Source organism: Cornus florida, unplaced genomic scaffold (assembly GCF_030987335.1).
Source record: "Cornus florida cultivar Cherokee Brave unplaced genomic scaffold, ASM3098733v1 CherokeeBrave_3.0.0_Hap2_Chr05, whole genome shotgun sequence".
NCBI classification, from domain to species: domain Eukaryota; kingdom Viridiplantae; phylum Streptophyta; class Magnoliopsida; order Cornales; family Cornaceae; genus Cornus; species Cornus florida.
In genome coordinates, this window is record NW_026775575.1 from 49,180,252 (window position 1) to 49,252,340 (window position 72,089).

At 36.7% G+C, this 72,089-nt stretch overlaps 3 protein-coding genes across 4 annotated transcripts; 2 read left to right on the plus strand and 1 right to left on the minus strand.

Annotated features, from left to right (window-relative positions):
- Positions 1-15,150: 15,150 nt before the first annotated feature.
- LOC132310143 (cytochrome P450 714C2-like) lies at positions 15,151-18,616 on the minus strand. The gene is made up of 5 exons (XM_059808365.1): positions 17,917-18,616; positions 16,831-17,057; positions 16,488-16,735; positions 16,001-16,355; positions 15,151-15,753 (listed from the first exon to the last, which is right to left on the minus strand). Exons 1-5 carry the CDS (start codon positions 18,209-18,211, stop codon positions 15,328-15,330), a joined length of 1,551 nt encoding a protein of 516 aa, XP_059664348.1. The 5' UTR covers positions 18,212-18,616; the 3' UTR covers positions 15,151-15,327.
- A 19,765-nt stretch (positions 18,617-38,381) lies between these two features.
- Positions 38,382-41,173, plus strand: LOC132306423 (disease resistance protein RPS6-like). The gene is made up of 3 exons (XM_059803810.1): positions 38,382-39,321; positions 40,187-40,474; positions 40,567-41,173. Exons 1-3 carry the CDS (start codon positions 39,202-39,204, stop codon positions 40,816-40,818), a joined length of 660 nt encoding a protein of 219 aa, XP_059659793.1. The 5' UTR covers positions 38,382-39,201; the 3' UTR covers positions 40,819-41,173.
- A 3,353-nt stretch (positions 41,174-44,526) lies between these two features.
- Positions 44,527-57,777, plus strand: LOC132306424 (disease resistance protein L6-like). Of its 2 annotated transcripts, none has more exons than XM_059803812.1 (8): positions 44,527-45,630; positions 45,937-47,032; positions 48,082-48,414; positions 48,510-52,562; positions 52,662-52,742; positions 53,425-53,489; positions 54,295-54,569; positions 57,057-57,777. In XM_059803812.1, the coding sequence occupies exons 1-5, from the start codon at positions 44,885-44,887 to the stop codon at positions 52,692-52,694; spliced, it is 6,261 nt and encodes a 2,086-aa protein (XP_059659795.1). In that variant the 5' UTR covers positions 44,527-44,884; the 3' UTR covers positions 52,695-52,742; positions 53,425-53,489; positions 54,295-54,569; positions 57,057-57,777. The 2 variants fall into 2 exon arrangements, with proteins under 2 accessions (XP_059659795.1, XP_059659794.1); XM_059803811.1 differs by having other exon boundaries at positions 57,061-57,776.
- The last annotated feature ends 14,312 nt before the right edge of the window (positions 57,778-72,089 follow it).

Consider the following 72,089-nt stretch of genomic DNA (forward strand, 5'->3'; position numbering starts at 1 on the left):
ATCAAGTTGACAATTCTAATGATATAGCCACCGAGATGAAATCCTTATCTCAAAGATTTGATCAATTCTTGATCAACCAAACTTCGGTGAATCAAATGTCTTCATCCCCTAATCATGTTCATCATCGTGCATCTAATGAATCTTGCATAACTTGTTAAAGTGTTTTACATTCTACTTCCAATTGTCCCCATGGACATTTGCCAAGTGAAAACAATGAGTAAGTCAATTCTACATTTATCAACCAAGGGAATAATCCCTATGGCACTCACTACAATTCAAGTTGGAAGAACCATCCAAACTTTTCTTGGAAAAGCCAAGGGGAAAGCTCAAACCCTCCCCAAGGTGGTTTTCAAGGGAAGTATGTTCCATCTCCAATGTAAGGCCAAGGTTCCCAAGGTTTTAGATCATCATCATTTCAACCGCATGGCAATCAATTTTCTAATTCTCATTTTCCTAACCAACCATCATATTCTCAAGGAAATTCTAGGAGTCCCGCTTTTGAGGAGAAAGTGTTGACCACTCTAGTCACTCTAGAGGCGAATACTCAATTGTTTCATTCCCATTCTCAATCCATTGCTAAGCTAGAAACCCAAGTCAGGCAAATAGCTAGTACCTTAAATGCTAGAGAGAAAGGGAAGATGCCGTTGAATGCACCACCAAAGCAACAATGTGTTGTGGAGACTCATTCCTCATCGGAAGGTCACACAATCGAACATGTCAATGCGGTGACAACCTTGAGAAGTGGGAAGATTATTGATAATCAAGTAGGTATTTCCAATGAAGAGAGTGAACCGGTGCAACCAAAAATTGATGCCCGTCTCGTTTCTTATCTTATTCCTCCTTCATTGCATGTGCATAATCATTTTATTGAGGAAGTTGTCAAAAATGATTTGAAAGATGAATTGAACAATGGCTTGAAAAAGGATTTTAAAAATTCTTGTGTTGAAGATTCTTCAAAGAAAGATTTTGAAAAAGTTTGAGCCTAAAGCTCCATTTTCGGATGCCTTGAAAGGGTCCATTTCTCTTAAAAAACAAAATACCAAGACCAATGAAATCATTGAAATGTTTAGGCAAGTAAAGATTAATCTTTCACTTTTGGATGCAATCAAGCAAATTCCGGCTTATGCCAAGTTCTTGAAAGATCTTTACACCCAAAAAAGGAAGAACAAAAGCCAAACACCAAATAAAGTGGTCTTGACCGAGCAAGTGAGCTCCATTTTGCAACACAACTCTCTCTCAAAGTTTAAGGATCCCGGTTCACCTACTACATCTTGCATAATCGGTGACCATGTCATTAATCGGGCTCTTCTAAACTTAGGAGCGAGCGTCAACCTTCTTCCCTACTCGGTATATGTCAAATTAGGCTTAGAAGACTTGAAACCGACGTCGGTAGTTTTGTAACTTGCCGACCGATCCATTAAGAAGCCCCGAGGTATCATAGAGGATGTTTTGATTAAGATTGATAAGTTCTTCTTCCCCGTTGATTTCGTTGTCATAGACACGGAACCGGTTCCGAACCCCAATAGCCAAATTCCCGTTATCCTTGGCCGTCATTTCTTGGCAACCGCAAATGCCAACATAAATTGTAGGACGGTGATACTGAAAATCTCATTTGGGCATATGAAAGTGAAGTTCAACATCTTTAATCCAACCCCGAATTCTATAGACAAGCATGAAGAAGTATGTGTTGTTGAAAAATGCATTGACAATGAATGTGATAAAGTTGAGTCCTTGTTTAGAAGTGGAATTTCCAAAAGTCTATCTTCAAACTTGAATTCAAAGAAAATTGTTTCAAAACCTTGTGTTGAAAGGGCATGGAAGCCCAAGAATTGCCTTGATGAAAGACCGTTAATTCCTTTTGATCCAAATCCAACAAGTTCCTTAAAGAACCTTGTTAGATGGGTTCAAAATGTTTTTCACCCCGCCAAGGAGGGGATGCATAACAGGATATTTGATCCGAGTTAAAAGAGCCTAACGTCTTGCTAGAGACGTTAAAGACTAGCAATGCTTCGTAGGGTTTACAACCCTATTCCTTCCTCATTTCCATTTTATCTTTCATTTCTTCGATGTCTAGATATATTCTGGGTTCATACACATTGTTGGGGATTTTGGTTGAAAATACCTGCACTTTCAGTTCTGACATAGGCATTTTGTGCCTGTTCGATCGATCTCAAAAGAGGTTCGATCGATCGAACTTCATTCATGTATCAAACTTGCATATTTCACTTCTCTGTCCCATCGTGCGACATGTTTTGTGATCGATCTAAAATTCCAAGATCGATCCTCTTCTTAGATCGATCTTCAGTTCCAACACTTAGAAAATTTTTGAACCCTGCATAAAACAGCTTTCTGTCTGATTGTTCGAACTTGTCTGCAGGTTTTTACCTGTTCGATCGATCGAAGCATCTTCCAGATCGATCTTGGATTAATCGGTCTGTGTTCTTTGTTGACTTTGACTGTATTTTGATTTTGATTTTATTTTATTTTGTTTTATTCATATTTTATTTTATTTTATTTTCAAAAAAAAACCTCAAAAAGATTTTTACTTTAATCTTTACTTTTATTTTCATTTTATTTTTCCAAAAATTCAAAAACAAAAAAAAATATTTTGTTTTTTGAATTTTTAATTCCAAAAAAAAAAAAAAAAAAATGTTTTACAAGGTTAGATTGATCTGAGTCCTTTATAGATCGATCTATGTGCGATCAATCGAAGATCTTTCCAGATTGATCGAACAGGGCGGAGATCGTTTTTAAAAATAGAAACCCTAGGGTCATTTGATCGATTTGGCCATCGATCTGAACCCTTGTCGCCACCCACCGCTGCAACCCACCTTCCCAATCTCCGGCGAAGCCTCCGGCGAGTTTTTCGAGCTTCGAGATCTCATCTCCACCTCTAGATCTTATCTCATCTCCTTCGTCTCCACTTTCACTCGGCCTGGTAAGTTCTCAACCTTATTTTCATTTTCGAGCTTCAATCTTGATAGTTTCCATGTTTCCATGCTAGATTTGAGCTTCTAGGTTGGATTTGTGCCATTGTTGATGATTTTCAAGCATGTATATATATATATATATATATGTATATATTTTTGTGTATATATTTGTTTCAATTTCGATTTAGGGGGTCACGTGCCTACACAAGTGACCATTTTGTGTTGTTGAGGTGTAGAGAGACCTACAACCTTGGGTACCCCTCGTGCCATCCAAGTCACAGATCTGTGACTTTTCAAATTTCTCGAAGTTTCGATCGATTGAAGTTTTCTATGATCGATCGAACTTAGTCTTGATCAATCTGACAGAGATCAATCTCACTTAAATCATGATCGATCGAACTCACAGATTTGCATAGGCACACTTCACACACCATCCATAGTGTTCATGCTAGTTTCTTGATGCCCAATGCCTGTGTTTTCTACATTGGATGCATTTCATACTCACACTATTGAGCATGCTTCACTTAGTCACTGTTTACTTGGCTGCATAATTACTTGCGTAGATTCATGATTATTACTCTAAGTTGTTTATCTTATTTGACATACATGTTACTATATGTGTGCTTCAAATCTCTATTATCTGTTACCCGTCGACAGTATGAGCGGAGAATGAGACCCCATTTAGATGAGGAGGCAGGACCTTCACATGCTCTAGATCCATCTCCAGAGCATGTTGAGTAGCCCTAGCATTTAGAGCAGTATGAGGAGCCAGCTCCGGCTTAGTCTGACCGCTCTTCTGCCTCTGCTTCTTCCTCGTCTCATTCTGATGAGGCTGAGCATACATCTTCTCCGTCTTCACCACCGGCACAGCCAGGCCAAATTAGAGACCGGCCTCTCTCGAGATACTCACACCTTTCAATGGAGCATGAGTCACTTTTTGATATTGATTTCTTCTCCCGGTCAGTCTTAACTCGGGCAGCTTTTGACGACATCGAGCGGCACGGCATTTCAGCCATTCTGGTGCCAGTTACTTACCCTGTCTTCCCGCGGCTAGTTCGGATGTTCTTCTAGAACCTCCGGCCAGCCCCGGGTAATCTATCAGAGCTGCAGACCACCATCGATGGCTACCCTATCCAGATTACAGTTGATACATTAGCCAGATCTTCTCAGTGCCCGCATGTCTGCCCTCCCAAGCTTCATTATCCTATTTTGCAGAGGCCTTCTGACGCAGACATAGCCGTTACACTGACAGGCCACTATGTAGCTGGCGAGACATTCGCCACCCGGACTTATCTGCCTGACGACCTATGGTTTTTCGATTCGGTCTTGTACCAAAATGTATTTATAGCGGGGCATAAGATCCAGAGGCGTTCTGATTTTCTAGCCGCCCTCTATACTTTCTACACCGGGCACTAGGTATCTATCCCAGCACTCTACTGGAATGTCATGATGAAGCTCTACACAAACTACATCAGCAAACCGAAGCCCAAACGGGCTAAGTACCTTCCATTCGCTCATCTTATTACTTAGATCCTGTAGGACCAGCGCTACCCTTTCCATCCACAGGAGCGTCCTAAGACAGGGGCCTGCAGCTTTCTCAAGAAGGACTAGAACAAGAGTTACAATGCTCTTATCAAGAGCCTAGAGCAGGATGTTGTTTTGGCAGCTGAGGAGGCGGAGCTTGCAGAGATGGAGGCAGCAGCAGCAGTAGTAGCAGTGCCAGTAGAGCATGATCCAGCAGACCCACCAGCGGCAGCGGACATGCATATGGATATTGATCTGGAGTGAGAGCCAGCACAGGAGTCACCACATCACTCTCAGGTAGGGTCGCCATTACATGTCCCAAAGCCTAGTCCGAATGAGCATCATTCTCCTGACCCAGTCATACCTGACGGTCCAGTTCCGACACCCGGCTTAGGAGAGCGTATACAGACCTTGGAGGACGTCGTTGTCTCTCTTCAATCTAATATGGCCTCCCTCAGTACTGATGTGGCATCTCTCCGCTCAGATGTCATGGCTGCGCTGCGAGATATATCCAGAGATATCCGGGATCACGCCTCGCTCGCCCGACCTCCTTTGCCTGATCTCTCTATCTCTTTACTTTCATCATTTTTATATATCTGTGATATTTGATTGTTCTTTCTGATACTGATATGATATTTTTGCAACCAATCTATCGGCCCAAACACTGTGATGTACCATATACTATTTATTATTTTTCTTTCTATACATGTTATCTTTTGGATGTCATATCTTTATATTGATATTTCTGTCTGTGATTGAATCCATTATCATGTACATCCCAGTGATTTCAGTGAGAGAGAGTGTTGCCCAAATTTTTTTCAGGACCATCCTTATTCCTCTCTCCTTAGTTCATTTATTATCCCATTTACACTTGCATATCCACTGTGCACTATTATTATCCCTTTTGTTATCTGATGAGTTTTATCAAAGTGTCATCTTTTCAGGACCACAGTTAATCCCGAGTTTGGGGGGGTTATACCACCCACTTTAGATACTTATATCCCGGTCATTCTTTGCCATAGTTGCACTGGTATATTATTTCCTTTGCTCTTTTTGTACATTGAGGGCATTATGCTATTTAAGTTTGGGGGAAATGGTGTTAATTGCAGTGTTTGCTTTCAATTCAAAATTTTAAGTATGACTTGTGTATTTGAGGGATTTTCTATGATTGGTCCATAACTAGCTATGATTTTGATCTTTTGAGGACTATATTGCTTAGAATTTAAAAATTGCTTGACTTGAGAGTCCAATACTCCTTGTATGCCTTGTGGATGCCATTTTGAGTAAATTTTTCGAAAAATTGATATCTTGCTTGCACTTATGGTCCACATCATCCTAATTTTGTGATTACTTTGAGATTCACTCTAGGATTTTACACTAGCACAGACGCACACTTGCATTCATTTATGGGGTACATGCATTGTTGATTATTGAATTGGTTATATCCCAATTGGGCTAGTATTGCATTGAAAGCTTTCATTTTGATAAAGGTAGATAACAAACCATTTTCATTGAGTAGCCAAGATTCTAGCCTCATCAAACATTCAATTTCTCGCACCAAAAGGTAGAGGGCCCAAACTCTAGGTTAATAATTGAATGCTATTGAAAAAAAAAAAAAGTTGCAAATTCAATAGAAAAAAAAAAGTGAGGACTTCTCCCAAAAGGTGAGAAATGGAAAATGATTAGATGGAGGTTGTTTTGATTAGTAGCCTAGTTGATTTGAGCTTGTAAGTCCTTAGGGGTGTTTGAACACCTAGTGCCCTAAAGCCGTCTGGTTTGGGAGTCATTGACCTAACGCTCGACCTCATGGATCACTAGAAAGCTTAATAGATCAATACATTGCACCATGCTTCCATCTTTGATCCTTAGGGTAGTAAAAATATATATATATATATCGAGTGAAAAGAATAAGCGCACCTAGAACAATAAAGCTTTAATAAAAGGTCCACTCTTTGTCTTGATGATCGGGACTAGATTTGTGTGCTAGTTTGAGGATAAGGATGTGATCATTTCTTTAGTTGGCTAAGATAGCAACATACTTGATGTCGGTCCACTCAAAAAGGATTCTAAAGTTGCTTTGATTTGCATGATCATTTTCTTGATGTGTGGATGACCATACTTGCTTGCTTGGTGTTGAGATTTTGGGAGATTGCTTGGAAATGGTTGAAAAATTCCATACTTGAGGTAGTTCTCTCCCAATGCTTGTTTGCAATATTGGTGCCTCTTTTGTGAGAATAAGCTTAATGTTTGTGGGTATCATTTCTAGAAACCCTCACGAGACTTCACTCGTCCTCTAGGGGTAACCTAGGGGTTCAAAAGGCTTGTTACATACGCTAAATGCAATCGTGTTCCCTACGAAAGTGGCGTTATCCATTTATTACTTTCTAGATTCATAGTTGTATAGTTGTTCATTTCATTCCTCAACTTTGTAGTTCATTGCTAGGGACTAGCAATATTTAAGTTTGGGGTGTGATGAGCGCTGAAAAATGCGCATTTAAAGCCCTTAAGCTTAGGTATTCTGGGACCTTTATCTATCTTATTTTTTCGTCTTAGACTAATTTCATGTTATTACCCTTTTCAGGTGCTTATCTCAAAAATAAGCTAATTCAGTCAAATAAGAGCATTAAAGAAGCTAACTCAAGCTGGATGGAAGAAATGAGCAAAGTGGAAGCAGAGTGTGCAAAAACAGCAAGTTCGATCAATCTCAACATTCCTTTGATCAATCAGAGCAAGATCGATCTAAACATTTCAAGATGGATCCAAGCCCTTGTTCTTATCCAAAAGATTCCATTAGCTTCGATCGATCCAACATTCATTCGATCGATCGAAATTGCTTGATCTTATCCTCACCTACCACCCCACCTACCACTTTTGTCTCTTTCCCAAAATATCTCAAAATATCTCAGAGATTTGTCTTTATTCAAAAAGGCACTGCCAAGGATGATCGATCTCTGCAGCATTCGATGGATCTCACCTAAGTTCGATCGATCTCACCACAGTTCGATCGATCGAACCTCCTCAAGTCCGAAAAAAAAATAAGTTCCGGCTCATTAAAAGTTGTCTCATGGTGCAATTATTGGAGGAGCCCTTGTGCACAAGTCCAGACCATTGGGTGTGACACTTGAACTACCTATATAAAGATTTGAGCTACTTTTTACACATATACAAAGAGATATACTTAGAAACATTCTTAGAGAGGAAGAAAAGAGAGGAGAAGAGGCTAGAGATACATTCTTGGGAGTTCTTCCATTCTTCCAGGGTTTCCATCAAGAATGAGGTCAATCCTACCATGGAGATAGCCCTTGAGGGTTGGATGGCTACTTCAATGAGTGGCTAAACATCTTCTTGGGGCTAGAGTTAGCCCTAAACATGCCTTCTAGACTCTAATGCTTTGTATTTTGAGGGGATTTGTGTTGTAATCTTGTCTTGACACTTATTTTATACATAAATCTTGTTTATTCAATGATTTGTGTAGTTTAATACTTCCAATTGATCATTTCATTCTATTCATATGTCTATGTATATTAGAATAGATGTTCATGTGTTTATCTCTAGTTTTTGTGTTATTGATGCATGTCTATCTGTGTTGATGCTATTGATCTAAAGATTGTCAAGGCATAGTACTTAATAGAATACTATTGTGGTTTATTTGATGGTTCATGCTCATGTCTTGATGGATTGTGCCTCTCCCTTAGTTTATTTAGTTTAATTTTCATGCCCTTAGCTTAGTTGTAGTGTAGTTACCTTAGTTGTTAAATATGAGGACAATCTATGCTTATTGTTCGATGTTCCATGCTTATAAATGTAAGTAGTATTATTCTCTAACCATGTGATGTGTTTGGATTGTGAGTTTAAAGGAATGATTAATGGCTTAGTTTGATGTATTGTGCTATTTACTAAGTTGCTTAGACAATATATGCTTAATTGGTCATCAATGCTTGTTAAAACAATCAATCACACACTCTCAAATTGCAACACATGTTTTCCCTCATTAATTGTACATTGATTATCTAGAATGATGATGTTTAGTGGTGACCTCTAGACCCCAAGACCTCACTCTCTTGTTTTCTCTAAATTTCATTTAAATTGCTTATTTTACATTGAACTTGTTTAGATTAGTTTATAGTGTAATCAACTAAACAATTCACTTTTGATCACTCAACCTACTAACCTATATATTGTTTCCATTGTTAGAGCACCCATAATCCCTTGGGACGATCCTTACTCACCCTAACTATATTTTTAGTTAGAGGTAGTAATGACATTTATAAATTTAAAACTTGGCCACACTATTTTGCACAAATTTGTTTGTACATCGACAACCACACCATATAGTTATTGCATGGGTTAGCTATAGATATATAGTTTCTCCGGTCTCTATTTGGGTTGTCGTAGAAAAAACTTGTTCGTGAGCCTGACCCACTATTTTATTTTCAAGTGCTCGTCAGTGTAATATCCCTAATTTTAAAAGGATAGTCTCGGTATTTATTTATTTGTTTTAATTGTATTTTTAATTATTTAATTGATTATTTGACTAATTGCTTATGTGTTTAATTGAATTAAGTGTTACTTGAGTATTTGATTATATGTCTATGTGTTATTTGTATTTGTCTATGTATTAATTGTTTAATTAGATTATGTGCTTAAATGGCGTCTTGATTAATTGTAAATTAAATATTTTTTTTATTTAATTATTTTCTTTTATTTTTCTTTTATGGTTATGGTTAGTAGTAATGGGCCAACCAATTGGGTCCCATGGACTATTTGGATAGGAGGTTGGATCAGTACAGATTATTACCCATGGATAGTTGTATGTATATATATATATATATATATATATATATATAAGGGAAATGAATTTATTAATTACTTTTATGGTAACTTGGGTAGTAATATGTAATCTGATGTATATGTTTTATATTTAAATAATAAAAATATACATAGATTTGATACGTGTTATGTTTTAAGTTACTTTATAATATTATGGTAATTTAAGTATTATTGGATAATACATTAATAAATAATGGGTAATTTATTAATTACTTTTATGATAACTTGGGTAGTAATATTTAATCTCATGTATATGTTTTATATTTAAATAATAAAAATATACATAGATTTGATACGTGTTATGTTTTAAGTTACTTTATAATATTATGATAACTTAAGTATAATTGGATAATACATTAATAAATAATGGGTAATTTATTAATTACTTTTATGGTAACTTGAGTAGTAATATTTAATCTGATGTATATGTTTTATATTTAAATAATAAAAATATACATAGATTTGATGCGTGTTATGTTTTAAGTTATTTTATAATATTATGGTAACTTAAGTATTATTGGATAATCCATTAATAAATAATGGGATGTGTATAATTTATTTATTAAATAAAGATATACATAAATTATATACGTAACATATTTTACTTACCTTTTTAATATTTTAATATATATATATATATATATATATATATTTTTAAGTTGACTTGGATTGGGAAAATGGTTAGGGTTATTTTATTTTCCCTATAAATATATAGTTATAGGTTGTAAAAGGGGGTTCGAAATATTCACGTGATATATTCTAGAGAAAGAGAGTTAGAGAAGGAATGAGGACAAAAGAAAAAAGGAGGAGAAAAACCCTGTAGAGAAAAGATCAAGGAAGAAGAAGTTTAACTTTCGATCCGAAAGTTTAAGGCAAGTTCTTCTTCTATCTCTTTCCCTTTGATTCGTGTTTCTGTACATGCCTAGGAAATTCCAGAATTTATTAAACACATAAAATTAAATAATTATGCATGTTTAATTGGATTAGAACATAGATTTTATGAAATTGGTTCATATTTGTTCTTGTGTTATGAATTGATAAATGCATGATTTTGATTTGATTTCTAGTGTGAATTTTTACATGTTTAAATTATGTATTTTTCATATATGTGGAATGATGGAACGTAGAATGCCTAGGATTCATGAACATTAAATAGGGACTAGGTTTGGATTTAAATAAATTTAAATACACTCAATCATAATGATGCTTGCTATTTGAATGTTTTAAACAAACGAATGGATTTAATCTTTTAAAATGTTTTAGCAATTGAGATTAAATGTGTGGGATGAATTGGATATGGAGAATACTTATTTGATGGTATAATAAAATATCATCATGTATAAGATTCAGTTTGTATATGACATATGATATAGGAAGCTTAAATAAATAATAAGTCATTCCTATTTTGTGATAACTTAATATCATATTATCATAGTTATTTCTGGATTGTTTGATGTATTTTTTTAATCGTTACATCAATTGTTGGATTGTGTAGTTTAATGCACCAATATGGGACGGTGGCATTCTAGGGATGATTAACTTATCAGTTAAGTCCTACCTATTTTATATAAGGGAATGGATAAACTAAAACGTTAAGTCCTACTTATATTCAAATTAGGTCAGCTAAACAAGTTGAATGACTTATGGATGATTAATTTATTATATAAGGGAATGGATTAACTAAAATATTAAGTCCTTCTTATATTCAAGTCAGGTCAGCTAAACAAGTTGAATGACTTATGAACGATTAATTTATACTGGATATGATGGTTACTAGATTATATATATATAAGTATGGTGTCATGATATGAGCTTGAGTCTCAGGATCAATAGTTAGGGAGCGTATATCGTCAGGGATATGTAGCTAGATATAGTGTAGTTGTGTACCGTGATAGGTCTAGGTACTCATGCCCACTATATGTGCATTTTGTATGTTGTCTACTATTCAGGTTGAGACAACCCTATAGTCTAGTGAGGTTCCTTTAGTGTGTGTGTATATATATATACGGACTACTAGTTACTGTTGGATTGACTAGGATGTATACGTGTATCGGATGTCTGCTTGGACTGTAATAGAGTAGAACTTGTTTGTGGGTCTGACCCACCATTATTTCATGTGTTCCTTAAGAGTAGAGGTTGTTCGTGTTAAGCGGGGATCAGTCTACTTCATTCTTCCGATTTTATATAGGAGATTCTTTTATGCTTCGTTCTTCAGTTGTAGACAGTTATTATTGTCACTTGTTCAGATTGGTTTTTAAGGGTTCACACAATATGGATTCCCAACTTGTATTAATGGAGGATTTATTGTATCAAAATGATTTTATTATTAATTGAAATTTATTAAGAGGTTTTATTATTGGATTTTTCTTTTAGTTTTCTTTCAGTAAATTATTTATTCCTAGTTAATCTTTTGTACTCTGTGTTCATTTATTGCCGATTTTGTTTTTTATATCCTCGGGTATTCGGGCGTGGGCCTAGCCAACCCACATTCGGAAATCCGGGGGTATCACAGTCAATTTCAGACATAGAGCTTATTCATGCTGAGTAGAGACAGTTCACATCACTCTTCTGATTCTACGTAGTTTTCTCTTTATGTTTTAGTTTCGGATTATATTTATTTTCAGTTGTTTCAATTAGAATATCATTAGGGGTCCACTAGATGGATTCCCGAGTTGTAATGATATTAAAGGTTTTGGGATTATTTCATTTGGAGGTTTTATTATTTAGTTTCTTTTCTGCTATTTTATTTATTCTTAGTTATTACTTTTGTAATCAAATGTTAGTTTATATACTTGATTGTTTGGTATCCTTCGGATCTGTGCTCGGACTTGATCACCCGTGGCTTTATAATCGAGGGGTATCACACCTCTATAACAAGAGAACCTATTACCACTCCAGATGGCATCAAAGCTAAAACCCTTAGATTTTTCAAGCACCTCCTAGGTGAAAACCCTCTACCCCACCATGGCTAAGAGTCCCTCTCCCCATTCATCACCAAATCCATCCTTCCACAATTTATCCCACTCCTTGAATCAATCCCCTCTGATCTTGAAATCAAACAATATATTTTCTCCATTAGCAAAGAAAAAGCTCCTGGGCCAGATGGATTTAATGCCCATTTCTTCCACCATGCTTGGCCAATTATTAGTGGCACCATCACCAAGGCATTCAAAGAATTCTTCTTGAATGGTAAGCTTCTGAAGGAGTGCAACTCTACTTACATCTCACTGGTTCCTAAGTGCCAAAATCCATCCACCCTCAATGATTTCAGACCAATCAGTTGTTGCAATATAATTTATAAGTGCATTGCCAAGCTCATTGCACTGAAAATGCAGCCAACCCTAGCTCCCACACATAATTTAACCAACCCAAACTGCCTTCATTCACGGAAGGAAAATCACAGACTCAGTCCTTCTTGCCCAAGAGCTAATGAGAGGTTATCGCATCTCTACATCCTCTCCTAGGTGTGCTTGGTAGGTAGACCTCATGAAAGCATTTGACACAGTCAGTTGGTGTTTCATACTTAATTCCCTTACACTATTTGAATACCATGCAAGGCTTGTACAATGGATCAAAGCATGTATAACAACACCTTTTTTCACTGTAGCCATCAATGGTGAGTTCCATGATCACTTCAATAGTGTTAAGGGGCTAAGGCAGGGAGATTCACTGTCCCCTACACTATTTGTTATCTCTATAGAAATTCTGTCGGGAACAATCAAAAGGTATGTCTCTTAAGCCCCCAGGTTCAAATACCACTAGAGATGCAAAGAGGTAAGAATCGCGCACCTCACATTTGCTGATGATCTACTACTTTTTTGCCATACTGATATCACATCCATCTCCAGCATCAAGTCAGCCTTTGACCTCTTCTCCTCAGAATCTGGTTTGGCCATATATCCCACAAAGAGCTCAATAATTTTTTTCTGGCATTAACCACACAAATGAGCTTCTCTTTTCCAACTTTCTTAGTGTTCAAATATGGTCACTCCTCATTAAACACCTTGGAGTCCCCCTCATATCTACTAGCCTCAAGGCTGCAGATTGCAACCTGTTGATTGAAAAAATCACAGCAAGAATACACCACTGGTCCACTAAGAGCCTACCATATGCTGGAAGACTTGTACTCATCAAATCTGTACTCCTATCCACCCAACTATATTTGTCCAGCATTTTCATACTATCAAAAAAAGTGATCAATGACCTCTCTGTCTTGCTTAGGAGGTTCCTTTGGACTGGCCCTGAGCTTAAGGAAACAGGAGCTAAGGTCAAATGGTGCAATGTGTGCAAACCTATCACTGATGGTGGATTAGGCCTGCCCAATCTAGAAGTCGCAAATAGAGCAGCAATCCTCAAACACATTTGGGAACTCAAGGTTGAAACCAACTAAAGGATTTAGATCCACTAGTGTAGGACATACCTAATCAAAGACCAATGCTTCTGGACACTCAAAATCCCGCATTCTTGCTCATGGAGCTGGAGAAAGATCCTGCAGCTAAAGCCACTTGCAAAGAGATTGATCAAGCACAAGATTGGCAATGGTACAACTAATCACCTATGGTATGATTTTTGGCTTGACAGAGGCCCACTATCACAACACTACCCCATTTCCACCATCTAAGTAACAGAGGTCTCACCAACTGCAATGGTGAGTGACTTCATTTTAGATAACATATGGTCCTTCCCCCTACTCCTCTCTTCCACAGTCCCTGACCTAAATAACCCCCCACAACCTCCCAATCCCTCCTCACAGGCCAGACACAATCACTTGGACAGCAGGTCCTATAAGAAAATACAACCTGAAGCACACTATAGCAGCCATATCCCAACCATACAATCCAGTGCCATGGTCAAAACTTGATTGGAACTCCATAGCCATTCTCAAACAGAAAATGATCCTATGGATTGTAGTCCAATCTAAGCTCCCTACTATTGATTCTAAGTGCATGTCATACCTTAACTCTGACAATGTCTACCATCTCTGCTCCTCCGTGCCTGAAACACACTCTCATTTCTTCTTTGATTGCAAATTCGTATCTCTAATATGGAGATTCATACAGGACAAGTGTAGATTCTATCCAAGAAACAACAATTAGCCCCAATTCGTTAATTGGGATGCTCACCACTGGAATCAAGCTAACCCTAGAATTGTTGTGTCTCGACTCGCCTTAGCATCCATAGTGTATCACATATGGCAAGAAAGAAACAATAGGGTCTTCAGGAATTCCACTTTCTCACAATCTTCTGTATTGCAGCAAATCTACAATTCAATTGGTGAAGCTTTGTGATCTCGCCACAATGGGGAATTCTCACAACTAGCAATGGAATGGACCTATCCCCAAGCCACAAATCAACCACCATCGATGCCTCCAAACATATAGATGAAGGTAGTACGCCTCAGCATGGTTGAAGCCAACCTTGTCACCGGAATTTTCGTAGGGATATCCATTTCTAACGGCCACGATTGTTAGCAACGGCTATCCTCCTCAGTCTGGTTCGGGGCCTTTTGCCCTTGTTTGGGCTTCCTAGTCCTGTTGAGCCCTTGAGCTTGCTGTATTCGTGCACCACCGTAAATGTTTCCCCATGGGCCTTTCTTGGGCCCAAATGTAATCCTGTAATCATTAATTTTAATTATTAGAAGTCAACTTGCACTAAATTATCCAAATTTGTTTTATTTTCGCAACGGGGTGGGGCGGGGCCGGGGGTGTTAAGAAATGCTTCCAACACCCAATATATGTGTGTATGTGTGTGTGTGTGTATATATATTTAAGTTAAAGCAGTTTGAACAATCACGCACCTTGGTTCGAGTCACTGAAACTTGAATCCCTAACTTCTCTTTGAAAAGTAGGGACATGATATCGCTGGGTCATTCGCCCATTAGTTCTAACACCCAATTTCGAAGAACAAGAAATTCATATCCATTTTTATACTTCTAAAATAAATATACAATATGACTAAAATTAACAAACACTGGAACAAGAAATGGAAATAACAATATCTAGACTTAAAATTGGAAAAACAACTTCACTTCGATCTCATCAGCTCACAGCTTCTTCAACAAGAGATTTACTCCATATTTGGGTTCTATATTCAAATGAAGCGCCGGTGTATGGACGTACTTGGGAGACAGGGAGAAGGAGAAGTTCGACAAAATGAGAGCAATCAGGATCTTGAGTTCAACCTTGGCCAAATTCTGTCCAAGACACACCCGGGGTCCGACCCCAAATGGCATGTACAAGTGGGGGAGCTTGCATGCACCTGTGATGCCATTCACAAACCTGTCTGGATTGAACTTATAGGCATCAGGACCCCAATTTTCTGGGTCAGTGTGCAATGTCACCACCATTGTCCACACATTGACACCCTGTGGGATTTGTATGTTCCTGAATTTCATGTCCTTCAAGGCCTCCCTTGAGACTACAGGTGCCGGAGGATAAAGGCGCAAGGATTCATTAATCACCATTGTTAGCTGCAAATCAGTATCAAAATTTACAGTCAGTAATGTGTCTCTGTGCTAGAATTTTTGTCAAGAATATATTTATATGATTCAATTTTATTTGCTTAAACTCAAATTTGCTGGCCTAGGTAAACAATACAAGAATTTCATGGACTCAAATTTGTTGAATACGTATTTTATGCATAGTGGGGTATATAATTTTCTTATAAAAATCATGTAACATAATGTAATTTTATTTTGATCATCTAGTAATATATACCTGTTTCATCTTCGGAACCATATCAGCGTTTGGGATTTTCCCCCCGCAAACCTCAAGAACCTCAGCGCGAACACGGGCTTGCCATTCTTGATTTGCAGCCAAAAGCACAAGGCACCATGTTGCTGAAACTGCAGTGGTCTCATACCCAGCCAAATATATATTCTTGCAGTTGTCAACAATGAACCGATCAATTGCATCTTGGCTCAAGTCACTATTCTCAGCACCTTCAAGAACCATTTGCAATAGGTCCTTCTGGTATCCAATTTCCTTCCTCTCTTTCACTAACTGTAGGATCAATGTGCGGACCTCCTTCTCCAATGCCCATGCCTCCCTATTGCTCTTGGTAGGAAGATGCCTGCGAAAAGCATTTTATAAAAGTTAGACAATAAACTCAATTTTTAATATTATTTTGCACAAAGTGACTGATTCAAAATAGTCAGAATTTAAGTTCCACGTACTTTTATGCACCAAACAGTTTAAAGGGTACCTCATGCCAGGGATTCCAATAGACAAGACTTTCTTGGATCCAGCTTCTTGGAGAGCTCTAAGCCTTTTAAAAATCTCCTCCCCCTTAGAAAAGTTGCTCCCAAAACAAGCTCTCGATATTACGTCTCCCGAGAAGCTTCTCATGTCCTGGTCGATTTTTATGTCTGCGATTCCACCTTCAGCTTCAATTCTACTCTTCCACGAGTTTAAGAGTGTAATTGTGGACTCGGTTATAAGGTTCATCATTCCCTGCAAGAAATTTTAAGTTAAATCTCATTATTTTGTGACCTAAAAAAGCTATTATCAACCTAATTAAAGTGTATGTATAGATTGATATATCATACCTTAACCTTATCCATGTATAGTTCAGGAGCAAGGATTCTTCTCTGATGAGCCCATACAGCTCCATTAGAAGTTAGTATTCCCTGGCCAAGCAAAGCACCACGTTCTTTGTGTTGATATGAAGGTTTTCCCATGTCCAAGGATGTGCATGTTGTTATCTCTCTCACTGTATCGGGCTCATTCACATGTACTATTTGTGTATTACCAAGTGAAAACATAAATACTTCACCTGAAAAAACATAGAATTGGAACATTTTCAGTTAATAATTTTCCTGTGTATGAGAAGGACATTAATGAAAAATACAAGTTAATTTGTCAGACTAAAGACATGCAGATGAAGTCTAAAATTAGCAGACTTCAGTGATCATCACTTCGGGCACAATATAATTTGAGGCTTTAGTTACTTCAATCTTTTTATTTCTATTTTGTACTTTTCAGTGAAGTTATGAAACCCAAAATACAAAATTCTTTTTTACTTAAAAATAGCAAATATAGAAGAGTGCAAAAATACCAAAAGATGTAAGAGAATAATAAAAATTAAAAAAGAAAAAAGAAAAGAAATAAGAGATGAAATGAGACGATCAGAGAGAGAGAGAGAAATGGAGAGAGGTTTTAGTTCTAAACACTTTAATGAGAAAATGAGGGGGAAAAAGTGAGGAGAAATAAGGATAAAGAATAAAAAGAGTAAAAATAATAAAAATTAGAAGTTTAATAGAAAAGGTAGGAGAGTGGAGAAAAAATAGTGATGGATGAAAATAAAACGTGAGAGGTGAAAAAAATTAGCACTAGTCTGGTTGGTACAAGCTCTTCACCACAAGACAAAGATTAGGTGTTCGAGTGAAGGAGGCACCGATGCGGACCGTGATCATGTTCAGGAATTTGTTCAGTGAGCATGAACATGGTTACTTTACTACAATTATTTTCAGGTTAATTTTGTCACTAAATCATTTTTTTTTTCTCGCTCTCCCTAACTTAGGGTGCCATGACCATTCCTTTCAGAAAATTGCAACTCAAAACCCGAGACTGGAGCCAACTCAGTTACTCTATTGGGAGGTTGACTCGATGATGATGAAAAAAACAATACATACCATATTGCTTCCTCCATTGCTCAAAGAAGGGAAAGAGAGCAGCCGCGCAGTTGTGGTAGACCGGGGGTTCGGCGCTGGTGGCCCAAGCGTTTTCAGGACCATTTCGGGCCTTCGTGATCTCCCTGTTGTTCCCAAGTAGAAAGGTTGGTGGCGGCCCACTGATCCCCTGCTTCCTCAGCATCGACCGGAGCCTCCCTGGCTTCGCCACCAGTGAATTGTACAAACGTACAAACAATCCTACTGCAGCAACTAAACCAAGTGAAATGAACATCTTCACTAGGGTATGGACTTCCATGGCCAAAACTCTGTTTCTTTACAATAAAGCTGTCTCCTCACGCACTACACAACTTCTTTTTTATTGGGGAGACTTGGCTTTCTCATCTTCCCACCTCCAAGGCCTTTATATAGTTGGTGTTGTATGATATTTTATTCCATTATGTCACTCTCTATAATAATAGCTGAAACTTGAAAGACTATGGAAATATTGTACTAGGAGTTTATTATATTTGGTAAGAAAATTTCGGATTATTTGAAACTCCATTATACACACCTATGTACCCCTTTTTTTTTCTTTTTCTTTTTCTTTTTAAAACAAAGGTTACAAGTATTAAAAGTTAAATTAATAGATACATAAAGTCAAAGTCTGTCACTTCAAAATTCACTCGAGGTACTAACTCCCTATATTATCGAGTCATCTGCACACACATATGTACTAGAGGCTCTCTTTTGGTTGGTATGAATTATTGATCAGGGCATGTGACTTTCAATAGGATAGACTTTAGCACAACGAGGATAATAATGCAATGTTGAAGTGTTGTAATTTATTACTCCATCCGTCCCAAAATAAGTGTCATACTTTCTTTTTTTGGCTGTCCCAAAATAAGTGTCATACTTCAAAAACCAATACACTATTTTTTGAATATTCCTAATATATCCTTTGTCTTGAAATTATAAAAGTTATTAAAACTTCTAAAAAAGCTATTGTGGACCCCACAATTCAAATTTAAATTGAGTCAAGACAAACAACTTTTGTACCACTCATAAATTGCTACAAGGGCATATTAGTAAATTCATCTCATACTACTATAAAAAAAATCATAAAAAATTACACTCTTAAAAAGTTGTATTCCCTATAAGCGACATTCTTTGCGGGACGGAAGGAGTACTTTTCTGTCCCAAAAAAAATGTCTATTTTTTTTTTTGAATTGTTCCAAAATAATTGTCCAATCTCCTTTTTTAAATATGTAATTGTTAAATTAAAAAAGTTATAAATAAAGATAATGACTTTTAATAAAATAGATTCAATTATCTGACCTAAATTCCTTTCTCTTTTTTTTCCACCGTGTTTGATCAGGTGAGACCCTCATATCAGAAAATTAAGTATTCTATGTCTTCTTATATCTCATATGTGCGCAAAATAAATACCTATTTAAGATGGAGACTTGCTGCTCCAGAAGAATCATAAATAATAAAGATATGTTTTGTAAAAAATTTAGACTAAAAAAATCACATGTTTCATGTAATCATGTGTAGGGTCACTAATAAATACTAGGTATGTATTTAAGATGGAGACTTGGTGCTCTAGAAGAATCATAATCGATAAAGATTTGTTTTTGTAAAATATTAGACTAAAAAATCACATGTTTCATGTAATCATGTGTGTACAGAGTGTGGTTACTAATATAGACATGATTTAGACTTTTGTTGATATGCATATCCATACGTATAAATAGTGTTAGTGGCCCATATTTATTATTTAATGAAATTAAAGTCTCATAATTTAAAAAAAATTAGAGATATGAAAAAATACTGTTTATCCTCATTGAAATACCACTTTTGAGTATATAGGTACCACTTTTTGTCATTAGGTAACACTTTTTGTGTTGCACAAAAAAATGATAACAAACAGTAATACTTATGGGAATAAAAATGGTATTTCTATGTCCAAAATAAAAGTATTACTTGATGTATAAAAGTGGTACCTTTGTGCACAAAAAGGGGTACATGTGTGCTTAGAAGTTATACTTCAATAAGGTAAATAATATTTTTTCATATCTACGTCAGCATTTTGGTCAACTTCATTTTTTTTTAAATTATGAAACTTTGACTCCATTAAATAATAAATATGAGTCATTAACACCATTTATGTGTAATAATTCCAAAATAAATTTGTATATTAAAATTCAAGAACTGAGAGTCTGTTTCTTCTTTAAAGATTTTAAAACATATATATATATATATATATATATATATATATATATTTAATATTGTATTCGTTTCTTTGTACTATTCCTTTTCATTTTGCAAATATTATATTTAGTGAGCAATCTACATAATTAAGATTGTGGGTTCTGTTGGGTTAACCAAATTCTTGGATTAAAAACTTTAAAATATGCATAAAATGAATATAAAAAGTAAAAATTGTATACACACTTTAATAGTATATTATAGTATTGCAATGTTAAATATGAATTTATTTTTTCTTACTGTATGACAGCTGCAATTAGAATGGGAATCCATATGTCCAAACAAATTATGAGGATGGACCATTTATTGGGCCCTCCAGATATAAAATTTAGAAATTAAGCATAAAAAATGGTCAATATTGGCCCACCTCCAGTGGCCTTAACATATGAATCTCTCCTTCCGAGTCACTGAAGTTGACAGGTGGAAATTCAAATGTGACGTATTTATCACCCTAAAATCAAATTTATTTATTAATTGTTGGCTCAACCATTGAATTGAACCCTCCTTAAAATGATCGATTGAGGTGTGTTCATCTGATATTGCATGTGTGTTTATAGGGAAGAAATTTGAAGATGAACGATGCCGGCAGCCTAATCCTATTCCGATTGAATGCCAGCTGCCGCAGCGGTGCCTAGAACGATTTTATAAATCCTTGTAAAAGCACTGGTATGGGGTGCATTTCGCAGCAATTTATGTTTCTTTACTCTATTTTTTTTCCTCGAATCTATAAGGAATTTGAATTTATTTTTTATTATATATATATATATATATATATATATAATTGAAAATTGCAAATAATTTTAAGATGATATACATCTGTTGCTTTATTTTTTATTTTATTTTATTTTTCTCTCCCCAGCTTTCCAGAAGTTTAGGTAAAAATAAAATTTCAAACAGGGCTTTCATATTTATTATTATTATTATTATTTTCGCAAAAAATTTAAGTTAGACTTGACTTGATCAACATTTCTTAATCCAAATAATAAAAAAAAAAAAACATTTCTTAATCTAAATAAAGAGGACTTATTTTTTTTTTTTTTATAAGTAAAAAACATTAAAAAAGACATTCAAAAGGGGAACGCGTCCTAATTACAAAAGTGGAATTGGGACTAAGGCCCCAAAGAATCCAAGAAAGTAATTAAATCATCAGAAGAAGAACAAAAGCTCCTCTTCACATAATTGAAAAGAGAACGAAGAATGTAAAGTTTGACCATTGCCGTAGATGACTCTTTCCCTTCGAACATTCTGCTATTTCTCTCCTTCCAAATGCACCACCATACACAATGTGGTACAAATCTCCAGAAATCGCGAACATCTCTTCTCACTCGATATCCTCTCCAAACATGAATTAATTCCTTAGTAGATCATGGTATAACCCAACACATGCCAAACAACCCAACAATAAGATTCCAACAGTCGTTCGCCATAGGGCAATGCAAAAGGAGGTGATCAACGGACTCCTCATCATCCTTGCATAGACAAAACCGATTAACAATACAATTGCCACTTTTTCTCAAGTTATCAATTGTCAGAATCTTTCCCCACACAGCGGTCTAGACGAAGAAAGCCACCCTAGTTGGAGCCATAGACCGCCAAATAGTTTTCCACGGGATGTCTCGATTAACAAAATTAGACAAACATAAGAACAAGGATCTAACTTCGAAACGACCGTGGGAAGAAGGGACCCAAATCAAAACGTCATTATCTCTACCAACGCCCTCTTGCCGATACAGAAGATCCAGAAAAACACATACCTCATCCATCTCCCAATCTTGAAAAGAGCGCTGAAAATGCGCATCCCACGTAAACCTGCTGCTATCAAGCCGATAACAGTCAACTATGTAGGCGTGTTTATCAACAACAATACTAAATAATCTAGGAAATGTACGAGAAAGTTGCTGATCCCCACACCAAAGATCTTCCCAAAACCGAATGCGACGACCATCATGGAGTTTGAATCTGATATGAGCAGAAAAAACATCCTATCCCTTCCGAATAGCCTTCCACATCCCTACTCCTCCCACCAGGGTAATCGGACGTGTAGACCAACCACCATCTTCTTCCCCAAACCGACAAGAGACTAACCTACGCCATGGACGATATCTTTCCCTCCCATATCTCCATAACCATTTACCCAGGAGAGCTTGATTGAAAGGAACTAAACGTCTTATACCAAGTCCACCCAATTTCACAGGCTTACAAACTTCCTCCCATCTGACAAGGTGGTACTTGAACTCATCGCCCTTTCCTCCCCATAGGAAATCCCTTTGAATTTTTTCAATCCTATTTGCAACGGAACAAGGGATTTGGAACATAGAAAGAAATAAGTGGGAAGGCTCGATAACGTACTCTTAATAAGAGTAACTTTACCCCCCTTTGACAAGTATTGCTTCTTCCATCCTACCAATCTCCTCGCACATCTGTTAATCACGGAATCCCAAGTCCCCACTAACCTTGAAGAGACCCCTAGGGGCAAGCCCAAATAAGGAATAGGGAATGAGCTCACCCTGCATCCAAGGACTGCAGCTAAAGAGGAAATATCCCGAACATTCCCTACTGGGACAAGCATACTCTTTGCCACATTGACCTTTAGCCCAGAAACTGCCTGAAAACAAGTCAATATACACCTCAAGTATTGAAGTTGAGACACATCAGCATCACAGAAAACCAGGGTATCATCTGCAAAGAGTAAATGAGAAATCTCCATCTGATGGACTAAATCTCTACCCACCCTGAATCCCTTTATAAAACCAAGGTCCTCAGCCCTACGCATAAGTCTGTTTAACCCTTCCTTAACAACAAGAAAAAGGAAAGATGACAAAGGATCTCCTTGTCTTATACCTCGAGAGCAACCAAAGAAACCAGCGGGAGAACCATTCACAAGAACTGGAAACTTGACAGACAAAAGAAAGGTTTCAATCCACGTCCTCCATTTACTTCCAAACCCCATTCTTTGTAACAAATAGAGTAGGAAATTCCAATTCACATGATCATATGCTTTCTTAATATCAAGTTTGCATAAAACTTCAGGAATACCACTCCGCAATTTGGAATCCACACATTTGCCAGCAATAAGAACTGAATCAAGAATTTGCCGTTTGCCAACAAAAGCATTCTGGGAGTCCGAAATAATCCTGTCCATTACTTCCCTCATCCTTAAAGCAAGCACCTTAGCAATAAGTTTGTAAATACAGCCCACCAAACTGATTGGACGAAAATCCTTTATATCTGAAGCGCCCCCCTTCTTTGGGATAAGGGTAATGAATGAAGCATTAAACGACTTCTTAAAGACGCCATAAGAATGAAACTCCTGAAAAGTATCCATTATTACAACCGCCCAACTTTCCATAAAAAATCGCATGGTAAAGCCATCAGGCCTTGGAGCTTTGTCCCCATTACAACTTGATAAAGCCTTAAGAACTTCTTCTTCAGTGAAAGGATTCTCAATCCTATCTCTATCTAGCTCAGAAATAGCCTCAAAATGGAGACCATCAAGTTTGGGTCTCCAAACTAAAGGCTCGGTATAAAGCTTCTGATAAAAGGAAGCAATACCGTTATGCACCTCTTCTTCTCTCCACAGCACGTTCACCATCCACCCGAATTCTTCCTATATGATTACTCCTCCTATGAGCGTTAGCTAACCGGCGGAAGAATTTTGTGTTCCGATCTCCTTCCTTAAGCCAAAGAGCCTGGGATTTTTGTCGCCACGAGATCTCCTCCATACTAGCAATCTCAGTAAGAACCGCCTGACAAGAGGCTCTCCTGGAACGTAGAAATTCCACATCCCCTCCCGCCTCCTCAAGACGATTAATCTCAGAAAATCAGTAAGTACTCTATTTTTCCTCCATTCCAAATTCCCGAAGACATCCTTGTTCCACTGCTTAAGAGCAAATTTGAGAGCCCTTAACTTCTTTGTAATTGTGAAACTGGGCAATCCTAAAACAAAACTCCCTCCCACCAAGATCTGACTTTCCCTTGGAAATCTTCCGCTCGCAGCCACATATTCTCAAATCTAAACGGGGATCTTTGAGAACATAAACCCCCGCAATCCAAGACCAAAGGAACATGATCAGAGGTGACCCTTGCTAACACCGCCTAAACAACATCTGGGAATTTCTCTTCCCAATCCTCGGAAATTAAAAATCTGTCCAGTCTTGAAAGAGTGATTGGATCCCTACCATTTGACCAAGTATAGGCTGCACCTTCCGTTGGTAAATCAATAAGAAGATGCTCATCAATAAAATCAGAAAATTGATCCATTTCCAAGGATCGTCTTCCCCCTGTAGACCTCTCTGATGGGGACCTAACAGAATTGAAATCCCCTCCCAAGCGCTAAGGGAGAGACCACAATCCTTGGACATGGCAAAGCTCCTCCCAAAAGATAGGTCGCTCATCATCAACAACCGGTCCATAGACTCTAGTAAAAACCCATTTGAAGTGGTCCTCTTCCATCTTTAGCACGCAAGATACAGAAAATCTCCCCATCCAGACGTCCGTTCGAGTTAACCATCTACTATCTCACTCGAAGAACCTATAGCATTCAAGGCCTCCCATTCCACAAACCTTCCTCCCCACAAGCTCTTAACCACCCTGTCAGAAATGGATGCCAACTTGGTTTCTTGTAAACAAACAAGCTGGGGCACCCCACTTCCTTAAAGCTACCTTCACCACCCTTCTCTTGTTCGGATCATTAAGACCATGAACATTCCATGTAATGATTCGTAGCTTCATTGTAAACCAGATAAAATAATCTCCCCTCCACCCTTCCGGAGGCTCCTGCTCCTGGTTCTTCCCCTTTCTTTCGCCACTCCTCCTTTCCCTCGTAGTTGACTTCAGAAATGAGATTCTTTATCTCCTGTACTCTTTTCCAAGACGATAAAGGCTTCGTGTTCATAATTTCATTGGTCACTGCAACCTCTCTCCCTTCCACAATTGGTTGAAGGATAGATAATGTCTGATTGTCATTACCTTCTGAAGAGACTCCCAAGAGCTCACTAGTGACTCCAATATTGTCAACTACCCAATCTTTCCCCATGTCAGCAACCTGTTCATCGGGTCGCACCATAGCCAGTGGTACCTCCTGTAGGATTTCAGAACCATTCTCCACCCAAGGTGTAAGCTCATTGGAGCAAACATGTTGGATAGAACCCAAATCATCAAACACCTCCTCTTCCAGCTCCCTGTCATTCTCATAAAAAGAATCAGATTCTATAACAAAATCGCCCATCCCAGCGAGTCTACCAGAATCAGTCTCATCAGCCCCTGTATAAGGCAGGCAGTTAAGACCTTTCAGAGCTACGCTTAATCGAAGCTCTTTGAGCAAAGCTACGGCCTCTTCATTGGACAACTGAAAATGCAGGTCTCTGCCCACACAGACTGTAACCCCTTCAGATAATTTCTTGACTGCATAATCTGCAATTTCCATCTGCCAAGAAACGCCAGACTCACTCTCTTTCTGTCCTTCCGTAATCAGCCCATGCGAAGAATCAGTTCCATTGTTCGTGACAGTCAACTCGCACCTCTTCTCCAATTCCGGCTCAACACCGGCACTCCTCAACACACAAGAAGGGGTAGAAGAAGAGGATGGAACATTAAAATTCTGAGGATGTGAAACTGATGACGTACCTGGAAAATTAGTAGAAATCCACTTTTGCTTATCTTTTCGAGACCATCTAACTCCGTGACGATTTCTGTTAAAGTCCCGAGACGAAGACTTGACAATTCTTCCTTTCGGGTGTAAAGTATCAGAGAGAGATGAAGATGAGAAACTTGCACAACATTTGAGAATGACGAGAACCCTTCTCAATAGGACCTCCACCAGTCGCGGCAACAGATAAGTTCATCCATCTTCTCTTCTTCGGTGAATTCCAGAAGATTGCAGAGGTATCGTTAAAACGACGCCTCTGTAGGTGGCTAACTCCTTTAGAAATAGGTGGGCTGGGCTTGGAATTGATAAAAGAAATAACATTTTATTATTGGGCCCCCGCAAAACCTTTCTCTTCAGGTTACTCATATTTGGTCCATAACTTGAATTGGCAATGGGCTATGGGCTGGGCTTGTTCTTAAAAGAAAGAGGCCCTCGATGAACATTCCTCTGCAACTCTTGTGGGCCGTGATGAACAAGCAGCCCATTTGACGAAATAGGCCTGTAACCCGCTTCAAATCCGTGTTTAGGCCCATCAGAATCCGCAGCATAAATATCTCCTTTAAATCCATGATCTCTGCCACGTGGTTGGTATCCGTTAGCACGGATATTACGAGGGAACGTAAGGCGGTGACTAAGGGCTTGATTGATGACCCCTCTACGCACTTCTGGCGCGTGAATAGGCAGTCGCCTCTTTCCTTCGACGCCGTGGTAGATCTGTGCATTCCGGCGACTACCTTCAGTTGCAGCAGCCGGGATGTGTGAACTCTCCCCAACGCCATAATAAGATTTCGGAAGAATACGAGGTGTTATCTCCTCTATTAAGTTGACCTTGTAAGCCACTCGTTGGTCCTCAACAAAAACGTACTCTGGCAACACTTTTCTGATGGAAACATAGAGGAGAATTTGTTGTCCAGACGCTGAAATGTCCAGCTCAACACCTCGAAATCCACCACATAAGTTCCCAATTGCTTCAAATAACTTGTTGCACCAGAGATGGAGGGGCAAACCAAACAAAATCACCCTTCGTATTACTCGTTCTTTTACAGCAGAGCAGCCGGCGGCGAAGTACCAGATGTTGATGGATAATAAAGCGTCGCCCCATCTCTTTCTCCCTTCATCCAACACCCTTAAGGCCTCAGTCTCCGATGGAAACCTGAACAGGAGCAAATCTTTAGGAAAAGGAGACACTTTCACCCCACGTGAAACCTTCCAAGTTTTCGCCCACGCCTCAATCCCTTCAAGACACACGTCGTCTTTGTTAAAGCAACCTACCAGACATGATCACAGTACAGATTCACGCTCCTGGATGTTTTGATGATCAACCCTATAAACCAGATCATTGCCTATAGAGCAGCTTTTGATTTCCCCGTGAAAATTGAGACGTGGTAGGGTCGCAACTCTGAGATAGGATCGATGCATATCACGATTCCTTGCCAAAAAAATGAAAAACCAGTGACAGACATAAACGGCTGACGCTGGAGTGGAAGACTCCGATGTCAAAAAGAGGAGAGAGGAGAGAAAAGTCAAACATAGTCAACAAAAAAGTTACACTTCAGATAAATAAAGAGGACTTATAAACAACCTACTTAATTGTTCTTTATGGACTAAAATTAATGTAACGCCAAGAGCTTGATGAATTTTAGTTCTGATTTATTATATGATGTTGGGCCCACTGGTCAAGGGATAATCATGTGGGTCCATCAGATGAAGCCAATCTACGTACATCATCTTTTCTTATTGTAACAATTTTCTTTAATTTTTACATTTGATGCCCCTTTTGATAAAAAAAATAAAATAAAATACTACCGTATAAAGAAGGACTTAACATTCATTTCCCAATTTTATAAGTTCTAAGAATTTAACTCTTACAAATGATCCATATGATAATTAGGATTTGAGTTGATGAGCAATTAAAACCTTTCACCTATGATATTCTGTAATTCTTTCTCATAAATGTTGTTAAGTTGTTGCACTCAAGAATTTATATATATATATATATATATATATATATATATATATATATATTCATTCTGTTTTCAACATTTCATGTCTAATGTGTTGATATATACTATAATTGTTCGATTTATTGCAAAAGAAAGTGGTAAGTGTCTCGCACTAATACAGAGACCAATTTAACTTTAGTTAAATCTGAATGTTCACTCACATGTTTAGACATAAATAGAAAATTCAAACTTTATTTGTGTCAGTCAAATATAAAAACTAATTACAGTACAAAATTGGGAAATTAATGTTGGGCACCGGTAGGCTTCATCTGAACGTTCACTGTTGGTCTCTCGAGCCTTAGAGAAGTCAGTAAGGAGAGAGATTTTGATTTTATGGTTGGATTTCCCCTCATATTATCAAATAGGAGCTACTCAGCAAGAAAAGGGATTGCATTGGTAGTAGAAGAAAGACAAAAGGCTAATCCAATCCCCGAAAATGCCCCACCCTACTTACCCTTTACTATCACTTTTCTCTTTGGTTGAGAAGAGAGAGCAAAGCCTATTTTCGTTTTTCATGGATGCCCTACAAAAAGAGCATTTGACTTTCTCGGTATCAAATGCTCCTTTCGTTTAGAGTCATTTAAAACGAAAGGAGCATTTGTTGACAGCTACCCTGGTGGAAGGGTAGACTGCAATTCATATTGCCATCCATTCCTTTCAGCACAAGTATAGGTATAGTTCTGCCTTTCCCCCTTGATCCATCTGACCTAATTGCACCTCTCCGACGTCCTCAAAGCATCCTCTTTCCAGTTCAATCGCCCAATACAAGATCGAGCTGTTTTCTTCTTTTCTCATTAAGGGCGTTTGACCAAAAGACTCCTCTTCTGCACCTAAAGCCTTTTGAGCTATTACGCCCGGGGGATAGGACGGAAAGGCGGATGTCTGACTCAATGAAGGGTAGAGCAGGTAGTAAATGGCAGATGTCGCCTCCTCAAAGTCAAAATGAAGTGGATGGGAACAAAGCCGAAGCTATAACATAGTGTGTCATGAGTAAGGGTCAGGAAATGTGATCTACTGTCTCCCAAAGCCAGAAAGAACTCTGCTGTCTTATCCTCAATTACAGAGCTGAATGAGCAAGATGGTTTTCGTTTTAGCCGACTGTGGGAAAGTGTTCAGTGGATTAGAAAAACAAGATGGAAATAGAAAAGTGAAGCTTGCTTCTCTACGTACCTAGTTGCTTCTTTACTATTGGTGATTCAACTCATATCTGAACTAGGAAATCGACTTCTGATTTTGCTTCTACATGGAACAGCTTCTAGAACAATTGAGACGAGACTTCTAGCCAGCCTTGCGGGCCTTGTATCTTCACAGAGAAGGAGATCCTGAAGAATAAGATAGAGAAATTAGGCTCGAGATACCTGATAGGGAAGCCGGCTTCTCTGAGCTACTAGTGATCTACTTTCTGTCATTTTCACTACGCGGTATAGATGAAGGAGTGCCTTAGTAGCTCATTTTCAAAGATTCCCACACACAGCAACTTGTTAGGATCGAGGTAGCTCTAATGCAGAGCTGAAGTGAGTGAATGAACTTATTTAGAAGTAACCTAATGAGGCTATTCCTTCGTTACCGTCGCTGTCAACAGCTTGTGGAAGTGTTTTTGGAACCATGAGCCCGTGTTTACATAGATAGCTCCTACTCCTAGGTTGGCAAGCTAAGTGTCGAGATAAATAGAAGTCAATGCGCGGCATCAAGTTTGCCAATTCTGTACTTATCAAGTTTGCCAATAGTTTGCCAATTCTGTTGATACCAAGGACGTCATTCTTATCCCCAAAAATATAAAAACATTGTGACATTAATAAGAGAAGAATGGCGTAGATGGGTTTCATTTCTATCTGATGATTATCCCGTGACCAATGAGCCCCCAAATGAAACCTTTCTATGCCATTCTTCTCTTATTATTGTCACAATGTTTTTGCATCTGATGTTCCTTTTGATAAAAAATATGAAGGACCCAACATTAATTTCCCAATTTTATACTGTAATTAGTTTTTACATTTGACTGATACAAATAAAGTTTGAATTTTCTATTTATGTCTAAATATGTGAGTGAAAATTCAGATTTCACTAAAGTTAAATTGGTCTCTGTATTGGTGCGACACTTACCACTGTCTTTTGCAATAAATCTAACAATTACAGTATGTATCAACACATTAAACATGAAATGTTTAAAACAAAATGAATATATATATATATATATTTATATAAATTCTTGAGTGCAACAACTTAACAACATTTATGAGAAAGAATTACAGAATATCATAGGTGAAAGGTTTTAATCGCTCATCAACTGAAATCCTAATTATCATATGGATCATTTGTAACAGTCAAATTCTTAGAACTTATAAAATTGGGAAATGAATGTTAAGTCCTTATACAGATTCTATTTTATTTTTATCAAAAGGGGCATCAAATGTAAAAATTAAAGAAAATTGCGACAATAAGAAAATATGGTGTACGTAGATTGGCGTCATCTGATGGATGGACTCACATGATTATCCCTTGACCAGTGGGCCCAAGATCATATAATAAATCCACTTTGAAGTCTATATAGATTTCATTGTGAAAGGAAATCTGATCATCAGCATGACGATGGCGCAAACATTTATTTATTACTCGGTCCCCACCTGAGATGGACCAAATAAAACCCCACAACACCTTTTAATCAAAGCAGGTTTGTAAGGTTTTCAAGAACACATTGATGGGTGTAAGAATTATCTTCCAACAGCAATAATTGATATAGTGACCTCCAACTGTAAAGGTGAAAAGTAGTCCAACTTAACTTTAGAGGAATCTGAATTTTCACTTGCATGTTTATGTTTAGACATAATTAGAAAAATATCAATCCTAATTTTCACTCACATGTTTATGTTTAGACATAAATAGAAAAATATCAATCCTAATTGCAGATCCTTTCACCTTTTAATTGCCATGGTTTAGTTGTTTCATAGAACACTGTTTTAATTGCCATGGTTTAGTTGTTTCATAGAGCACTGTTTTAATAGTTCATTAGTGAGAAGAGAGCAAAACCAAAAAGTTTTTCCACCTGACCAAACATCCCACAGCACACCGCCCTCGATGCCACATATTCTACTAATTTTGAACAAAAAAAGAGATGTTTGAAGATTTATTTTTATCTAAACTTCTGGAAAGCAGGGGAGACAAAAAAAGAAAGAAAAGCAATATACTATCATCTTAAAAAATAAAAAATTGATTTTGAAATTCCTTGTAGATTCAAGGGAAAAAAAGAGTATAGAAACATAAATTACTGCAAAATGCGCCCCATACCAGTGCTTTTAAAAGAATTTATAGGGTAATAAAATCATTCTTTATTTTAGGCTAAGTGGTATACTTTGTACTGTGATAAAATCGTCTATGTATTTTGTTTTTTCAAAGGCAAATAAATATACTTTATTAATTAAGAAATGATAAGAGTTTCAATCTGTTTCTACTGCCTTTCCACACACTCAAAGAGTGCATCTAAATAATCTGTATTTTCCTTGCAACTCGGAGCATATTGGGCTAGAATATGCACAACAATTTTTGCTTCCCTTCTCACTTGTATAACAGAAAATGTGGAGTTAGGAATTTGTTTCAGAGGATCAAAATGAACATAACAAAGTAACATGTAACATGACAGTAATAGTGCAGCATGTCAGCACATCGAAAAAAAAAAAAGAAGTAATAAACAAGGTTCAAATATTATGTCATTTTTTGAGGGGGAAAAAACTACAGTAAGGAAACATAATGCAGGTGTTGTAAAATTGCAGTAATAAGATTAAGGGTTAAAATCATAAAACCCCCTATAATATTCCTAAACGTTACAACCCCTTGTATTAACTTCTGGTGAAACGACAAAATTGACCTCCATAATTTAATATGAATTTTTAAAGTTGAATATATTTATTTAAAATGACAATTAAGCCTTGGATGTCCTTCGTGGTCTGTGGCTCTTTGCTTTGGAGCAGCTTTGATAGTTGGGCAGGGCTGGCTTCTATTCCCCTATTGTTCACCAAATGTCCTAGGAACTGGCCTAAGAACACCCCGAATGAACATTTTACCGGATTTAACCTCATCTTGTTTCTCCTCAGAGTGTCGAACACATCTTGTAGATGTTGCAAGTGGTCTTTTTGTTCATTTCTTTTTACTACCATATTATCTATGTAAGCTTCGACTGTTCTTCTAATCTGCTTTTCGAATATTTTGTTGATTAGCCGTTGATAAGTTGCCCCTGCGTTCTTCAGCCCGAAGGGCATCACCTTATAACAGTAGGTTCCGCGCTCGGTGATGAAGGATGTCTTCTCTTCGTCCGATGGGTCCATCGAGATTTGGTTGTAGCCCGAATATTCATCAAGGAAAGTTAGCCTTTTATACCTAGTTGTATCATCCACCATTTAATCAATTTATTTTTGGGAGTGGGAAGCTAACTTTCGGGCAGTCTTTGTTTAAGTTGGTGAAATCAATGCACACTCTCCACTTGCCATTTTTCTTCTGGATTACTACTACATTTGATAGCCATTGTGCATTTTGAACTTCTCAGATGAACGTTGCTTCCAGGAGTTGGTCGATTTCTTCTTGAATGATTTTGTTCCTTTCTGCGGCGAATCTCCTTTGCTTTTGCTTCACCAGGCAGTAGCTTGGGTCTACATTTAGACTGTGGCAGGCCATCCTCGGATTGATTCCAGGCATATCCTAATGATTCCAGGCGAAGATGTCTGCATTCTGCCTAAAGACTCTTACGAAGTCTTCTTTCTCCTCTGGTGACTGGAGTGCTCCAATGTAAGTTACTTTCTCTTCTTCTCCCGTGATCAACTGTACTGCCTCTAGGGGTTCCTCGGTCGGGTGCTCTTCTTCTGGCTCCTCATTCTTATTGGAAGAAGAGGAGCTCGGTAATTACTACTTCAATAGCTGGTTCCCCTTGTTATCCAGCCTGATAGTGGTGTGGTAGCACTCCTTTGCTGCCATTTGATCTCCCTAAATGTCTATGATTTAACTTCTGTTAGGACCAATGCACCTCATGACTTGGTGTAAAGTTGATGGGACCCCTTCCATTAGATGGATCCAGCTTCGACCCATAAGCAAGTTGTAAGTCGGGTGGATGTCCACGATCACAAAGTTTTCCTTCAGAGTTCTTTTGGCTGCGGTGATTGATAGCGTGATTACTCCCATGGGTTCCATTGTTCTTCTGTCGAATCCCACCAAGGGGTTTCCAGTGGGGCAGACTTGATCTGGAATGAGTTTTAGCTTATCGAATGTCCACTTAGTTGTGATGTTGGCACTGCTACCAGGGTCGATAAGGACACGTCTGACTACGCAGTTTGCTGCCAGAAGACTGATCATTGGAGGATCCTCGTGTGGGTGTTGTACTCTCTTGAAGTCTCCTTCGTGGAAAGAAATCTGGGTTGAGGTCAACCTGCACTCGACTGTGTTGACCTCCCCAACTCTTCGTAATTTGCGAGCCTGCTTGAGTTGTATCCTGTAGGAATTTTCTGGCTACTTGTCCTTTTCTGGACCGCCATGAATCATGTTAATGACCCGAACGGGCTAACTGTCTGCTGCAACCTTTGGGGTCGGTCTAGTCCGCTCAGATTGCCTCTGATGGCCTAGGTCAGTGAGCAGGGGCGGAGCCAAGGGGGGGCTGGGGGTGGCCATGCCCCCCCCTAATTTTTTGGAATTTTTTTTCAATATAGGTAAAAATAAAAATAATATAGTAGATATGGTAGAAAATCTATACTTGGCCACCCTAAGGAAAAAAAAAAAAAAAAAAAAAAATTCTTTCTTTAATTAGCATTTAACAAAAGATAATTTATATATAATCTAAAGGAAAGTGATTTAATTAATTAACTATAGAATTCCGATAAAATTGACTCATAAAAATTTAATATGACTATCTTAAAATTTCAACTCAAACACAGTTCTTTCCGTAATATGATTATCTTAAAACCCTTGCAACTAGTGTTTCCATAACCTAATTATCCTAAAATTCCATTTCACACATGATTCTTTCCGATCACTTTTTATTTTATTTTATTTTATTTTTATTTTTATTGGAATGCTTTTATAAGAATTCTGTAAGAAATTAATTTTTACAAAATCTAGAATAAAAATTTCATTTAAAGTTTTGAATATCAACAAAAATCGATAATTGAATAATCTAAATTCTTATTAATTTGTTTGTGTGTTTTTTTTTTTTTTTAATCATAGTTATAATTTTTATTGATATATTGTGTAATGATTATTAATTTGTGCAAGTATTACATGAATTCATATTTTTTTATAAATTAAAATCTAATTGTTTAATTAAATTTTTTATAATTTTGGCATTAATTTTATTTGTGTTTGTTCAGAAAGTTTGATAAAAAGTTTGTTTAAATAACTATATTTTTTTAATTTAAATAAATTGGCAAAAGTTTAGATAGATATATTTTTGTATGAATACCTATGTAATTTTTTTTTTCCCCCAAAAAGTTCTAATGTTGCTTATAATTTTGGCCCTCCCAACCTCAAGATCCTGGCTCCGCCCCTGTCGGTGAGGTATTTGGCCAACTCGCCCTTGGCTATCAAGGCCTCTACCTGTCTTCTCAGACTCATGCAATCATTGGTTAGGTGCCCCAAATCACTATGGAATGCATAGTGCTTACTCTAATCCCTTTGGTCCATTGACTGTCTGATTGGTGGAGGGATTTCGAATATTTTCCTACCCTTTGTCTCATGATATAGTCTTGCCAGCGTGGTTCTGAGAGGTGTGACCTTTTCTGTAGTTTGTGACCTCTTCTCAGGAACTCTTCCTTCGATACTCGGGAGCTCTCGCTGGGCTCTCGAGGTGCTCAGCCATTTTTTCGGTCGGCTTTCCACCATACCAGCGTCTCCCTCTGTTGCCTTGTCATCTTGTTCTCTTCGAGTCTAATGTAATTATGTGCCTTTGCATTCAACTCCGACATGTCCGTTGGAGTTTTCTCTGCTAGTGAGGAGTGAAACATGTGCCCTGTAGCATGGCTATTTTGAATGCCTCTATGACTGTAGCTTGATTGCAGTCTGGAATACTTGAAGATTCCATGTTGAACCGAGTGAGGAAAGTCTAGAGGCCTTGCCCTTTCATCTGTCGAATTGTGAAGAGACTGAAGATGGTTTTCTTTTGCTTCTTGTTTTCGCAATACTGGGCTAGAATGCCGTACACAATGTCTCGAAGTTTGAGATTGATTTGTGTGGTCGGTTCTTGAACCATTCCAACGCCACCCCTGTTAGACTGGATGAAAAGATTTTGCACATAAATAGGTCGTTTCGTGCTTCCACAGTCATTTCCTAGCTGTAATGATCTAGATGCTAGAGGGAATCACCAGTCCCATTGAACTTGATGAATTTTGGCATCATGAACTTCTTGGGCCTTTCGACTTGTTCTATTTTGTCTGTCAATGACTATAGAGGCGGTAAATTCCCGTGCCATGTCTTCTGGCGTTTGGGCCTTCGGCCCTTTGACGCTCGTCTGCTTCCCTTCAGAATTTTTACAAGGCATCACTTTCTGGCAACTTGTGATCTCCACCTGGGACCCAAGTACTCTTTCTTCCCGACTCAGCATAATCTTCCAGGGCTGGAGTCCTTGTGGCTTATGGTCCTCCCAGTGTGGAGTTTGCCATGACGTGGGACTGATTTGCTGTTTCATCCCCATCGTTCCAGTCCAGAGTGTCATATTGCATATTGAGTTGCTGCCAAGGAGCCCTCGGCTGCTAAGGAGGGTTGTTGAGTACTTGGGTGTGAGAGGTGCTGGAGGTGGATTCATTGGCTCGTTTTGATGTTCTGGTTAAGGGCCGAGCGATGGATTGACTTGCTAAACGGTACCCCGGAGTCCTTCATTTTGGCACAGAGCATTGATTTGTGCTACGTTAGCCTCGTTGGCTTGTTTCAACGCATTGATCTGCTCGATGCTAGCCTCATTGGCTTGTCGCAAGATGTCAAAACTATGTTTGCATCTCCTCGCGCATTTTTTGCATGATTTCCTGTTGTTGTAACTGTGCGGCGCCATTCCGGAGCGATGTCGCATGAAAGAGATAGTGAAAGACTTTTCGTAAAGCTTCCCACAGACGGCGCCAAAGTGTAGGTGCAGAATTTAACACCAAAACACTTATGAGAAATACAAAAATTATAGCCAGGATAATATCAATGAATTGAAACAACTTAGATAGAAGAAAATCAGATAATTGGAATTGATGCCTTTTCTCCTCTTATTCATCTCCTTTTTATATGCTTATACAGAGCTTTTCTTGGGGTCGTTATTGACAGTTTTGTGCGTGGGTAATCATGGGTCCTATTTACATGCAATCACCCTTTATGGCAGACGTTATGGGATGTTTGAATGAGAGTGGGACGGGCTTCCTTTGCTCGGGCCGGTTTGTCATTTTAGGGGTCTCCTCAAACGGGCTTTTGGCTGCTTTGGGCTTTTGGGCTAGTCATTCTCATGCTGGGCCTTTATTGTTTTGTGGACTCGTGGCGTGCTATATTGCCGTGAATGGTGGGAGAATTTCCCTCCATGACCCACGAACACGAATTGCCACCCCTATTCAAGACCCATTAGTTTTAAGGATGGAGCTCCAAACAATGACTTGTTTAGAAGTGTCGCGCTCTACCGACTGAGCTAAGATGGCTCGTTTAATGTTTGGGGTAGAAGAATAATATAGCATCACCCCAGACAATCAGTTGGGCCTGTGGTGATTGATTTTCAATCTCGGCGAATCTTTACCATGTCCACATTCAAAATCATAATGATAATAAGTGGAACCCATTCTTTTGAGGCCTAGTGGAGGTAGTGGTATAAAGTTGCGCGAAATGGTGGCAAATTTTTAGACTTTAGACAAGTTTTTTTCTTATTTGATTAGCATATTTCTTTCCAAATACTTTTCAGGACAACAAATTTCACTGTTTCAAATGTTGAAGCAAAAAAAGTGTGGAAGTTATGAGATTAAAGAATTCATTTCTTCAATGCCCACTGGTATGCTTCTCATCATTTTCATTTCTAACCTCTAAAACTTACAGGAACTCTCACACCCCAACTTGAAATGGATACAGAGAACACTTCAGTACCAATACCCTCGAACACTTCTTCATTGTCCTCCTCTCCACCTGCTACAGGATGCGACTACGAAGTGTTCTTGAGTTTTAGAGGCCCAGACACTCGTAATAGCTTCACTGACTACCTCTACAATGACCTTATGGCTGCAGGAATTCGCACATATAGAGACGACAATGAGCTTCGCATTGGAGAGAAGATAGGTGATGAGCTTCTCAAGGCAATAGAGAACTCTAAAATATCCATACCAGTCTTTTCCAAACACTATGCTTCAAATAATTGGTGCTTGCTTGAGCTCACCAAAATGGTCTGTAACAACCCTTACCCTAGCCAGACACAATATTGTCCATTTTTGGCTCCCCCGAACTAGAGACTTCCTAGGGGGTCACCCATCTTGGTATACTCCAGGTTAAGCACGCTTAACTCCAGAGTTCTAGTGGGTTTACGGCCATCACGATTTTAAAACGCGTTGTCATAGAAGGGTGTTGAATCCATATATAGCACTTGCCCCATCCACACTCAGGCGATGTGGGATTGTGTACCCGTAACTCGCCCAGTGTGGTAGCCTACTGGTGCCACCTGCACATGCTCACACACACCCGCCCATAAGGTTGCCACAATCACCCTATTGTGGCAACCTTGTGGGAGTGTGTGCCGTGGGCGGGTGCGAGGCACCAGTAGGCTCCACACTGGGTGAGTTACGGGTGCACAATCTTACATCGCCTGGTTAAGGGAAAGGTGAAGTGCTTATATGTGGTGGTGTTATCTCCAATTGGTATGAGGCCTTTTGGGGTAAAGCCCAAGAGCAAAACCATGCGGGCTCGGGACCAAAGCGGAATATATCATACCATGTGGTGGAGTGAGTAGTTACATGGTCGAGTGTAAGATGACTTTGGAGCAAACCATAAAACCCATTTTCTATGACGTCAAACCATCCGATGTGCGACACCAGACGGGGAGTTACAAAAAGGCCTTCCAGTAACACAAGAAGAAATATGATAGTGCTACTGTAGATGGATGGAAGAAAGCCTTGAGGGAGGTTGCGGAATTGAAGGGATGGGAAGTTGCTGATAGGTAATTGTGTATAATTACTGATTCTGTTATTTTATTTTTTTTTTATTATTTTCGTTTAATGTAAATTTTCATTATTAGCACCGACTATGAACTTGTTTGCTTCGGTTATCTCAAATTAGACACTAGAATGTTTATTTATTTGGTAAGTAAATTAGACACTAGTTTAACTTAATTTACAATGGACAAACAAAAAAAAAAAATTTAATTTACAAACATGCAACATGTTTTTTCAAATTGTTAATCAAGTGAATTTTGAAACTACTTCCAATTTTTGAGTTTTCTTAGAATAGGCATGTATAAATATTTATTTATCGTTTTTCTCATAGATATATGTGACATCAATTATGGTTGGCGGGCATCAAGGAGCACTGGTAAAGGAGATTGTTTCAGTGGTGTGGGGAGAGCTGAAAAGAAACTCATTGGTTGTAACTGAAATTGTTGAGTGCCAATTTGAGTGATGTAAGGATTGTGTGAATCCATGGCATGGGTGGAATAGGCAAGACCACTATAGCCAAGGTCATCTACAACCAACTCTCCCAACATTTTCAATCCTGTTGCTTCCTTTCATATGTTAGAGAAACAGCAGAACGACATGGTCTTGTTCATTTGCAAAAGCAACTTAATTAGTACTGGGGATGAAGGAATCAAAGATAGATTTTTTGGGAATAAAATTCTTCTTGTCGTTGATGATGCTGATCACAACAATCATCTTCAAGCACTTTCACTTGTCGGAAAGTGTGATTGGTTTGGCTCAGGAAGTAGGATAATTGTCACAACTAGAAATAAAGGAATTCTAAATCTGGCTGGGATAGATTGGACTTGTGAACCAAAGGCATTGGATTCTATTCAATCTCTTCGACTTTTCAGCAGGCATGTTTTTAGAAGGGACCATCCCCTAGAAGACTATGAGAGTCTCTCTAGGGATGTTGTTTCCACTACCGGAGGGTTGCCTTTGGCTCTTGAGATTATTGGTTCTCTTTTATCTGGCAAGGGAAAAGCAGTGTGGAATGAGACATTGAATAAGTTGAAGAGAATACTGGATGGAGAAGTGCAGAAAAAGCTGAGAATTAGTTACGAAGCATTAGAATATGAACAACAACAGATATTTCTTGATATTGCATGTCTTTTCATTGGAGTGGATAAAAGAATTGCTTTCCACATGTGGGATGCCTGCGAATTTTATCCGGAAAATGGGATTGAAGTTCTTCGTCTCATGTCCTTAGTGAAAATTGGAGATAGCAATGAGCTAAGGATGCATGATCAGCTTAGAGACCCTTGGCAGGGATATTGTCCGTCAAGAAAATTTCAAGGAGCCGGGGGAGCGTAGTAGGGTGTGGTTGCATGATGAAGCCTTCGACATATTGGAGACTCATACAGTAAGATCCAACTTCTTCATGAATGGATGTCCCTTATTAAGTATTAATTTTCTTCTCATCTTATTAACACAATCATGGATGAACTACTCAATACTCATAAGTAGTCCGGTCTCATTATGGTCTTTTTAAGTAAGCCCCACTATAGATTTTTTCATCAGTTAGAATACTTACCCTAGCAGTTTCTCACGGTTCAGTTATATCTATCAAACTTCTTCTCATGGTTTTGATGTGATTGAACACTTTCAATAACACTTGAAATCAGGTAATGCTTTCTACTAACTTTCAATAATGGCTCTATTGTTCTTTAATTCGCTATATATATATATATACATACATTAATCTTACTACAGTTTATTTGTAACTATGTCAACTTATAAATGTGAATTTGGTTTAGTAAAAATTTGTAAAAAGAAAAATAAAGGGTTGAGTAAATTAATTCCATTTAAAAATAAAAATAAAAATAAAAAAATTAAGGAGCTCTTGTAACAGAATTTTACAAAAAAAAAATGATGAAAATTGATTAAATAAATAACCAAGTTTTCTAACAAAATTAGTAATATTGTATCTCAAGAACCAAAGTGGTGTAGCTTAATGATACTTTATTGCCTTCCAAACGAGAAGGTCAGGCTTCAAGTACCCATAGGGGGCATTGTGAGTGTATGAATGTATTTCTTTCCAATGAAAAAAAAAGGGGGAAGAATTATGGTTTATAAATAATTAACATATTCTCTTATATAGCAAAAGTTGAAATAATAATTGGAATTTTCTGAAAGAGAGTGAATATCATCATTAATGCTATATTTTGTGTCCACCATAGTTATAGCCTAGTATGTTTTTTACTTATCTAAAGGTTTTCTTTTGGCAGGGAACAAAAAAGGTTGAAGCTATCTGTATTAACTTTGAATCAGAGTCGCCGGCATGTTCTCTTACAAGTGAAGAATTTGCAAACCTATCTAATCTAAAGTTCCTTCAAATGGACTTTACAAAGCTGGATGGAGATTTTAAAGGTCGTCTTTTAAAGTTAAGATGGCTTCGCTGGAACGGATGCCTTCGAATTTTTAGACCAACCAATTTTCATCTAAAGAATCTGGTCATTCTTGATTTATCACGGAGCGAGGTCACAGAAGCCTGGGAGATTTGGAATTATATCAAGGTTTGTTCAATTTCTCTGCTTTTGTTTCGTCTGTCTCATCACATAATTCTCTGTAATTGATTTTAATCAATTCTCTTTTCCTTATTTCGCAGATTGCAAGAAAGTTGAAAGTTATAAATCTCACAGGTTGCAAATCCATAGTTCGAACTCCTGACTTCTCTGCACATGTAACTTTAGAAAGATTGATTCTTCGCGGGTGTTCAAAGTTAAAAGAGATTCAAGGGCTTGGAAGATTAGAACTCCTAATGGATTTGGATTTATCTGAGTGTGAATCACTAGTTAGGCGGTTACCCAATATTTCCAGCGCCTACGAGAAGTTTAAGGTATCATGTAGTTTGGAATGAAAATATCTGAATGAAATTGGGCGCCTTGATGGATTGGAATCCTATGAATGTATGTATTCCTTTGGGTGCTATTCCTTGGAAAGATTGTCTGACTTATTGAAATCCTTGAGGAAGCTGGACTTGTCATGTTGCATAGCCTTGGAGAGACCTGATCTGTTGGGACTTACAAATTTAGAGGAATAGCACCTTTGCAGGTGTAAAAAAATTTAAGGAGATTAGGGGACTTGAGGAACTGAAACTCTTTCTGGACTTGTCATGGTGCAAGGCGTTGGAGAGGTACCTGATATGTCGAGACTAACAAATTTAGAATTCTTGGACATTCATGCATGCAATTCACTAAGAAAATTACCAGACATTTCGAACATCAGAAGAATCCAGCAGGGACATGGTAATTATATATTTTCTGCTAACCCATGTTGTCCTTGTATGATTTTTTTTTCCCCCCTTAACTGGTTATTAATTGTGATTTGTTTCTCTGTTCCTTTTTCATATAATTGACAAAACATCCATTTCAGTTATCAATTGTCACTGCAGAATTATGCTGTACACTAGTATTTAGGCAGTTGAAATCAAGGTTGTTTTCTGTGTTAATCCCTATATTATATGGTTGATTAGGACAATGGTAGTCAGTGCGGTGGAGGAAAGAATAGTTTTGTTTCAGTCTTCCAGGGACAGATTCATGATCATTTTTCATGTTTTCATCGAAAAGGATTTTTTTTAACACGCAATTAACTTCTCTCTCTCTCTCTCTTTCTTCACAAAATTCATTGTCTCAACTCACAAAACAATGCACTGAGCTGCTCTCTGTTCGGCACAAAAAATTCACATCTCACCTCTGTGTGTGTTCTTCTTTTAGAACTCCTCCACTTCGAGATGATTTCGAGACTAATGCTCAGTTTGAAGTGAAAGGAGACATTGTTTCATAATTCCTATGGATGTTAGGGCTCAATTTCGCCGCTGAAGCTCTGGTTTCACAAAAATGCATGTCAAAAGAATGAAATATTAAAAATATCATAAACTCTAGAACTTCGAGACCCGATTGATTTGTTTGTTAGGGCTTAATTTCATGCATTCAATCAATCTATGAACTTAGAGAGACAATATTTGCTTGAGATAATCTAATACCTTGCAAGGTGAATTGATTATTTTGAGATCTAAGTTAGTTTCTTAGTTAGGGTTTGAGGTCATGTGGAGGACTTTGTGTATGGCCACTTGTGTATTTTTTATATATTCTCAAAATATTTTCGTAAGATTCCTGATAGCAGGATTTTGAAGCTTCAAATTATTTTCTTAAAGAATTTGAAAATAACAATTTCAATATATTTCCTTAAGCTTTGTATGATTTCTGGTGCAGGAACAGGTGGGAGACGTTCCTACCGCTCATATTAAAGCTGATTTTTTTTTTCACCAAGGTATTTTACTTGCCTTACCAAGTGCTAATGTGCAGAAAATTTGATATTTAAGATGCTTGAATATTTTTATATTATAATGGTTATATATTCTACTCAATTTTAGATATATATTAATAATGGTTATATATACCCAAGAAGTCCTCAATTCTGGTTTGAGAGATGGGAAGGACCAATGCTTCAATTTCTCCTCCTATGGGAAAAACACACACACACACACACTGTAATAAAGGTCTGATGTCATCGTATGTATACTAGGAGATTCTGGTACAACTTAATTAAATCATATTGTTTGAACCATTTTTTGAATTTTTATGCTAAAAGTGAAAACTAAAATAAAATAAATTATATTTGATGAGAAAAGCTCATTAAAACAAAAGCTCATATTTGATTAGATGGTATTTCTTTTTAAGGTTTGCATTTATTTTTGTAATACCACATAGCATAGGAAATTCGCACTTGTACTTTCTCCAAGTTTCCACTCCTAACCAAGTTTGAAGAAATGAAATGTCATAATTTCTTGATCACAATGATCAGTAAAAATTTCTTGATTATTAAAAATTGATAGTCGTCTTTATTTTTTTAGTTCCTACCTTTTGTTTATTACTGCATATATTCAATCTTGATATACAGGTACGCATGATTCGACGGAAAATGCAAGTCCTGCTGGGAAAACTAGTGGAGATAGGGAGATTGAAACAGAGGATGGTTATACTCACTGAGATTATACAGAATAGTTGTTATTGTTCTTGTCAAATGGAGTTAATTCCATATTTTATTCAATGCATGTACAGTCTTATAATGTTTTTCATGTCAAATTCCAATTTGCAGGTGTTAATTCTATTTTTTTGAAAATGCATGTACAGTTTGTCATTGCTTCATTTTGATTATTGTTCATTGTAGTACCCAAACTATTGGTATATGGTTGGACCATGGAACAAAAGGAACAGTTTCAATCAAAGGCTAGCCATATGTTATTAGCCAATACTCTCGGTTATTGTTATAAGGAACAACGGGGTATTTTGGTAAACACTGTTTGTTTTTTTAATTATTATTATTTTTTATTTTAACAATGATGATGAATGAAAAACAATACAAGAAAATTTTAACATGAGCATGTGTTTGACTTGCTGACTATGACATCCTCATATAAATTGAAAATTTTGTATCATGAAGTTGATTTTTTTGATAAATAGTAATATTGATCTGTAACCTCTTCCTCCTACCCAAAAACAAATTATTATTTCTTCAAATTTTCAACGTGAGTATGCATTTGCTTGGTGACCGTGACACCTTCACGAGTTTAAACAAAATATTTTATTTTATTTTATTTAAAGAGTTTTTAGTTTTAGGTCATTTTCTTTATATTTTTAGTTTACTTAAGTAATTTGTTTCTTTTTGTTATTAGTTTCCTTTAGGGTTTTATTTATTATAAAAACATGTACTAAAAAAATCAATTAATTTTATTATTAATATTTTAATTACTAAGTAATTCTTATTCAACTTTGTGGATTCAAGGTATTCTATATTTGGATTCAAAATAACCCTTGTTTCATATAACTTAGATAATAACAGGTATTGAGGTGTATAAATAAGATTAATTTGGTAGTTAAACAAAACAGTCCACAAGTTTTTCCCACAACAATTGGTCTATTATACCAATTAGGGTTTTTTTGTTAAAATTTTGGTGTCATCTCTCAAACTCTATTTGTTTTGTTTTACTAATATTTTGAATATGATTATTTAATTAATTGTTAAATTAAGTAAAACTAATTAAAATGGAAACACAAAATTTTAATATTTTTCTTAAAAACTTAAAATTTTCAAGTATATCTTTTGCAACATAAACTGTTGAAATTTAAACAATCCAATTGAAAATTTAAAAGGTAAAGATTTGCTCTTGTTATGATATGATGGTACACATGGCTTGCCATGTCATTCAAAGGAAGGGTATATTTGCATTTTTTTTTGGATACCCAAAACTCCCTTGGGCAGGGTCCTTTGGACCTATCTTAAAGTAACAAACTGAAAATACTACAGCCGGTCTCATAGCTACAACACCAAATTAATCAAGGAATATAATGAAGCATTGGGGAGTCGAACTCTGGACATACGAGAGCCAATCCTTACCGCTGGACGAAACCTTTAGGGGCATCAACATTTATTTTTATTATTTATTTATTTATTTTATGACTCAGAACTCCCCTAGACAGGGCCCTTCGGACCCATTCCAAAGGCACCAAATTGAAAATACGACAGTGGACTCTACAACTGTAACATCAGATTAGGCGAATGTGATAAAGGAGGGGACAAAGCTCGATCCAGGGCTGATGGATGCCCAAGCTAACACGTTACCATCTCATCCACGGCCCGGGGGCATCAGCATCTCCTCCTCCTCCCCTTCTTCTTCTTCTTTTTTTTCATTTTTTTTTTTTTTTGGTTAAAAATCAGCATCTATTCTTACTCCCGAAGAAACATCTATTCTTACTCCTGAAGAAAGCACATGTTAGTGGGTCGTATCTTCTTTTAACGGGTCAGGTAGCATTATTGGAAGACCTACTTTCCCAAATCCTGTCTAGGTCACATAATTTCCATCACGATCAAGAAATTGAAGAATTCATTTATTCAATGCAAGCTGATCTTCATTTCTAATTGGAATGGATACAAAGATCTGGTTATGGCTATCTTGTCTCATCACACTTCTTGCAATTCTCCTCCCCTTACTTGTGTTCATTATCAAGAAGATCAACAACACTTCACTACCACCTTCAGCACCACCCTTGAACAATACTTCAGTAACACCCTTGAACAATTCTTCGGTATCACCTTCAGTACCATCCTTGAACACTACTACTTCTTTGCCCACCTCTTCAGTAACACCCTTGAACAATTCTTCAGCAGCACCTTCAGTACCATCCTTGAACACTACTTCTTCTCTGCTCACCTCTTCACCTGCAGGGTGTGACTATGAAGTGTTCTTGAGTTTCAGGGGCGCAGACACCCGTAATAACTTCACTGACTACCTCTACCACGACCTTGTGGAAGCAGGAATACGCACGTACAGAGATGACAATGAGCTTCGCATTGGAGAGAATATAAGTGATGAGCTTCTCGAGGCAATACAGCACTCAAAGATATCCATTCCAGTCTTTTCCAAACGCTATGCTTCAAGTAAGTGGTGCCTGCTTGAGCTCACCAAGATGGTTGAGTGTAAGACGACTTTGGGGCGAACCATAAAACCCATTTTCTACGATGTCAAACCATCCGATGTGCGACACCAGACGGGGAGTTACGAAATGGCCTTCCAGGAACACGAGAAGAAATATGATAGTGCTATTGTGGAGGGATGGAAGAAAGCCTTGAGGGAGGTTGGAGAATTGAAGGGTTGGGAAGTTGCTGATAGGTAATTGTGTATATTTACTTATTATTAACTTTTCTGATTTTTTTTTTTTTTCCTTAAATGTAAAATTTCACTATTAGCACCAACTATGAACTTGTTTGATTCAGTTCATCTCTCAAATTTGACACTATAATTTTTTATTTTTTTGGTAAGTAAATTAAACACTAGAAAATACACTATTTAAATTAATTTACAAACAATAGTTTTTTTCAAATTGTTAATCTAATAATTTTGAAACTACTTTCTCTTGTTCAGTTTTCTAAAAATAGGACATATTTAGATATATGTGACATCAATTATGTTTGGCAGGAATCAAGGACAACTGGTAAAGGAGGTTGTTTCAGAGGTATGGGAAGAGTTGAAAAGGAACACATTGGTTGTAAATGAATGCTTAGTCGGAATTGAAGATCATGTAGAAAAAATGATGAAATTGTTGAGTGTTAATTCCAATGATGTAAGGATTGTGGGAATCCATGGCATGGGAGGAATTGGTAAGACCACTATAGCCAAGGTCATCTACAACCAACTCTCCCAACACTTTCAATCCTGTTGCTTCCTTGCAGATGTTAGAGAAAAAGCACAACACCAAAATGGTCTTGTTCATTTGCAAAACCAACTTATATCTAACATTTTAAAACAGAAACGTGCTGACATTAGTACTCTGGATGAAGGTATTAATGTAATCAAAAATAGATTTTCTGGGAAGAGAATTCTTGTTGTTGTTGATGATGCTGATAAAAAAATTCATCTTCATGCACTTGTGGGGAAGTGTGACTGGTATGGTTCAGGAAGTAGGATAATTGTCACAACTAGAAACAAAGAGCTTCTAAATCCAGAGGTCAATTGGAATTATGAACCAAAGGAATTGCATTTTGATCAATCTCTTCGACTTTTCAGCAGGCATGCTTTTAGAAGGGACCATCCTCCAGCAGGCTTTGATTCTCTCTCAAGAAAAGTAGTGGACACTACTGGAGGGTTGCCTTTGGCTCTTGAGGTGATCGGTTCATCTTTATCTGGCAAAGGAAAAGATTTTTGGGAAGCTACATTGAAGCAGTTGGAAAGAGAACTGCATGGTGAAGTAAAGGAGAAGCTGAGAATAAGTTACGAAGCATTAGAAGATGGCCAAAAAAAGATATTTCTTGATATTGCATGTTTTTTCATTGGAGTGGATAGAAGAATTGCTTTCCACATGTGGGAAGCATGCAATTTTTTTCCGGGAAAACAGATTGAAATTCTCCTTCTTCGGTCATTTGTGAAAATTGGAGATAACAATGAACTTAGAATGCATGATCAGCTTAGAGACCTCGGTAGAGATATTGTCCATCAGGAAAATAAGAATGATCCGGAGGAGCGTAGCAGGGTATGGGTTCATGACGAAGCCTATGAAATATTGCATAATAAGACGGTAAGATCCAACTCCTTCATGAATAGATGTCCCTCATTAAGTACTCTTAATTTTCTTGTCTCCTTACTAACACAATTATGTATGAACTATGAACTATGAACTATCCAAAAGTAGCCCTTTAAAGTAGGCCCCCGACCAAAGGTTTTTTCATCGATTAGTATACATTCTCTATCTACTTGGCCCATTTTAGCAGTTTATGTCGAGAATCTCTAGCAATTTCTCCTCCTCCCACGTTTTTTTCTATTTTCCTACACTTGCAGTTCAGTTATATCTGTCAAACTTACGTCTTTCCATATTCTTCTAAACTTCTTTTCATGTTTTTGATATGATCAAGCAGATTATATAATTATCTTTATCTTTTCTAAGTGAGAAAATCTTGCATCTAAAATTAATAAATTTCCGTGAAGTTATAAAAGAGATGAGTAGTGAGAAAATCTTGCATTCTAAACCTAATAAATTTTCTTGAAGTTATAAAAGAGATGAGGAATTAATAAGAAATTCCAACACTTTCAATAACACTTGAAATCAAATAAGGTTTTTAAGTAATTTGCGTAAGTCCGGTTCTATTGTTCTTTAATTTACTTTCTTTTCTTTTCTTTTCTTATCGGATAATGACTATAGTTTATCTATAAATATATTTATTAAGAATGTGAATTTGGATTAGTGAAAATATCTAAAAATAAAAAAGAAAGAGTTGGATAAATTAATTCTATTTTTAAAAATAAGGAGCTCTTGTAATGGTCGATAAACAAAATATTAAAAAAAAAAAATAAAATTATAGTAAATAAACTACCAAGTTTTCTAATAAAATTAGTAATTTTGCTTTTCAAAAGGCAAAAATAATGGTTTATAAATGTGTGTGTGTTTGTGTATATATATATTCATATAATCTGTTAATTAATATTCTACATGAAAATTCTCTTGTATTGTCTTCAGCATCAACTTATATTGAGCCACTGCCTGGTCAAAGCGAATGATATCATCATTAATATCCACGATAATTATAGCCTTTGTATATTTTTACTTATCTAAATGTTCTCTTTTGACAGGGAACAAGTAAGGTTGAAGCTGTCTGTGTTAACTTTGAATCAAGAGAGTTACAAGTAGAGATAGGACGGCTTACAAATGAAGAATTTGAGGCAAAGTTAAGACGGCTTACACATGAAGATTTTGCAAACCTATCTAGTCTAAGGTTCCTTCAAGTTGACTATGCAAACCTGGATGGAGATTTTGAGGGTCTTCTTTTAAAGTTAAGATGGCTTCGCTGGAACGGATGTCCTTATATTTTTAGACCAATCAATTTTCATCTAAAGAATCTGGTCATTCTTGATTTATCATGGAGCAAGGTCACAGAAGCCTGGGAGGGTTGGAATCATATCAAGGTTTCTTCAATTTCTCTGCTTTTGTTTCTGTGTGTTTTATCACATAATTCTTTGTAATTGATTCCAAACAATTCTCTTCTTTCCTTATTTCGCAGATGGCTAGAAAGTTGAAAGTTCTAAATCTCACAAGTTGTCGTTACATGGTTAGAACTCCTAACTTCTCTGCATTTCCAACTCTAGAAAGATTGATTCTTGAAGGCTGTGACAATTTGGTTCATATTGACCCGTCAATTGGGTTTCTCAAGAGTCTAGCTTTCTTAAATGTGAGGTATTGTTATGAACTCAAAAGTCTGCCTCTGGAATTTGATTTTGTGGAATCTTTAACGGAGCTCCTCATCGATGGTACTTCTATACAACAAGTCCCTATTGGTGGAGGTGTTATGAAGAATCTTGAAATTCTCAGTGCCAGTAATTGTGAGTCACTGACTCAAATTTCTACCTCAATCGGTGACCTAAAATCTCTGTCGTACCTTAAATTTGATGAGTCATGTATCACTGAACTACCAGACTCGATTGGTTTGCTAGTGAAATTGCGATGCTTGTCACTACATTGGTGCGAATTAAAACAACTTCCGGACTCCATTGGGAAATTGGAATCATTAATTGAGTTGCGCTTGTCAGAAGCAAAATTTACAAAATTACCTGATACCATTGGCAACCTAAAACAGTTGAGAATTCTTGAGATTCAGTTTTCTTTGATAGTGGAGCTACCAAGTGCCATCGGAATGTTACTGGAACTTGAAGTGTTAGATGCCTCGGGTTGTTTATGTTTGAAGAGGTTACCTGATCTATCTAACTTGGAAATGCTGAAAGAATTAAAGTTGTTCTTTTGCAAGAACCTACGTGAGTTTGAGGGTCTCAAGGGTTTGAAATCCTTGAAGACGCTAAACTTGTCAAATTGCGAAGCCTTGGAGAGGTTACCTGATCTATCGAACTCGGAAATGCTGGAAGAATTAGTCCTGTCCACTTGCACGAAGCTACATGAGATTAAGGGTCTTAAGGGTTTGAAATCATTGAAGACGCTTAACTTGTCAAATTGCAAAGCCTTGGAGAGGTTACCTGATATGTCGAACTCAGAAATGCTAGGAAATTTAAACTTCTTCCACTGCCAGAACCTACGTGAGTTTGAGGGTCTTAAAGGTTTCAAATCCTTGAAGACGCTGAACTTGTCAAATTGTGAAGCCTTGGAGAGGTTACCTGATCTATCGAACTCGGAAATGCTGGAAGTATTAGTCCTGTCCACTTGCACGAAGCTACATAAGATTAAGGGTCTTAAGGGTTTGAAATCCTTGAAGACGCTGAACTTGTCAAATTGCGAAGCCTTGGAGAGGATACCTGATCTATGGGGCTCGGAAATGCTAGAAGAATTAAAGTTGTCCAATTGCCAGAAGTTACATGAGATTAAGAGTCTTAAAGGTTTGAAATCATTGAAGACACTTAACTTGTCAAATTGCGAAGCCTTGGAGAGGATACCTGATATATCGGGCTCAGAAATGCTGGAAGAATTAAAGTTGTCCGATTGCCAGAAGTTACATGACATTAAGAGTCTTAATGGTTTGAAATCATTGAAGACGCTTAACTTGTCAAATTGCGAAGCCTTGGAGAGGATACCTGATCTATCGGGCTCGGAAATGCTGGAAGAATTAAAGTTGTCCGATTGCCAGAAGTTACATAAGATTAAGGGTCTTAAAGGTTTGAAATCATTGAAGACGCTTAACTTGTCAAATTGCGAAGCCTTGGAGAGGATACCTGATCTATCGGGCTCGGAAATGCTGGAAGAATTAAAGCTGTCCGATTGCCAGAAGTTACATGAGATTAAAAGTCTTAAAGGTTTGAAATCATTGAAGACACTTAACTTGTCAAATTGCGAAGCCTTGGAGAGGATACCTGATCTATCGGGCTCGCAAATGCTGGAAGAATTGAAGTTGTCCGATTGCCAGAAGTTACATGAGATTAAGGGTCTTAAAGGTTTGAAATCATTGAAGACACTTAACTTGTCAAATTGCGAAGCCTTGGAGAGGATACCTGATCTATCGGGCTCGGAAATGCTGGAAGAATTAAAGCTGTCCGATTGCCAGAAGTTACATGAGATTAACAGTCTTAAAGGTTTGAAATTCTTGAAGACACTTAACTTGTCAAAGTGCACAGCCTTGGAGAGGTTACCTGGTCTATCGAACTCTGAAATGCTAGAAAAATTGAAGCTCTACCAGTGCCAGAATCTATATGAGATTGGGGTTCTTAAGGCTTTGAAATCCTTGAAGATCCTGAACTTGTCATATTGCACAGCCCTGGATAGAATACCTGATCTATCGAACTACGAAATGCTAGAAAAATTGAAGCTCCACCAGTGCTCAAAGCTACATGAGATTGGGGGTCTGAAGGCTTTGAAATCTTTGAAGATGTTGGACTTGTCATATTGCACAGCCTTGGAGAGGATACCTGATCTATCGAACTTGGAAATGCTGGTAGTATTAAAGCTCTACCAGTGCCTGAATCTACATGAGATTGAGGGTCTTAAGGCTTTGAAATCCTTGAAGATCCTGGACTTGTCATATTGCATAGCCTTAGAGAGGATACCTGATCTATCAAACTCGGAAATTCTAGAAGAATTAAAGCTCTACAAGTGCCAGAAGCTACATGAGATTGAGAGTCTTAAGGGTTTGAAATCCTTAAAGATGCTGCACTTGTCATATTGCACAGCTTTGGAGAGGATACCTGATCTATCGAACTCAAAAATGCTGGAAGAATTAAATTTCAACAAGTGCCAGAAGCTACATGAGATTGAGGGTCTTAAGGCTTTGAAATCCTTGAAGATGTTGGACTTTTCATATTGCACAGCCTTGGAGAGGATACCTGAACTATCGAACTCCGAAATGTTGGAAACATTAAAGCTCTACATGTGCCAGAAGCTACGTGAGATTGAGGGCTTTAAGGGTTTGAAATCCTTGAAGATATTGGACTTGTCATATTGCACATCCTTGGAGAGGATACCTGATCTATGGAACTCGGAAATGCTTGAAAATTTAGTGCTTACCCACTGCCAGAAGCTACATGAGATTGAGGGTCTTAAGTCTTCGAAATCCTTGAAGATCCTGGACTTGTCATATTGCACAGCCTTGGAGAGGATACCTAAACTATCGAACTCTGAAATGTTAGAAACATTAAAGCTCTACATGTGCCAGAAGCTACGTGAGATTGAGGGTTTTAAGGGTTTGAAATCCTTGAAGATGTTGGACTTGTCATATTGCACGTCCTTGGAGAGGATACCTGATCTGTTGAACTCGGAAATGCTTGAAAAATTAGTGCTTACCTACTGCCAGAAGCTATATGAGATTAAGGGTCTTGAGGCTTTGAAATCCTTGAAGATGTTGGACTTGTCATATTGCACAGTGTTGGAGAGGTTACCTGATCTATCGAACTCGGAAATACTGGTAGTATTAAAGCTCTACCAGTGCCAGAAGCTACATGAGATTGAGGGTCTCAAGGATTTGAAATCCTTGAAGATGCTGGACTTGTCATATTGCACAGCCTTGGATAGGATACCTGATCTATCGAACATGGAAATTCTGGAAGCATTAAAGCTCTACCAATGCCTAAAGCTACATGAGATCGAGGGTCTTAAGGGTTTAAAATCCTTGAAGACGCTGGACTTGTCATATTGCACTGCCTTGGAGAGGTTACCTGATCTATCAAACATGGAAATGCTGGAAGAATTAAAACTCTACCAGTGCCAAAAGCTACATGAGATTGAGGGTCTTAATGGTTGGAAATCCTTGAAGACGTTGGACTTGTCATATTACACGGCTTTGAAGAGGATACCTGATCTATCAAACTCCAAAATGCTGGAAGAATTAATACTCTTCCGGTGCCAGAAGCTATATGAGATTGAGTGTCTTGATGGTTTGAAATCCTTGAAGATGTTGGACTTGTCATATTGCAAAGCCTTGGAGAGGATACCTGATCTGTCCAGACTAACAAATTTAGAGAAATTGAGACTTTGTAACTGTGAGAAACTTAGTGAGATTTGGGGACTTGAAGAACTGAAATTCTTAAAATTCCTGGACATTTCTGGATGCAAGTCACTAGGACACTTGCCAGCCATTTCGAACATCAAAACAGTTTGGTTTAACATGCAACATGATGGCATGGTAATTATCTATTTTCTCCTAATCTATGTTGTCTTTGTATGATGGTTTTTTTTCCTTACCTGATTGTTAATTGTGATTTCTTTCTCTGTGCTTTTTCAGGTAATTGATTTAACATCCATGCATGCCAGTTAACATTGAAGAACTATATTGAACACTAGTTTTTTGGCAGTTGGATCTAAGGTTGTTTTGGTTTTTATCCGTATATTATATGATTAAGTAGGATCATGGTTGTCTGTGCTTTAAATGTTAGAACAGTTTGGTTTCAGCACTTCAAGGGACACATTGTGAAAAAGTTGGAGTTAACAACAATCATTAGTTCTCATCACATGCACATTCTTGATCATTTTTCATGCTTTCATCGAAATGGAATTTTATTTACACGAGATAAACTTATTTGAACGCACTAAACTTCTCTCTCTCTTCACAAAATTTGTCGTCTCACTGCACAAAAAAACGCACAGAGCTTCTTTTTGTGTGTGTGTGTGTCGATGTTAGGGCTCAATTACTATTTTAATCAAGTTGTAGAGAAGGAGTTCCTAAACATGCATGTCTGTTTCATAGATTTTGTGTAGTTCTAATCAAATCAGTATAAATGATCACTAGTACTTTTATTGCCTAATTTCTCTGTCTGGAAGAATTTTCACATGGTAACAATTCCATAAGGAATATTATCACTCTCTAAATCCTAAGTATATGATTTCATGTGGAGGACTTGCTACTTATGTTATTTTTGTATCTTCTCAAAATATTTCCATAAGATACCTGATAGCAGGAATTTTGAAGCTTCACATTAGTTTTTAAAACAATTTGGAAATAACAATTTCAAATTATTTTTGTAAACTTTGTCTGATTTTTGGTGCAGGAAACAGACAAAGAGTAATGAGACAGTTCCTAACGCTCATATTAAAGCTGAAAAAAATTTCAGAGGTATTTACTTTCCTTATCAACTGCTAATGTGCAGAAATTTTGATATTTAATATGCTCGAATATTATATATTCTAATGGTTATATACTACTCAATTTTAGATTTATGTTAATAATTGTTATGCATACTCAAGAAGTCCTCAATTCTGGTTTGAGAGCTGGGAAGGACCAATGCTTCAATTTCTGCTTCTATATACTAGGAGATTGTAGGTAAACACAACTAGGAGATTCTAGGTCCAACTGAATTATATCATATTGTTTTAACCATATTTTGAATTTTGATGCTAAAAATGAACTCAAAGAAAAAGCTCATATTTGATGAGATGATTGTTCTTTATTGGCTTGTCTAAGCTAAAATTTTTGTACGGGTTGCATTTATTTTGCTAGAGCTCAAGCGCTTAAGCACCTCTTTTTTGCAACTAACAGGAGCTCTCATACTGCTTCATACTCCATTGTGGAAGTCTCCATATTCATATTGTTTCTACTTTAAAGACAGCAAATCAACCTCGTTGATCTTGTATTAATTGTTGCTTTTGTAGCTTGAGAGCAGAGTCAACAAAAAGTTACTGGCTTACTGCTTGAATTTCTTTATCTTATTTAGCACATTCATGGCAAGTAATACCACATAGAAAAGGGAATTTGGACTAATACTTTCTCCAAGTTTCCACTCCTAACCAAGTTTGAAGAACTGAAATGTCATATTTTCTTGATCCGTAAAAATTCTTGATTATTAGAAAATGATTGTAGTCTTTATTTTTTAGTTTCTACCTTCTATTTATTATTGCATGTATATAATCTTGATATACAGGTATGCATGATTTGATGGAAAATGCAAGTCCTGCTGGGAAAATCAATAGGAATAGGGAGATTGAAATAGAGGATTGTTCAAAATGTTCGGCAAGTGGTTCTCCCTTTACAAGCCGGAATAATATGGACATGGAAGGAGATGCAGAAAAGAAGCAACAGATGCTCATTCTTATTGGTTTTGAGGAAGTTCATAATTAAGGAATCCCAACACCTACTCAAACCTTTTGGGACTGGTTTGGTCTCTAGTATCATTAATCAGTCTCTAATATCATTCAGGTACATCTCTCCTTTCTTTCTCTGTCTCTTTCTCTCGCTCTCTCAACATGTGAAGTTCTATAGCCACAACTATTGCAAACATTGTATCATTTAGATAAAAGTCTTTCAAATTGCTTGAATTGTTTTTGGAAGTGTCAGAAACAACTATGGTAGTAACTTCCCTCATTTTGAGCAATTATGTGACTGTCAAACCATGCGATTTTTAAGTGCATAAAACTATTTTTGAGGGACAGTTATGAACTTATGAATGAAAGTATTAACACTATGATACATTGATACCCAAGGGCAACATTGCTCAAAAGACGAGCAACTTAAATATTGAGAAAATAGCAGACTGAAAGCAAGTAAATGTCTTGTTTCTGCAATTGGCGTCGAGTAGCTTTGTTTTCAGATAGTGACAGAAAGCGAAAGAATGTTCGCAAGGAACGAGGGTTACCTTGAATCCACAAGCTATGTAGTTTTAATCCACAAACTAAAAGAAAATTCATAAAGAATTCTGAAATATTATTGATGAAAGGTTTAAATCTGCTATTGCACAACATGAATATTTATAATAGAGAAACCCTAATACTATAAGGAAACTAATTCCTAAAAAAAAAAAATCATAAGGTAATCTAATAATAAAAAAAAAACTAAAAATATAAAGAATCTAATGCAAGAAGGAAATTAAAAACCTAAAATTAAACTCCCTAAAATATATGTGTGTGTATATATATATATATATATATATAAAGCATATTAAAACTATCCTACATCCGTCTTCTCCACTTTAAAAAAATTCGTCCTCGAGTTTCCTTGTGACTAATCATATAGTAATATAAACAAAATTTTATACCATTGAGTACCTGCACTTGATGATTCATAAACTTGCTCTAGATTTCCTATCCATGTATTTTCTTTTTCCTTCAACTGCAAATATTTTGGAACGCTCAATTCTTCAATAATGAGTGCATCTCGATTAGGATGTGTATTCCCATAAATTGGGCCTTTGCTGGATGGCAAGTGTAATAATGCTAGGACCTTTAACTATAGCTTCTTTAATGGATTTCATAACAAACCCAAACGTCCCATTAATAAGCTTATTACCATCCACTTGACAATTGCAATTAGAAACCAAAAAGGTTAAGATGTTGGAAGGTTTCTTGCCCAGTAGCAGCTTCACCCAGTTCTCCAACTTTAATAAGATTGTCAAAGTACATCAAATTGTCCATTCCAACTTCAAGCTCTTCTGGATCCCTATCATCACTTGGGTAATAGGGTTCTCTAAGCCTCACAATTGACTGCTCAATAATATCATAATCTTTGTCATCATAGATTTTCAAGTCTACCTCACTCAAACCATCGGCTATGTCTTCATAGTGAGTCTCTGAAGTTATATTCTTGAAAGTCTCTCCAAGTGCATCTTCGACTGCTAAAATATGGACAATTTTAGCCCCTTCAACTATAAGAGGTGAAGCAACATAACTTTCCTTCTGACCAATCTCTCGAGAATTACTGTTTGCTTCAACAAAATTATCGGTATTCTCGATGCCACCATCATTCGACTCGTTGACAAGTTGTCTCTCTTTCCCACAACTTTGATATTGGTGATACAACATCTGATAACTTGGTGGTAAAAATTTAGCAATTAACAACCTTTTCATCTTTGACCATGATTGTACAGATTGTTTTCCTTGCCTTCTACGGTTGTTCTTTACCTGTTCCACCAAGCTAAAGCTCCTTTCTTAAGCATGATTGCTACAAGAGGAACTTGCTTGTGTTTGGGTATATCAAAATACTCGAGAAAGTAATCAACTTCATTAAGCCAATCCAAGACATCCTCAGCACAAAAAGTAGAAGTGAAAATAAGTGAATCAAGTTTTTTCTGAAACTAACGATTGTCCGGATATTTGTAGTTTTTGTCGCGTCTCCCTCTGAATTCGTACTCTTCATCACCAGAATAATCGCATAGGCTAGAGGCCTACGTGGATAAACAGGAACATAACCCAAATTCGGTTGGCTGCGAAACACATCATCAGCGCGAACATGAATTGAACCACGAACCTGGTTGCCACCAATTCCAAAACCAGTTGCTATGAACCGATCTTGAGTATGCATAGCTGCCCAAAGAGGCCTTCACTCTGCGATCATCGTCGGCAAAGTGGATGCTACCAAAACGAGCAATCATCATAGCCCAGTGTAAATCAAGGCTCTGATATCAACTGATGTAGCGGAAAGCAATAAAATGTTCACAAGGAACGAGGGTTACCTTGAATCCACAATATATGTAGTTTGAATCCACAAACTAAAAGAAAATTCATAAAGAATTCTGAAATATTATTGATAAAAAAAATATATATATATATAAGGTAACCTAATAATAAAAAGAAACTAATACTATAAAGAATCTAATGCTAGAAGGAAATTAAAAACCTAAAATTAAACTTCCTAAAATTTAAAAATAATAAAAATAAAAATAATATAAAGCATACTAACTGTCCACACCAGATAGGTTTTGGCAAGAAAGCAGACCAAGAGCCTTGAGGATGCAGAAGAACGGATGGGAAGAAATGGAGGTGCTCAAAGGTAGCATAGCCAGACTCCAAACCCGAAGTGTGAAGAAGCTTTGTTCAGAACATCTTTGGTGTCAAAGGCAATATGTCAGACAAGTGAAGAAATTAAAAGTAGTGAAGAAGGAGCAGGAGCATCGGGAGCAAAAGTTACTCCGGAGCTAGAGGGAAAAGGTGGGCTATGAGAAACAAGAGGATGAGAACTGTGAGGAGTCATGAAACACGAGATCAAAGTATATTGTTGTAGCAGTTTGGAAGAAGAGTTTGAATGTTGAACGGCCGCATTCGTATGCCATATAAATTATTATATTTCTCCTGAAATTTCCTTTGTATCATATGATACTGATGTTTATGTAAATCTAAAGTTCGTTTGATTCTTTTGATATAATTACCCCATGTGGAGATGCTAATTAAATACAAAAGTCATGTTTCAGATGAGCAGGAGAGCTATAGTGTGATAAAGTTGAGAACCTATGCTAGCAGGTTTTATCACTTTTAGCGGGAGATGTAGTGTATTTACAATCTCTACCAAGGGAAATTGTCCACAACGGATTTTTAGGCCGTCTCTAAGTGAGTTTACAGGTTCTGACTAGCAATTGTGGTCTCATTCGTAGTATGACGCCTATTTCTCAATCAAATCTTCTTATCGCATTGCAAACGGTAGCAGTAGGGGCCATAAATTTTTCCGAGGCTTTTGTAAACAGCTTTGAAAAATCAGAGCAACTGCCAAGGTATTGGATGATGATGAGCTATGTAAAAAATGTGTCCTGGGTGGTGAATCGGTGGACTACTTAATACTGGATTGCCTGTAGTAGTAGAAATTTAGAAGCTAAGCCGAATGAGTCTGGATTTTGAGTAATATAATTACTTAGGGCCTGCTTTGTTTGTAAACTGAAAACAAAAAATTCTTAAAAAAACCTCTTGGTTTAGTTTTCTAAAAATTATTTAATGAAAATTCAGTTATAAGAAGGCTTGTTTTCAGATAACTTGTCTTTTATAGTTCTCTAAAAATAGTTTTATGTTTTATAAATTCTTGAGAACTGTGGCCCTTAGAATCTTCAATAGTGGCCTATGTTTTTTATGAAACAATGGAAAAACTCAGATTCTGTACTAGGCTCTTTGAGCCTAGTTGCCTGTATATGTTGGAATATTTGAAGATGCCGAAAATAAATCTATGTATGAGGAGAAATTTTTGAATGAGAATGACATCCTCGCTTGGTAGGAATTCAAGAGAATCCAAGCTGATCGCGAGTCTCACAATCAAGTAAAGGTGCATTTTGATGCAGCTTTTCATGAGAATTCATCAATTGCAGCGAGTCGTCTGGATAGGGACTGTGAGGGCAGTATTCTTGGAGCTGTGGGTTGTTTTTGTCCCTCATATTCGACCATGGTTGTTCAAATGAATGGAAGATTTTTTCCACCAAGTTTGCTTCTTGAGATTTTATTATTATTATTATTATATTTTATTTTTTATTATTATATTATATATACATACAGGAAGGCTCTTATGTGGTCCAAAACAATAAACTTTTCAACGGACTAAAAGTCAATTAGAAAAATTACACTTTATTACTTTATCATACCTAACTATGGTTAATTTACCATAATTAGTCAATACTTTTATTAATTTTTCAATATCTCTCTCCTTAATTTTTTCCATCGTCCCTACAATTTCAACCACTACCGTCATTTCCACACAATCACAGCCACCATCTTCACCACTATACTCACAACAACTATCAATTTTTTAGAGACCTTTTATAACTTTTTATGGCAGGATTAAACAATATATGCTTTCTGTTTGAGACTTCATTATTGGAGGTTGTGCTTATTCACGAATCTTAAAAAATTGGTATCCTTTGAACCAAAAAAAAAAAAACATTTATTCACGAAGTGTGGAATAATGGGTTAACAAAAAAAATAAAAAATAAAAAAATAAGAAAGTAACAGTCAAACCATTGAGGTAAAAAATTAATAACAATAAAGAGAGCAAAAAATAATAAATTAAAAATTTTATCAAACAAAAAACATATATTACTTAACCTGCCATGGAAACAATAAAATGTCTCTAAAAATTTGGTAGTTGTGTTGTGACTGTAGTGGTAAAGATGGTGACTGTGATGGTGTAGATATGGCGGTGGTGATTGAGATTGTAAGAGCGATGGAAGAGATTAAGGCAAGAGAGATTGAATAAAGGAATTGGCTAATTATAGTAAATTAACTATGATTGGGTCTGATTAAGTAATAAATTGTAATTTTCTTAATTGACTTTTGGTCAGTTGAAAAGTCCATTATTTTGGATCGCATGAGAGCCTTATATACATAATCATCTTAATTTTTAAAAATAAAAATAAAAAAATTACAAAAACACTCGGTTGTGTCCAAAAAGAAGTTTTAGGACACTTATAGCCACAATACTTTCGTGCTTTCTAACCTATAGTTGCACTTAAATTGCTACCTCAAAAACTGAGTTACTGTGACAATTTCTACATTGGTTTTTACACTACTAGTCAAAACACTCTTAAGAGAAATTGTTTGTTCTGGTGATATCACTATCCCAAAGGTTTTTAATGAAAGGTTTGTTTTAAAAACAAACAAAAAATTGAATTTGTTTTTTAAAAAAAAAACTTTCCTCGATAATAATATTTGGTGAAGATTCAAATTGGGAGGGAAATAGAATTTATGTCTAAGTATGAAAATAACAACAGAATATTTGGCAAAAATAAAGAGTCATCTCAAGACTGAAAGGCATGCCAAATTCCAGCCCCAAAGAAAGAGACTATGTTAAAAAGGAAATCTATTCAAACGGGCGCTATGGAATCAAGTGATCAAAATCAAAGTCCACAAAACTGAACCTGAATGAGATGGATTAAATTTCCAACCAAATATACATTTAATTAGATTAGGACGTAGGCCTTAGAGGTGTGGCTATGAAGAAAGTTTCAACTCAGAATAAGATCCGTAAAAATCCATAAAAATTAGAAACAATTAATTTTGATTCCAATCAAACAACAATGACATTTGGTCTTAGTGACATTAAAACTTTGCCTAAAAAAACATAGTTCAGAAAAATACCTAAGATATGGTCTAGTCACATGTACAGAAAAAATCATTATACATGATGTACACATCCCCATCAATACAACTGTATGAAGTAATACAAGACAACCAAGTAGATTTAGAGTAGTGTTTTCTTTTAAGTTCATACTTTCTTCCAAACTTGTGTGTAAAAGTTCAGAGTATTTAAGTACTTTGTATTGAGATTTCTTTTAATAAAATAAGTAAACTCCTCTAAATACTCCATAGAAAACCTTGAAGCAATATTTCTTTTGCTTCTTATATCTTGTGAATTTTTATTCCTTATTTGTCAAATCCAGTAAGCCATTGGTGTTGGTATAAGGCTATCTCTAGTGGGAAAAGTTTGACCAAGTGGTGGCTAGCACTGTTAGGCACGAATCTGTGTGGGTGCATACGACCCCACTGAAATTTTTTATTATTATATTTTATATCCCTAAATTTATAATTTTTTATATTTATACCCAAAAAATTTGGTAATTACCCTCACTGAAATTATGAAAAAAAATCCTATATATAAATTTGCTCCCTTCATATGAATTCCTAGATTCGCCCCTGAGTGCTGCTAATCTCGAAAGAGGCTAACTTCTTAAAGGTTATATATTTAAAGTATTATGTAGCAGTGTGGTGGACATATATTAAATTTATTTTATATTTTAAAGTTTTTATGTTATAATAGTGGTGTTTTAAACCATTATAATAATATAAATTGTTGTGTAGTTCAAAGTATAAATTAAATTCAAGAATATGAAATAATTGGAGTCAAACACTCATTTATTGTTTTTTTTATTGACTTTGACATCAGGGTATAGTACATATAACTCCATAAATCCATGTATTAATAAAAAATTAAAAAAAAATCCTTAATTTCTTGGAACATTAAACGTGTTTATATAATTTCTTGGAACATTAGACTAATCGCTTGACTCTAGAATTGTGCTTATCCTATGATGATGATCATTAGATTATTACAAAATGACACTATTTAAATTTATTTTCAAGTTGGAACATGACTTTAGCTTAATGAGCATTAATAAAATTAATTAAACCAGATTAAGTCACACTATTCAATTCCATGTTAAGAGTACAGAATATCCTCCGGTGAGGTCATAAGATAATTACATAACATGAGTTTCATTGGATGGAATTAACATTGTTTAGCAACAATGAGCACTAAAATCAAAACAAGTCACTTAATCTCATTAAACTATAGATGCTACTCTCTGATATGGTCTATAGATTTAAAAAGTGGTATTAATCAAGCATGGTTTTCATTGCCACCAATTACCATTTCGGTAACTTGCATTAAAATATATGATTAAGTTCTCTAATTTCAATGGACAATAAGCTATATTTTATGACCGATCCAAGATTAACAAATTTTATTAGCTAAACACCCCTCAAAACATAATGCTATAGTTAGATATTAAAGCAAAGTTAAAAATTAAAAAATTAACAAAAATTATGTGGACAGACCAATAGGAACATGTGCCATGTAGCTACCGATTTAATTAAGCAATCAAGAGATTCATGCCTTTAGTAATGAATCATGTTAGCCTCCATTAAATTCATTATTGTAGTCATTTATCGGAGGCATAAACACGTCAACAAAAGTAAGCCAACTTAAGAAGAAAATAAATTTACTCACCTCTCATATGATGTAGTATAATTGCATTATCCTCTCTCTTGATGTTAGTATTTTGTAATATATTCCTCTATTATGTTGCTGGTTGTTAAAAGTCAAATGACATAATTTGTATATGTTATCAAAATTGTGTGAGATATGAAATTTGTAATTGGCAAATTTCGTTGTCAAAACAAGTCCGATCGAGTTGTGATTTTAAGTTCAAATTTCAAATTCGAGATTGGAAGCGGGATTGAAGAGTTTTTCGTGATCAATAGCATGATGACATTGAAAAGGGTTAGAACAACACCTTAGTAAGCTTAGTTAGAAGGTAAGGACACTTGCATATTTTCGAAAAATAAGCATTGTCGAATTTTTCGAAATGTAAAAGCTTTTAGTTCAGGTCTGGCCAACTTGAACCAGTTCAGGAGCAGCTGAACTGGTTCAAGTGTTAAAGCTTTGTTTTTTTTTAAAAATACACTGGCCAACTTGAATCGGTTCAAGGGCTTCTAAACCGGTTTAAGTCTTTCAGCAGATTGTGGTAACTTTGTTTCCTACTCTGTTTTAACTTCCTATTTTATATAGAATTTCTCCTAAAAGCTCATGCATGAAATTGACTTGTTTTCCAAGTACAATTAGGGTTTCTAAAGTCTATAAAAATATATTTTTCTCACTTAGGTTGATACGACTTTTTGCATTAAAATTCTGATTTTCATTGAGAGACTTTTTTCAAAATTTTTAAGAACATACACACTATATACACATCAGTGAATTATGGTGTTGTCTAATTCCTGATCAAGTTCAAGTCCATTGAAGATTGCATCTACAATGATCAGAGAAATCATATCTTATTTCTTCTACAACAAATTCATATTCGAAGAAGAAGATTTTTCGATCACACCTTGAAGGGATCAAGGCACTTACGGAGTGTTGTTAATCTACCAACAATCCTTCAACAAGGTTCGAGGCATAAGTCTAAAGTCAAGAGCTGTTGGACGGGAAGTCGTAAAGCCAGGGGCGTTCAACCGATTAAGCCTTGGTAGAGTGAAGGGGTGTGGGTTTAAGTCAAAATTCGGTGTACTTTGCTTCATACATAATGGATAAAAATCCTCGAGGTTTTCTAATGGATTTCCTCGCTAAAATTCGGTGTCTCTCTAACTTTATTTTCTCATTATTTTATGTGTGATTGTTAGTTAACCGGTAATTTTAGTAGAGTAAAAATTAGATAGAGAAAAACTTGATTAATCACTCTCTAAAATAGTTTTTAAAACTCAATTTTCCACAAACTATTCCGTTGTACAACAACACCCCAAGCGGCTTTAGTAGTTTTACAATAAGAAATTCTAGCATACTCAAGAGGAACAACATAATTAATAATTGCATAAGAAGCTTTTCCATTAACACCATTACACTTAGTCTCACGTGTATTGTAAGTGAAGGTGTGGCGACCTTGTGGGTGGGTGTGTGTGAGCGTGTGCAGGTTGTACCAGTAGGCTACCACACTGGGTGAGTTACAAGTGCACAATCCCATATCGTCTGGGTGTAGAAAAGACAAGTGTTATATATAGAATCAACACCCTTCTTTGACATAACGCGTTTTAAAGCCGTGATGGTCGTAAACCCACCAGAACTCTAGAGTTAAGCGTGCTTAACTTAGAGTAATACCAGAATGGGTAGCCCCCTGGGAAGTCTCTAGTCCGGGGGAGCCAAAAGGCCAAAAGTGGATAATATTTTGTCTGGGTACGGTGAGGGTCGTTACAAATGGTATCAGAGTCTGACCGAGCCGGAAGTGTGGCCAATGGGACAAGGGCCCAAAGGGGGTGATTGTGGAGACCTTTTGGGCAAATGTGTATTAGCGTGTACAGGTTGCACCAGTAGGCTACCACACTAGGCGAGTTATAGGTACACAATCTCACAAAGCCTGGGTATGGAAAAAGCAAGTGTAATATGTAGATTCAACACTCTTCTTTGACACAATGCGTTTTAAAGTCATAATGGCCGTGAATCCACCAGAATTGTAGAGTTTAGCGTGCTTAACCTGGAGTAATACTAGGATGAGTGACCTTTTAGGAAGTTTTTGGTCCGGGAGAGCCAAAAGCGGACAATATTATGTCTAGACAGGGTGAGGGTCGTTAGAGAATGTGTCCTTCAAAACCTGAATAATCTTACTGTTCTGTGTCTTTTCCTCAGTCAGAGGTGTATAACCTATCTTAACAACCTATCTCAACAATACCCCAGACTTTACCTCCTGAATTTTGTTGTAACGACCCGAACCCGTGGGTTCGAATCACTACCCGGGTCCTAAACTGACCTGATGACCCCCGAGGGTAAAATAGTCATTATGCACCTTAATAAGTGTTAGAAGTCATAATAAGATCACACTAGTTGTTTCTAACCACATCGGTTCATGAAAAGGTGAAAACCCCAACTTTGGGTTCATAGACCTCTAGGGTTCACAAGGGTCAAATGGTCATTTTGATTCATAATTATGAAATGATACTGGTACCAATGGATAAAGGATTAAAAATACTTCAATTTGGGCTCAAGAATGACATAATTCGGGTTAGAAATGAAGGAGATATTGTTAATCAAAGTTCGGTCAATAAGTAGGGTAAAATAGGCATTCTGACGATCGATCGTAAATATCTAGGATCGATCGTAAATCCCATACTTAGAACGATTTCTACCAGCCCAAAAAATTGGCTTTCCGTCGATCGATCCTAACCCAAAGAAGGATCGATCGTAAATCCCTTGAATTTTTCTTTTCTTCCCGAAAATGCTACGATTTGGTTCCTTTACCTCCATTTTTATAAATGATATATCCCTACATCTCAAAATCTATCCTAAAGCACCCATAAGACATAAGTTCATAACCAAAATGATTTACAAGCATATAACAAGATAGAAGGACATAAATGCCTCTAGATTTGCAATTCACTCCCAACCATCCCATCTCATCCATTAGTTACAAAAGAAATACTTAGGATATATAGTTACATGCCCTGCAAGAATAAACGTCCATCGTCTTTTAAACGGTTATAAAATGATACAAGTTTGACTAATGCTTTATAAAACTAATACATTAATTACAAAAGATACAAAAGAAATGATTCTTCAACTTCAATTACACATGTGGAGGAACGTTGTCAAGTACCTCCTTACCGTGACCTAAAAAATAATAAAGGAATGGGTGAGCACTAAGGCTCTGTAGGAGATGCCTAATGCGCCAACTTTGGACTCTCTTGAGCCACACACCACACACCACACACCACACACCACACACCACACATTGGGGATAAAGAGAAACCGGGATCATACTTTAGGGGAATTTTATAGCGTTCAAATCACAAATCATTCTCATCAATGGCATTTAAGCAATCCATCAAAATAATGCATAAAATGTAATACAATGCACAACCGGTCTCTACCAACCCTAACTCATACCAAAAAATGCTAACCGACTTTACCGAGGCGAGATTGAATTACTATCCCTGGTTCCAAATTCAGTAACCATTTGGGGCCTAGTAATCAACTTTTCACATTTTAAACTAGCACGCGCTCTCTCCAGGTCGAATTAGCACTGGACTCGCGAAATCCGATTTCATTTATAAAAAAAAACTTCCCATTTCATACCCTTTCTCATTCCACTTTCCTGTCATGTCATGCATATGCATTAATTCCATCAATTAATTTAATTTTCATTTATATAGCAATAATGGCATAAACATGGCATCTTTTAGAAATTGATTACAACCATGGCATTTTCTACAACTTGGCTATAAGCATGCTCAACATTGTGAGTCGTTCGCAGCGGAATATTTAGAAAGTTTTGATTATTTTAAAAATAGATTTTGTGTTTTTCTAACTTTATTTATTTTAGCAATTAATAAATTAATATCATGCAATATAAAATAAAGCAAAGTAAAGTTAGAAATGACACCAGAATTTTTAGCGAGGAAACCCCAGTTTATAAAACACGTCAATTGTTTGCATGGGAAAAACCTCATGGACTGTGCAGTCCAAAGTAAACTATCCACTATGTTTGAAACAAAGTACACTGAACTTTGACTCTAGCTCACACCCTATCATTCTACCAAGCACCAATTGCTGACAATCCTTTAGCTTTGCGACTCTTCTTCCAATAGCAACTTGACCTCAAGCTTATGATTGAGCTTTGTAGAAGAGTAATAGGTAGATTAGACAACACTCCTCGAATGCTCCAATCCTTTCAAAGTGTGATCGCTTTTACTTCTGTTCTTCAATAGTCTGAATTTGATGTAAAAGTAAATCTGCTTTTTTTTTTTAATTAATGTAGATGCAACTGTATGATCATGACCAAGATTTGAATAAAACAATTCTAAAATCATTATGTGAATATGTTTGTGTTCTAGAAAGACAAACAGAAAAATCTCTAAGATTTTCTAATACAAAAATCTTCCTAAGGCTTTTAAGAATAATAAACTAATAATACAAAAGCCGTGAAATAAACCTATGTGTATGACAAGGTTTATATAAAGTTTAGAATGACCTAATCCCTCTGAAAATATGAAAAATTCGTGCATAAGATTTGGTATAATTCTAGACCAACTAGGAAACAATTTTGAAATAGAAAACTGAAAGTTAGAAACTGATCAAGACACCTTGAACCGGTTTAGAGGGGCTGAACCAGTTTAAGTTTGGTAGTTGGATTTTCGAATCCAAACATGAAACCTTGAACCGGTTCAGAGGGGCTGAACCGGTTCAAGTTGGCCAGAACTTGAAATATGGTTCTTTTAAGCTTGAAACACTATATATGGTAAAGTCTGAACGATATACCAAGTGTAGAATGTCCTAACCTGTTTAGAATTCTTCATAATGTGTTGTTCTTACCTTTTTCTTTGAATGATCTTCAATTATGGTAAGTTGAACAACTTTCCAATTCCATAGTCGCCGTTGATGTTGATAACTTGCATTACAAGTAACTTTGAATTACAACTCGACTTGGACTTGTTTTGTTTACGATAATTGACAAATACAAAATAATATCTCACAATCCCTTTTTGGCAATTTCGTGAAAAAACCCTAAAAACTATTTGAATAATCTACCCAAAGCAAAAAAGTAAATTACAAATTTGTTTAAAGGTAAAACACAGAATATCACTGTTCTTTTCTCTTCTTGGATATATGGCTTGACCTAAATTCCTGCACAATACCAAGTAACAACTACCAGTGAAGCTTACTAAAAAAAAAAAAAAAAAAATTAAATTAAAATCTCCACTTTAAGTAAATAAGAGAAGCAAATAAAACGTCAAAACATATCATTAAAGCATATACCAAGAATATCCAAAAATAATGACCATGTTAACAAGAGGATGATGTCATGATGCATGATAAATAAACACAAAAGTCAGCATCATTATCTTCTCAACCACTATGTCAGAAAAACATCATCTTCAGTCTGTTCCACTATCCTCCTCAGCCTCCTCATCTTCCTCATCCTCATCCCCATCTGAATAGTCATCCTCATCCTCAGCTCTCATAGACGGATATAGAGGTGCAGGCCTGTAAACATCTTCATCCGGAACCCCTTGTCATTGTCCTCTCATCTGATTCATCTGTAGCTTGAGATCTCTAATCTCAACCATCATCATGTCAAACATAGATGTCTGATGCTACAGAAGATGAGAATACATGATGTTGGCATTTGCTCTTGTGAAGTTCCCTTTGGGAGGAAATAACTATGAAATCTCTAGAGCTTGTGACGACCCTTCATCAACACCTTACCTAGCCTTTCTTGCATTCTCTCTAGCAGATTGTGACTTTTTCAAGGAACGAGGATCCAATTCAGTTATGATAGGCTAATGATATGCTTTTGGAGGAACCTAAATATTCTTTTTCTTGAAGATTTCCATTATAATCACCGGAAAATGAGAAGAATACTTTCGCAAGTTCTTCTTGTAATGAGCTATCATTAGCTGCACAATGGATGGTGTAAGCTAAATAGTCTTATTAATAGCAAGAAAATAGAGAACTTGTGCTCGCTCAAGATTAATCTCATCTTTCTTTTTGAAATAGCCAAGATTTACCATTGTAAACAAATTGAAGAACACTACTTCATCTGTGAGGAATCTGGCTGGAATACTGTCTTGATTCAAAGAAGAGTTCGGTACACAAATCTTTGGAACAATCCGAGAAAAATATGGACCCGAGATTGTCAAAGGTAGAGTCTGTCCTGTCAACTGACGACTGTCTGGAAGGTCTAGGATGGCTTCAATATCCTTTTCATCCACCATGTAATTAACTCCAAAAAGTGATACAATAAAGTATAAATCTTTGGTTTCTCGAATATTCGCATAGAAGTAGCGAACCATATCCAGACAGTAAGAACTCTTTCCAAGCTTAGTGAAGAAAAACCATTTGTTTTCTTTTATGTAATTCACTAGCTTTTGTCCTGCTGTGTCTTGAAGCTTTTGAAGATCAATGTTCCTTTCAAACTTGATAGGACTATCCATGTAGACCATGAGATAAGCTTGCCAAGCATTGGCTGTAATGACCTGGTCACTTCCTTCCTTTCATTTTTCCTCAGAATTTTACGGATGAATTTTTTTCATTGAAACTTCTTTTCTAAGTTCAGTTTCTCGTCGCTTAGTGTCGTCTTGAGTGCTCATAAATGGTTTCTGAGACTCTTCCCTTTGGATTGACAACTTCCTTTGAGGACTAAGTCATTTCCACATTTTTCGTTTTTCGACACTATTCACTTTTCGTCCTTTTCCCTGTTTTGTCTTTTTCCCTATTCTGTCTTTTCCCAGTTTGTCACTTTGTTGGTATAACCTCACTCCTTGTGTTCGGAGTTGGTTTTTGACTTCATGTATCTTCATTCTAAGTGGTTTCCATGAAATACGTATCTTTACTTTTGTAAGAAAGTACTATGGTTGCTCCCGGTGCCCATAGGGGCATGGATGCACAGTTCTTCAAAATCTTTTTCTTTTCTTGGGGTGTTTTTCATAAATATATTTTGAAGATATTTTATTTCAGGGGTTTTTAAGAAAATATTTTTGGAAGATATTTTCAGTCTGGGTCATTAGTGCAGTTTTCACTTTTTAGAGGGGCCATTATGTAATTAATGAAAGTTATTGCAAAATGCTTTGTTTTGAGCCTGGATCCTTGTACGGGATTCATTTTCACATTTTGTCGAGTCGTGCACCCCTAGAATTTCCTTCTGATTGTTTTTCTCCAGTTTCAGGGTTTTTGGCCCTGGTTGCCGCCGAACTTGTTCGGGGCATATCTCTCTGCTCGGGACTCCGTTTTCGACACCGTTTCTTCCGTTGTTCATATTTTCTCATTTTGAATCTTTTTTGTTCATGAAGTTTCACCGTTTGAGTGCGTCTGCTCAAATTTCACTTTTCCGGACCCGGCGGGGCACTTTTAGGGTTTTTCAATAAATAGGGGACTTAAAGAGAAAAAAATCAGATTTTCTTCTCTCTCTCCTCTCTCTTGGCCAGCAGCCATGGCTGCCAAGGGGCTGTCACTCTTCTTCTTCTTTTTTCAGCCACTTCCCTCGAGTGAAATGTTGTCGTGCCTTAGTGTTTTATGTTCGCCTTGGCGAGGCCTTCGATTTTACCGATTGGAACCTCATTTTGGCCATTTCTTGAGTTCGGGCTTGAAGTCAACTTGTGATTTTGATGGGGCTTCTTGGGGGTTCATGTAGATCGTGTTGTCCCCGACAAAACCTAGGAGTTTCGTCGGATTCGGAGCAGTTTCATTTTGGTGGCTTTTGAGATTTTCATCTCAAATTGAGCTAGAGGATGTATTAGTAATATATATGTGTTGTATTGATTGTTTTATGAACTTATACAACTTGTATGCATGTTTTGTATAAATCCTAGAATTTAATTTAATTTAATTATTTTCTTGTATAGGATTTAATTCTAATGGATGTATGTGGCTTAGAATTGAATTGTGGTATGCTAGGAAATTAAGCCTTGATATATTGAGTAATATATATTAAATTTGGAACATTTGAATAAGAACTGCAAAACTTATTTAATATTTATCTTTTATGAAAGTTTAATTCACATAGTTGAAACAAGCATGAAATCAACTTGTAATGTGAGATTAAAATAGGTCTTGGCATGTTCTCTAACCTATGTTAAATTGAGAGCATTTAGATAAGTTTAGAAATCTAGAGATTTTGAATTAAATGAATTAATTAAAAATATAATTAATGGTTCCACTAGTTTGATTGAGTTTTTAACTTGATAATGGTAGTGACTTGGGCTTGTTCACTTGTATATATCCATTTGGGGCCATTTGGAGTTGTTTTAGAAAATCTAGAGATTTAATTACCATGTTTCAATTAAACTCTATTTTGTTGTCTCAATGATCTAAATTAGTTTTTGAGTTGGTTTGTGTAGTGACCATACCATGTTGTTTAACATATTTGAATTAGGGATCATTTGGATGAGATTACATTTTAATATTGAAATGAAATTGTCATAGCGTGTAACGAATCGCACACTGAAGATTCGACATTGTGAATGTCATTGTAGACTTGAACTCTAAGACATGGTTTGTGTGGATTCAACCTTTCATGTGCATGTAAATTCATTCCTAGACATTATTTGAGATGTATAAGTCTGGTTTAACTTATTGATTTTGCATAAGTTTTGAACTTATTGTTTTTGGAGGCTTGTAAGGATCATGTTCATGTGATGGCTAGGGTTTGGCCCTAGTACGGATTCGTGAGTTTCCTAAGTCATATGAAGTGCGCAGTAGGTAGTACCTTGTGGGTCGTAATTACCCGGAATAACTTATACACGTGCGCACTAGGTAGTACCTTGCGGGCTAGTAACCTGGAATAACTCGATTGGTCTGTAGCCAAGGATCCTAGTCTTTCCACTATTTGATTTCGCATTTAATTTCAAGTTGTTAATCATGGATTACTTGTAACTTGAGAATTGATGGTTACTTTGGGTATTTAAATCCTATTTAGTATACTTGAACCTGTATACTTGCCCCATGTTTCATTTTAGTATACTTGTGCCATGTATATTTGTCTTGTGCGTATTTGTTTATTTTAGTATACTTGTACCATGTATACTTGTCTTGTGCGTAATTGTTTAGTTTAGTATACTCGTGTTTGTATACTTGATTTATGAGTACTCTATATGTATATTGAATACTTGTGTATGTATGTTGGATATTGCTTTTCTTGTTTAATATGATTTAAAGTACTTGAACATATATGCTTGTATGTCGTGTATCATGTTTTAATATGGTTTAGTATACTTGTGAGCATGTATACTTGTATGTCGTTGTTCATTTCAATTACATGAGTAGCTTAAGATGATTCCTGAGTCTCACTTTGACATAGACGTTAGGTGGTATGAGCCCCGTTAACATGTTTCACCTTAAGGTGATATAATTGTAAAATGCTAGGTGGATGCATGCTCATCTCCTACGAGTATCTTTATGTTACTCACCCACATAGTGGGGACATTTTTCAGGTACAGGAATCAAGGTTCGAGATTCTCATATTGCTTGGATGATTTGTAGCCTTGAAGGTTTCAATTCTTGTAAAAGTTGGCATGAAATGCCATTTTGTAGCCTTATTTGTCTAAATTCGTATTATTTGATTCGTATATGTAAAGTGTACATAAGTACACTCGTTTTAATGTATTTGACATGTATAAGATGAGGCCAGAGGCCAATGACATGTATCTTGTATACCATGCACTTTTGTTTTCAAGGTTTATTATGAAAATATTGAGAAATGCGAAGTCATTGCTTCATAACTTTTGCATCGGGTGTGGGAATTTCATTCTGTTTCTTTCATAAGGCTTCTAAGATCATGTATGAGGTGTGGCCAAGGGCCAAACACCATGTCATTCTAGGTTTTGTATTTTAGTTCCATTTATTGCATTTTTAGGCATTTTTGGCCGTTGAGAGGTCATATTTTGCATGTGGGTCATTTTGAGGCCGCGGACCATTGGGATGCTTCCTATATGTCTTTTTACATTTGTGTGCATGTCCATATTGCATAAAACTCTTGAATTTCAACTTTTGACCTATTTTTAGGCAATTTTCATGAATTTTCATGAAAATTCATGCATGAGAGTGTCATTTGAGCTTCTCCTTGTTTTGGCTTGTTTTAGATGTTTGAACGGGCCTAGAAAGTGTTTTGAAACTTGTTCGGATCATGTAAAAAGCATGTAAAACTCTAGAATTGGCCCAAGCACCATTTACACTCATTGCAACAGCTTCCCATAGCAGAAACAGAGGCGTCGGTCGGCT

Excerpts from the sequence above, each read along its gene's own strand:
- LOC132310143 (XM_059808365.1), bottom strand. The coding sequence starts at position 18,211 with ATGGAAGTCCATACCCTAGTGAAGATGTTCATTTCACTTGGTTTAGTT. Across the intron at positions 16,736-16,830 it reads TATACATGGATAAGGTTAAG|GGAATGATGAACCTTATAAC; the intron begins GTATGATATATC and ends AATTTCTTGCAG. Across the intron at positions 16,356-16,487 it reads ATTGGAATCCCTGGCATGAG|GCATCTTCCTACCAAGAGCA; the intron begins GTACCCTTTAAA and ends TGCTTTTCGCAG.
- LOC132306423 (XM_059803810.1), top strand. The coding sequence starts at position 39,202 with ATGATCAGCTTAGAGACCCTTGGCAGGGATATTGTCCGTCAAGAAAAT. Across the intron at positions 39,322-40,186 it reads ACATATTGGAGACTCATACA|GGAACAAAAAAGGTTGAAGC; the intron begins GTAAGATCCAAC and ends TTCTTTTGGCAG. Across the intron at positions 40,475-40,566 it reads AGATTTGGAATTATATCAAG|ATTGCAAGAAAGTTGAAAGT; the intron begins GTTTGTTCAATT and ends CTTATTTCGCAG.
- LOC132306424 (XM_059803812.1), top strand. The coding sequence starts at position 44,885 with ATGGATACAAAGATCTGGTTATGGCTATCTTGTCTCATCACACTTCTT. Across the intron at positions 47,033-48,081 it reads AAATATTGCATAATAAGACG|GGAACAAGTAAGGTTGAAGC; the intron begins GTAAGATCCAAC and ends CTCTTTTGACAG. Across the intron at positions 48,415-48,509 it reads AGGGTTGGAATCATATCAAG|ATGGCTAGAAAGTTGAAAGT; the intron begins GTTTCTTCAATT and ends CTTATTTCGCAG.